The 72,089-nt window shown below is 45.6% G+C and overlaps 1 protein-coding gene across 1 annotated transcript; it reads right to left on the bottom strand.

Moving 5' to 3' along the window:
• Positions 1–28,796: 28,796 nt before the first annotated feature.
• On the bottom strand, positions 28,797–42,147 carry LOC149328375 (uncharacterized). The gene is made up of 3 exons (XM_089558977.1): positions 42,076–42,147; positions 40,304–40,646; positions 28,797–29,802 (listed from the first exon to the last, which is right to left on the bottom strand). Exons 1-3 carry the CDS (start codon positions 42,145–42,147, stop codon positions 29,123–29,125), a joined length of 1,095 nt encoding a protein of 364 aa, XP_089415103.1. The 3' UTR covers positions 28,797–29,122.
• Positions 42,148–72,089: the final 29,942 nt, after the last annotated feature.

Below are 72,089 nucleotides of genomic sequence, written 5' to 3'. Positions count from 1 at the left end.
CGCTCACCTGTATGTGCAGTGCCATCGCAGCAGTATTAGTCGAAATTGGGCGAGAGCAGATTTAATAAAGCTCCGCCCAATTATCGAAGGTATTAAAACCCGCTGCAACAAAGAGCGGAAAGAGCAGGTCGAGTCTCAGTCTCGGCCGCTTTTCTAGAGCCCTTTTTTTAGACAGCCTTTCTTTTAACCACCTTTTTCTTCTATTGCCTTTATTTTTGGTCACGTCTTGAATAAACTAGTTTTTCTTCTCAAGAAGTTTGCAGTGCTGCCCCAACCGGCAACGTGTCGCCGGACGAGTGAACGTAGGCGCGAAGTGCCCTTCGAACTGCTAACCACGTACGATCATAGACGAACCGACCATTGCGACGACGATCCGGAGGAGAAACGTAACTGGTGCCCTGACCAGGAGGACCAGTGTTCCGAGTTAACTCACTGTTTTCTTATTATTTGTAGATAGCTCATGTACATGAAACATCACGTCATTTTAATAAATACCATTCTCAAAAAAGCAGCCATAAAATAGTGCTGTTCTGCAGAGGCCAGTGAAGGTGTTCTGTTAGCGCCGCCGCGGGTTTGAATTTGCAGTCGCGGGAATAATCGTATTCTTTATTGATTTAAGGTCATTTCAAGGCGAGGCTTCATCGATGACCGGCTTTTGCAGCTTTGGTCGCAAACGAGAGCTTTCGCTTTAGATTGCTTCCCGTCCTGCCAACCACATGGCCCCACTAGGCTGAGCTTATCTTTGCGTCTCTGTTTGGTTGCACGGAACTAAAAGTAGGAAAGTGAGATGTCGCGTAACGCTGCACACACGCAAGCACACACACAAATACATATATTCTTGTACAGTCGCGAGCAAAAAAATATAAGCACAGATCACTGGCGATCAGAATTTGTATATCTCACCACGCAGCGCTGCGGTTCGCAGACCTGCCTATCGGGACGTTTCCATGTTTGCAGCCTAGGGGGGGAAGGTAGGACGTAAGCGTTATCAAGCGTGCACCGCCCGAGCGTTGAAGTGCCGACTCTACGTGACTGTGCATGCGGCATTTATTTTGTCTTTTGTCATGAATAAAGATCGCTTATTTCTATGACTGTTTTTCATATGTCCGCGATGGTTTGTCAAAAGGAACTTAGCGCTGCTTTTAGCCAGTAATTCTGCTGGTCCGCGAAAGTCCGCTGAACACCCCTAATACTGTAGAATGTGAACGGCCCGGCACTCTCGTTATCAGCTTCTTCATCAACCGCAGCGCCACGCGTTGTCATTCCGGCGCCCCGGTGTTCCGTCATGTGTGCTAATCTTTTTTACTCGCGACTGTACCTAAGCGTGCGTACGCCTTTAATAAGCAGATAGCGTCGACCTATACTTTTATTGCGTAAGCAATACCGTGCCAGGTTTCGAGCCGTCGCGTGGGCCCCGGCGGTGGCCACGGTTGACCTTGAACAGCGTTGCTTCAGCCGCGCTCCGCCAGATGGCAGCGGCAGCGGCGCCGAGCAGTTTGCTCTGTCTGCGACAAATGGCGCCACTAGAAGGTCCGCCACTTCTGGGCTTCGAAGCCGCCGTTAGCAGCATTGGCGCGCAGTGCATCGATGGCATTCGAATGATAGCGATTAGACAATTAGGCTCATTTCTAGCCAGACCTCATAAATAAAAAATAACACCGAGTATGAGGTTGGTCGAGTTCGGGAATCGAACCGGGGTCTCCGGAGTGAGAGACGAGCATGCTAACCACTCCGCCATGCTAGCTGTTTTCTTTTTTTCTTTATTGTCTGGCTTTGAAACATAACATTCAACAAACTAAACAATAAACAAAGCACTTTAAACACTATATACATACACATGGCACTGTCGTGGTCAGCCAGCATGAATCTGGCTTCGTTTGATTAAAATTCACATAAATCTCTAGTCTCGAGAACCACTCCGGAGGTTCTGCAGGGGCTCTCTGGATGGCCAGAAACCAGTCCATGCTTTCCAGGAAGTAAGTTCGGGCAGGTCTCGCGTCTTTGTTACAATGGTAGCCTACCAAACTGCAGCGCCATATAGAGTGGAGGCCTATCAGCATTAAGTGAAACGGTACCCCATCGTCGTTTTCTACAAATAAGTACCGGATGCCATACGAGTCAAGTGGTAATTGTTTCTTTAGGGTTCGCTGCAATACATCCCAAAAATAAACCCTTTCCCAACCGTGTAAAAACACGTGGTCTATTGTTTCCGGCTTTCTGCAAATTTAACAATGAGATCCCAAGGGTAACAAAGTTTCTTTCCTTCTAAAAATTTTTTAACCGGTAAGGTGCCAGTGTGCAGCTTAAAAAAGAAGGTTTTTGTTCCTGGGGGCACCTGCATTTTTTTAACCCTCTCTAAACATCTCTGCCTGGGCCTCCACTGTACAAGGCCCCGTTCAAGGGCACTGGGAAAATTTTATCGCACAAAGCACGGTACAGTTTGTTCCGTTTCACAGTCGACAGAAAATCATTTGAAAACCGGGCGGAATGGACTCTCACTCTCGCTACAATTTCTCGGTGAAAGCCGCTGATCCTAAAGTAAACCTCAGTAGTAGAGACTACATACTCCGGCAGCATGCGCCGAAGCCCAACTTGGCATATGGTGATCAAGAACGGGTCTCTTGTGTCCCGAAAACAGAAAAAAACGATTGACCAGCTGCGGCAAAAACAAATGGCCCAGTCCCATCCCTCCGTCCTGCACCCGTCTGAATAGGTTGTTCCGACTGCAGCGCTCCCATTAAGACGACCAGATGAAGACGGCGAAAATCCTGTTTAGCTTTTAAGTGTTTAACATTGAACAGTGGAGCACCTGCATCACGTACCAGAGCCAGCTGATAAAAAACAAGCTGCAAACAGTGGCTCAGGCAAAAATAGACAAGGCTGTTCCTTTACACTTATGCGCTCTCTCCCGTATCTCTTTCACTTGTCCTTTCCAAAACTGTTCACTGTCTCGGTAAGCATCGAGCGGAGCACCCAAGTACTTATCTGGTGTCGTCTTCTTAGGCACACTGGCGAACCGTTCAGGCGTAGATGGCCACCTTCCATGCCAAAGCCCGAGGCACTTCTACCAATTAACCACGCTGCCGGTTTATTGGCTGAATTCGGGTACACATTAAACAGCCTCGCTTATGCCTCCCTTGTTTACCGCAAGCACATCAATATCATCTGCGTACGCCAAGAGCTTTACTTCCGCTGCTTGTAAACTGAATCCATTGATACTCCCGTTTTTCAGTATTTTCAAACAGAGGCTCTCGACGTAAATACAAAATAAAAGGGGGCTGAGGGTACAGCCTCGGCGCACCTTACGCTGCACGCGAATGGCAGCCCCCAAATTCTTGTTAACAATCAATCTAGTCGTGCAGTTCCGGAATGCCAGGACCACACCCTCACGGATATTAGAACCCACATTAACGTGGCCTAACACAGCAAAGAAAAGTTCATTGGCGACGCAGTCAAATGCCTTTTTTGGATCAATTTGGAGAACAGCCACCCGACTATCAGTGACCTCAGAGTATTCTAGGACACTGCGCGCTACGTGACTATTAGTAAAAATGGGCCGGCCTTTAATCCCGCAGATCTGATGGGGCCCAACTAAGTAATGAATGACAGTCTGAAACCTTCGCGCCAAAACCTTCATGAGGATTTTGTACTCGACGTTAGCGAGTGCTATTGGTCGGTATGCTGTAACCTGTCGTAATCTATCAATGCCTTGCGTTTTGGGAACCAGAATAGTATGGGACGACCCATATGACGGATGCAGTGCTTTTACTTTAAATGCTTCATTAAAGACTACATTCAAGACAGGGTAAAGAACATGTTTGAATTCTTTATAGAAAGGCGCACTGAACCCGTCCGGTCCAGGCGACTTACCAGGGTTTAAACTGTCTATTGCTTGCCCCACTTTCCCTTGCGTTCTTTCTTGCTCTAATCTGTCTTCTCTTTCATCGTCAAGACGCGGTATGCGGGCTAGAAACACCTCCTAGAAACACCGCGCCTATGCGGCCGCTGGCCGGAGTATCACAACTCCCAGAGTGCATCGCGGCGGCGGTGGCGTAGCGCAAATGATGGTGAAATGGGTCCATTTCAAGCTGCAATTTACGGTCTCTGCTTTTGCAGCCCATTTGCGCCTCGCTGCAGACGACATTTGTTGGTCGTAATAATAAATGAAATAATCGTTATATTCTGCAATTTGTGGCTCAGATGTTCTTTCCTTTCGTTTATACGTTCTTTCAGAGTGTGAATATGCTGCTTAATGGTTACGGTAGTGTTTGTGCATTTGGCTTTTATCCCCTCTGCCTAACCCTATGCGAGCGTGCAGTATATGAAAACAAAAAAATAAAACTTAAAAACACATTCCAATGTTCAGCTAATTTTATGGTCATTGTTATATAATATGCGTAGCTGCTAAATGTAACCAAGCTTTTAAAAAACAGGTGTCCTAGACCTGTTAAACCAATTGAGGGTTGTTCAGAGTGGTTTGGCCATTCTGCCACATATTTTTTTTTCATTCCTTAAAGTTATTGATTAGTTGATCCTAAATATCTAACTCTTTAATTATTTTTTGTGAAGGAAGTGCCCATAGAAAAGTTGGAGACCATCTGAAGAAATCCCTGGCAGCGCTGGTTCCATCAAGGTACGATTTACGTAACTTTATTTCTTGGCCTTAAAAGAAAGCTGTCCCGTGACCAGCCGCTGGCTCACATCTCAGTCCCAATGCTCGCGGAAAGGCTCACCGGAGAGAGCACTTCAGAAAAAAACCGGAGTTTGTTATCTAAGATGCGTATTGGGAGGTTAAAGTTGCACCGGTGTGACGTAACAGCTTTTTTTATTGTGGGAGTTATGGTTTGAAGTTGATAAAAAAAACTGTGCTACGTAGATGGCACGTTGATGCAAACGCTTCAGTCAGCTGTTCTCCAAAGCAGTCAATAACTTTTCCTTTCCTTTGTTTCTCAATGCTTTAATTGAAAATTAGGCTTAACTAATTAATAACTGAAGGAAAAATACAGCATACTAGGTAATGCGACTCTAAACTCTCAGTTGGAGTCACGCGACTTGGACATGGCATGTTTTTATAAATGTTTGGTTACATTTAGCTGGGACACCTGGTCCCTAATTTTTAGCTGGAGCAGCTGCTATATACCTGATTTTATAATTGTAGACGTGCAAATCTACATATATGTTCCACCAGTGGTCGGAGTTGGAGATCAATGGAAACTCGAAGTACTCTCGAAAGCTTACTCTGCGCACTAGAGAGGAAAAAGCGTTGGAATGGCCAATGGAACTACAAGACCCAAAGCAGTGTTCGTCACCCACACTGCGGCAAATTCTAAGTGTCATGCACGCTCTAATTGGTCGATGACGTTTCGTTCAAGACCGAAGTTGGAAACACAAATATGTGCGCGTGGTCTAATTTTTGTTCGGAATTTTCGAGAGATTTCAGGATTGTTCAAAGGAGCAAGTGCATAGCCTGCGACAGTGAAGAGCTCCAAGCAAGGCACTATCATCTAGGCCATGCCGGCATTGAGTTATATTATATCCAACATTCTTGGACAAGAATTTTGAATATTGGAAAACTGTTAGCTACTGCTGCAGATATATCTAAGGTGATGCTCCACTCTTCCGAAATGTAGCAAATTATTTCTTTGTGTTTCCATTGCTCGCATCGAGAAGTTAAGACTGCCATAAAAAACTAATGGGCAACGCTTTTGACGATTGCATAAACATTAATAGCAAAAATTGCACCTACGAGCCGCCTACTTATATAGCTATGACAACTCTCCCCCTCTCCACTAACCCCCCTCTCGACACGGCACATGCGCACAGCTGTTGCAGCTTGGTTTCGCCGGCAGACCGCGCCACTGGCAGCAGCAGCTGCTCTGCACCACGTGACCAACCGGCTCAAGGCCACGGCGCCGCCACGGAGCCCAAGGGGTGCCACGCTGAAGGCTCGAAGAGCTGGCGTAGTGTAGCTCTCGCTACAAAATATTGAAACCTGCCTACGAGAGATCTGCGGGTACAGTGATTGTTTTAGGGAAATTTGAAAAGCGGCAAAAAATTGCGCTCATACACTCTTTTCCGTTCAAAAAGGATTTTGTCCAGAAATATTGGGCATGTGGCATGTCACGTAGGGTTTAATGTCCCGATGTTGCACATAAGCTACAATAGATGCCGTAGTGAATGGCTTCAAATTAAGTTCGACCGCCTAGCAATTATTTAACAGGCTCTAGAGTAGCATACCACACGGGCGTTTCGGATTTTTGATTCCACCGAAATGTAGCCGCTGGGACGGGAATTGATCCCGCCGCATGCGCTTCCCAGCCATGTTCAAAGTACCGAGCCACAGAGGCACTGATGAAGGGCATCGCAAAACGACCAGAGAAACTCTGTGAGGGGCGACTTTGCATAGGACGGTTGCGTCGTGAGAAAAATTTTCGGAGTAATAAAGTTGTCAGCTGGGTTAGGTAACTCGCAGTGTTAATTAAATGCTGATTCCATGCAGCCGAACCGCCGCTCAAGCGTTGGACCGATCATTGATTTCTCCTTTGAAATTTATCTGCCTCCTGGGCCATGCAACTGCACTCACCTTCTTTTGCTTACGTACTACACAACGTCCTCGTTCATGGCGCTCCACAACAGCAGCCGGGGCCATCGCCCTGACATTGCTCACGGGCAGATTAGCCACAGACGTGAGGGCAGTGACGCACAAACTAGTCCAAAGCGGCACTACCGCGCTCTATTCTTGAAAGGAGTTTCAGCAAAACGAGCTTTTGGGCAACTCTGTTGCTTAGCTTGGACATAACTGCAGAGCGAAAATTGAGACGATTTCTTAAATCTAGCTCAGTCTCACGTATTTCGAACTGAGGTAACTTGGCGAAGGTGGCATTGTTTTTGAGGTTGGGTTAAGAGGTTGGTAGAAAAGTTACCTCTTCATAAAGACGCTGCCAAAAGAAAACGTAGAAATGAATGAAAAGAACACGCAATTCTTGTGTGCTGAATATCACTCTATTGGGACCGAAATTTTATTCTAATTAGGTGACGTTGAAGTTGCAGGAAGCCTTTTATTAGTCTTGACATGCATATGACCAAACAATCAGTTCGACCAAGCGGTTATTCGAAATAAGCGAACTCGAGTGGGCTGTATCACGCAGTGTTACTTTAATGGCGAATCAGATGAGAACTTGAAGCTCATGCATTTCATCTCCCTGGAGAGAACGCAAAGCGGCGAAAAAATACTATTTCTTTAACAACTCTCAGAACGCGGCAAGTACGTGATAAAAGAGTGATCGTCAGCTGCTGCAACCAATTAGCTGACGCGCTTCAGCTCTGTCATTGAATATGACTTTCGAGGTAAAAATAGGGGGCAGGCCCCTTATGCGTTGGAAAACAGCTTTAATTATATATCTTGAACAAATTAAATAAAGAGCGCTCGGGCTCAACGCCAATTTAAACTTTAGTTACTGAATTCACCGCATGTTCTGTTTATTTTGAGACCGAAAATAATGACCGGAGAGTGACAACATAAAAAGTAAGAGGTCACATTTTTTTTTTACTTTCAAGGTCTGAGGTGCTGCCAATTTATGAACATCTGCAAGTTCGACACGCACATCACTACTCACCTCTCATTCTCTTTTACTCTTTGCAAAAATCCAGGCCTTTTTCTATCTCATCACCTGTAGGGAAATTTACATTATACTTGTTTGAGTAGCCGTAGCGGTTATCAGCTTCGAAAATTTTTTCTAGCTTGTCCACTTCATTCCAGAATCCGTCGTAATCCAATGGTGGACCCTGACCTCCGAACTGTTGTGTCAAATATTCCGGCGAAATTTCCTTGTGAAGGCTCTGGAAATTGTGTCCATGGAATCGAAACTTGCAGGGAAGAAACAGAGAGGTAGAACACCGGTATTAACAACCAGGTCATCATCAGGCACGGTTAACTCTGAAAGAGTGGATGAATGTTCTTAAATGGTACTGCTCGAGGAACAGCGTGCGAAGGAAACGACTCGGACGATAGCTCTGCGCAGTAAAACATTAAATATTGTGTGCTTCCTATTGCGCGTGATTCCGAATTCATTCCTCCCTAAAAAATATACAGCCTACCAACCCAATGATGCAAGCAAGTGCGAAAATAAAACAAAAAGCATTCGCGGTACCCGAACCGTTTTTTCTGGCACACAGGTCATGCCTGTTGGAGGAACTTCGCATTTTAGAATAATTATTACAGTGTGGATCTCACGTCACTCTCAAGGGAAAGCTTGGTAGCTGATTAATGTATGCTAATATCAAGGCCATCAAGCCCGTTAGTGGATACAAAATAATAGCAGTCACACTATAATGTAGGTTAAGAAATTGAGCGTGTGTGTAAGTCGCACACGCAGTGCTATTCATGGTTAATTCTATAGGTTTGATATTACCGGTGAAAAGGTGCACAAACCACAACAGTAAGCTGAAGCTTCCTCAAAGCATTTTCAGGTGCTCAAGTGTTATGATTTGAAGGCGCGTGCTGTATTCAGGGAACACGGCACAGTCACCAGGTGTAACAAAGACAGGTACAGGAACAGGCGTGCGACGCTGCCGCGCGCACAAAGTACAGCGCGTGCTTTTAAACTGCAGACGGCGAACTAACCTCCGTCTTTGCATTGCTGCCGAAAGTTGTGATATCCAATACGATCATCGGAAGAGACAGCAACGGTCAACTGCATCTTTAAACCTGATGCTGCGTGCTTAAGGTCTTGGTAAATTTCCTTTTGGTGCTGATCACTGCAACTTGGAAATTTTTTTGATGAGGAGGACGGGGAAGTAATATTGCTGCGGTAAGCACTGTTATTCACTGAGAGTAACTGTTAGCATGTATGAGTGGCCAGCTGGATTAGAGGGTCCAGTGCACTGGCCCCATTTGCTGGTGGCGGCTTTGGTGTTCGGCTAGTAATACCACTTAATGAGGAAATAATATCTGACGCGCTGGTTTTCTATTGATATCCACCCGTCCGGCCAGCTTGCTCTTCAGAAAAGGCTTCATGATGGCGTAGAGCACATCAAAGGCGTGCGCTTGTCTCCCCACATGGACAGTCTTCAACCTCGACGGCATGCAGTCTGACGAGTTCCACGGGTTGCCGGTCGGCAAAAAATAAGAAACAAAACAAGACAGCTCCTAATTCGCTTGTTTCAAGAAATTGGAATATGGTTTCCTATTTTAATACTTTGAACGCTTCCGAAACGTCCATGCTGTCGTAGGATAAGAAGAATTCCGTAGTTCTTAACGAATAGTATCGAAGTTGTTCATTCACTTAACCGTAGAAAACATGATTTGATATCAAGCAGGTAACACATTTGCAGCAGGAAATAAAAAGAGCACAGGACATTTCTGGCACGCCTTCAACCTTATTTGCTACCGAAAGAACAAGCGGGTATATGCATTGCATGCTGCTTATAGTGCTTTCGCCGGATCATTTCAAAAATGTTGCGCACAATCAGTCTCAAGTGCACGCTTGCGCGTCAAATGAGATGAAGGCGGGCCTTTACCCAACTAAAGTGGCTGTTTGGGCTTGTTGGTCAGTGATCATGGTTAAAGAATGCAGCGCGAAAAGACAAGGACAAACGAAGAAGTGTACAGTACTGGCGCTGACTACCAACACATTTCTGCAATGAAACGAGCAGCTTCTATAATGCCATCCAAGACCCACGTGACCAGATAAAGCAGCAGGCGCGGGAAATCTATCTAACACTGATACACATCATTGCACACAACATGGAAGTAACAGCACATCGAGGCACTTTATCCAACGTCATTCAGCGCGAGCAAAATGCTCTTTGCGAGGAAGTCGAGAAACGCCGCCCACGAGAGCCGAGTACATGGCCGTGCGAATGCTACTGCGTAAACATGAGACAAGGGTCTACGATGCATCATGATGTAGGCACATGCTGTTGCATCCACAGCGCATGTATGCGCAGTTCTTGCGGTATTTGCTGTAAATTGCGCACCATATGGCCTAACCCCAGCTGTCTCTTGTGCTGACTGCGGGTGTCAGTCTCTTCTGAAACATGTTCCTTTGGATTTGTCATTTTCATAGTAATTAATAATAATAATAATAATAATAATAATAATAATAATAATAATAATAATAATAATAATAATAATAATGTTTATTTCCATCATAACACAAATGATGGTGGTGGTGAGAAAAAAAGCGAGGACGCTTGACTGAGTTCTCACCACCTCTCAGGCAGTGGCATTCAGCAAGAAACATTGCGCTCTTTACATACTGCACACATGCAGCAGAAACAAAAAGGAAAGTACAAGAAAAGAGTTAACAACACGTAATACAACATTAACACACATAGTAAAGCAAAAATATCACATAATGCAAGGCTTCATTCCAAAAGTGGTGTTAGTGCTGCTCATGAATAAGAATGAGTATAATTACATACTTTCAATTATAAAATCTCGTACGGTGGAAAATGTAATATGAAGGACACCAATGTTTGAATCAATAAATATGTTTAAAAGCAGCGGGAGACGGTAATTAAGCATTTGGTGTCCTTGATTTGTTCGTGTAACAGGTATAGCCCAGTGTGGTTTGTGACACTGTGGGTATGGCGTCTGGAAATGCTGAAGTGAGGCTAAGTGGGTAACTCTGTTTAAGTAGGCTTTTTGTTCAGTTATGTAAGATTTAACTAACCTGTAATTTTATATTTTCTGGACGCTTACAATCCTGAATGTGGTAAACAAGTGCCTGGTTGTGTGTCCGTAGGGTAACCCATATATTATTCTAAGCATCTTTTTTTTTTTCCAGTACTGACAGTTTCTGTAGGTTTGTGTTTGTTGTGGTGGCCCATATTAGTGTGCAGTTATTCAAGTGAGAGCAGAAAAAGGCGCGGTACAGAATTATTTTCACTGTTTGTGGCAATAAATTCCTGTGGCGGTAAACAAGACCAATAGCTCTGGATAGTTTTAATGATATATCATGAATGTGTTCATTCCACTGCATGTGTTCAGAGAAAACTACACCTAATGACCTGAATGAGTGTACTTTTTCAATTCTATTCGACTTGTAGTAAAGGTCGTTTGATAGGTGACATATCTTGTTTTTAGGACGAAAAATGACAATTTTTGATTTCGGTACATTAACGGCTAACAGGTTCTAAGTTGACCAGGCTTCAAGCGCATTTAATACGTTTTGCACACGCGGTGTAAGATCACAATTGCTGCCAGGGATGAATATGCTCCTGTCGTCTGCGTAGATTATGAAACGCGCTGTATGGTCTAGGGCAAAAATATCATTGATGTAAATGTTAAATAGGACTGGACCTAATATACTGCCTTGCGACACTCCGGACTGAATCGGTCTTACTGCTGATTTAAAGTTATTAATCTGTTCGTACTCTGTTGGACATGACAAATAGGATTTGATTAACTGAAGCGATTTCCCTCTTATTCCATAATATTCTAGTTTGTCAAACAGTATAGTGTGATTTATGCGATCAAATGCTTTTTGAAATCAATGAAGACTGCAATTACAATCTTCTTCTGTTCGAAATTATTTAATATGAATTCTTTTTGATGAAGTAGAGCGAGTTCTGTTGATCTGTTTTTCCTAAATCCGTACTGAGAGTCTCTAATGAGGTTGTGAGCTTCTAAAAACCTCTCAAGACGCGCATGTCTCACCTTTTCAAGGCCTTTTGATAAGACTGGCAGGATACTGATTGGTCGGTAGTTTGAGAGGTCATTTTTATCTCCTTTTTTAAAAAGAACTATTACTTTTGCAGTTTGCATGTTTTGTGGAAAAGTAGTAGTTTCTAAGCACAAGTTATAAATATGTTCAAGCGGAGGGGCAATAATATCAATTACGTGCCTGACAGGAGCTATCTGGATGTCATTAACATCACAGAAGGTGTGGTATTTATCTCAGTAAATACAGAGATGATCTCATTTACAGAGACAGGCTGTAGGAAAAGGGTAGGCAGATGCCTCTCCTTGGCAAATAATCGTATATCTGTAGGAGTGCTATGCGGAGATGCAAAGCATTCATTAAAAGCATTACAAAGACTATCACCACTATAGTAAGTGCCTTTATATGTAATACTGTTTACCGGTTTATTGTAAGAAGAAAAGCCATCCAGCGAGCGAACTTTTCTCCATAGACCATCTGTACAGTTGCGTGAATCGAAGTACTTTTCATATCAAGTGTTTCTTGCGTTGCGAATGTCGGTGTTCAGTTTATTTCTAAACTTTTTGAATTCTGCCAAACAAGCAGGACTTTTTGATTTAATAAACGATTGGTACAACTTGATTTTCTCTTTTATACGGCGATATATTTCTCGTGATATCTAGGGTTTCCTTATCTTAATACAAAAAGGAATGGTTCACAAGGAAAGGTTCACAATATTGCCAGTAAGCATGAATACTAAACACCGAAGTTTCAAATGAAATTAATCGAAAATTTTTTCGGGATCGTATTCGGGGCTCAAAATGAGCAGATTACTAACTGCGTAATGATGATCCCTTCCCACAGAACTAAAAACAATGCTCAGACTGCATAAGGATGTAGTCAGCGACTTCAGGAAAAAAAAATACTAAAGCCATTCTAGGCTTAGATCACAAGAAATCTTTCGACAACGTCAGCCACGACGCCATTCTCGACGGGCTCGCTGAGCTAGGAGCAGGCGAAAGAACCTACAACTACATTGGATCATTCCTGCGAGACAGGACGGCGATCATCAGCTTTCAGGGCTTAACATCGGAGGAGTTCCCGCTGGGCAATAGAGGCACATCGCAGGGGGCTGTGCTCTCACCCGTCCTTTTCAACATCGTAATGAGGAAGCTCCCCCGTAAGCTTGGGCATCTCGATGACTTAAAACTAAGCAGCTACGCGGACGATGTGACCGCCTGGATCTGCGAAGCGAACGACTAGTACATCACATCCAGGCTCCAAGAGGCAGCAGATATAATAAGCAAACACGCAGAGGACGTACGTCTATGCTGTTCGCCAGAAAAATCGGAGCTCCTGGTAATGACCAGCAGTAGCGGGAAGTTAACTCCAGATATCAAAATTAAAGTCAGCGGGAACGAGGTCCCGAAAGTAGATGAAATTAGAATATTAGGTATGATTATCAACCTCAGGGGTAGTAACAAAAGCCTGATTAAGAAATTAAAATACCAATCGGACCTCGTAGTCAGAGTTTTTAAGAAGACATCCAACAGAAGACCTCACGGAGGATAGTAGACTCAGACTCATACAAGCTTTTGTCACGAGCAGAATCTGCTACGCGACTCTATTCCTAAATATCAACAAGAGCGAAGGACGGCAAATAAACCCCATAATTAAGAGATGCACGAAGTGCGCTCTAGGGCTCCCCATAACTACTTCTAACGACATTCTAGAGAAAATGGGGTAGCATAATGAGTGGAAAGAGCTGGCTGAGGCGGTCAGGACATCCCAGAGAGAGCGACTCGCAGGAACGACGGCAGGTAGACAAATCCTCGACTGGGTAAACCTACTAGCGCCCGGGGAAGGCGAAAGTGTCAGGGAAAGCATAGATCGAGAAATCAGAAAGCATCTATACGTCTCGCCCATACCGAAGAACGTGCACGCCGTACACGACGAGTGGAGGAGGAAAAGCAGAGCTAAGCACCTCGCTAACCAATTGGGCAAACTCCTGCCGGGATCGGTCGCCTACACCGATGCAGCGATCGGGAAAGAAGGCGACGTAACCTCAGTCGCCATATTTGACACCGGAATCGCCATAAGAATCGAAACAAACCGAGATATACCGCCGGTAGAGGCGGAGGAGATTGCAATAGCCATTGCCATTGCACGACCAGGCGTGAAACACGTCGTCAGCGATAGCAAAGCGGCGGTTATGAATTTTAGCAAGGGTACAGTCAGCAATCGTGCTGCCAAAATTCTGAACGAGTCGTCTCTCGCCGAAAGCGTGACTATAATCTGGACCCCAGCACACGCCGGCCTCGCCGGCAACGAGGATGCCCACATGCTCGCCCGCTCCTCGCTACCTCGGGGTGCTGCGGACGCCTCCACAACATCATCTAAAAGCAAAGAAAGTATTGGTACGTTTAGGGATGCAACCGAAAATCTGAAGAAAGACCGGAAGATATATCTGCCACCGGATAGATCCCTAAGTAAAAAGGAGTCGTACGACTGAAGAAGACCCCAAGCTCGAAATTTCTTCTCGCCTCTGTACAGGAGTTAGACGGATGCCTGAGGGCGAAAGACGGACGGCGCAGAAACCGAAATTTCTAAATTTCGCGGCCACGTGGCAACATTAGATCACATAATTTTGAGATGCGTTCGTGCCCCAGGGCGCAACGCGATTAAAACTAGCGATGAATGGGAGACCACGCTGAGAAGCTCCGACGTAAAAACTGAGCGCTTCGCCGTCCACCTGGCGGCCGAGGCTAAAGAGCTGTTCTCTTAGACGGGATCGGATGTCCTCCGGCCGCGGTGCGACAGACTGCCTCCCCGGACGCCTGCGTGCGGACCCGGAGGTGGCTACAGCGCCATATTCGGCAGAAATAAATGCTCTTCCTCCTCCTCCTCGTGTTCTTTCTTCATCTCTCGTCGACTGCTACCGCCATGAGCGTGCAAACTGTTGGTCCTTGTCCTTAACTCTAACGTACGTTTTTGTTGCATCTTTTTGCTGCAAGTATCTGAGTCGGTTGTGAGACAAACAGTTCAGGGTTCCCCCAAGTTTCATTCTGCGCGCTTTGTTCGTATCACACAGAGCTCAAAAGAGATGATTGAACCAATACAGTTAGCGTAATCGTTGAGAAATTGTTTTAGAATTTATCTCAGCCTTCCACCGCCTTTGTTAGGGATTCTTCACAACCGTTTCTCTGGAAAGGCAGAGCACCTGCAGTCTCAATCAGAAACGCAGAGAAATAGGTTGAAATAAGATAGGAAGAGGTACAAGGAAGCTTAACCCTGCATTTATGCTTGAAGCTGGGTTTGAAAGTTTATATCGTGTTTGATGTATTATTGCTATAGATAATACTTTTTTCGTAGGAAAGAAAAAAACACGAATATTCAAAGACAGAAAGAAGGCTTCTGCAAAGCACGCATTCATTTATACGAGCTGAACAGTTGAAAACAACTTAAGGACTTTTTCAGTGTTTCAGTGTTTTAAGTACAGAGAAGGCTTTCCGTCTCGATGATGTCTGCGAAAGCAGGCAACCCTTCGGCGTGTTCTTTTCCCCCTGCAATTAGTTTTACAATGCCCCAAAACCTTACCTCGGTAGATGTTTACGGGCAACAATGTGGTTCTTACGTCGCTGTTTGTTTCGCGCTATTTTATTGCCCATGCTCGCACGATAGACAACATATACAAGGCCTTTTTCTGATCATCGCACACGTTTTATACCCGGGGTCACCACTTGCAATTACTAGTTCACCCAGTAGACAGGACCACAAGAATTGCTGCTATATTTTTGCACAACCGTCGCGTAGGCTTAGCAGCTCCACATCCAACCACGCAGCCTAGCTCTTGTTTCGGTTTTCTGCTCCTCCAATTAAATTTTCTTCTCACTATTTAAAAATGTTTTGTTCTGGTGAAAAAAGAACACTGCGCACACGCACTTAGTCTAAGTGAACTGACTCGTGCCGACTGTTGGGCAGGTGATGGTCGCTCTTCTGAATTCTGAACAGAGGAATTGAAAAGTAAATGTTTTGGCTTTCTCCTCCCGAGAGAAGTTTCCTCCTCCTGAGAAAGTGTTAAGCATACAGCACAGCAATAAAGAGGTATCGCTCTTACAGTTCCATTTTTTTTTCTTATAAGAGAGCGTGATTCGTACATGTTCTAATCATTGCGGAATCCCGTTACCTAAAATCCCAACGTCATTGTTTACTATACACATACAATGCGTTTTCAAACTACTCTCTCTGGAGCGGCTTTCGTGGCAGATTATCGCGCTCCATTCTTTATCACTGAGCCGTTTTACTTACCTGCATGTACTCCACTCCTGTTTTAACGAGTCCGGGCTTGAAACACAGCGCGTTTTCTACTGAAAACTCGCTGCAGTCTACGAGCACGACTATGCCCACAGTCTGAGCTGAGGGGTCTGACGCCAGAAGTTCCAGGCATAAGATGCAGACCCGCTGAAATACGGCTTGCGAAATTTGCTGAGGCTTCCACGCTCCTGAAAAGAAAGAAAGCAGCAACGCCAAGGCGTTTGTCGCTGCTTCCATGAGCTATGACATCTGTTTTTACAGCCAAAGCTCTACTCTTCGTACTACAACTCCCAAGGTGAAGTTTTTATGCGTTTGAACTTGAGCAGGCGGAGCAAAGGTGTGGTAAGTGACGTCATACCGCGTGACGATGTGGAGAGCTGCTGCAGCTGCGCTCGCTCGTAGCCTCGCCGGCCGCTCGGAGCCTCGCAACTGCGGTAGATACCACCGGACTAGGGGGGTATAGACCTTATGCAAAAACTGGCGACCCCTTGCGTTGACCGCGACGCGTTTCCGCCATATTGGGGGCTTACGGATACCGCAGTGTACGGCAGTACGGGAATAGCGACGCGCACGTTGGCATTTATCGTCGTCCAAGATACCCAATTATTGCTTTCTACCTTGCTGTGCACAAAGAGGACTCAAGGATAACCAAGGAAACAAGGTAAGAGTGCCAGCTTCGTGCACTTTTTTTATTTCTCGCATGGAGCAGGATGCGAGGCAGCGGGAAGCCTCTTGCGGTTGTCGAGTGCTTTTCGAGAGGTAATAATAAGATCATAGACCTCTGCAAAGAATCTGGCGATGAAAAGACACATGTTTTCCTTTCGCGGATGGCGGCGAGGTACGCCAGCCTCTTCGCAAGTCATCACTTAATCTCCAACTACTACGGCACAACAAATCAGGACGTGATTAAATACCACCACGGACGCCTCTGCTATCAGCTCCTGTACAGGTATCTCGGTCACTATGTTTTCGCTCCATACAATGCGGAGGTCTTTAAGAGTGGCTTGCGTCAAGATGTGGAACGCGTCGTCCTCTCAGTCAGAACCGAGTTGGCCGCCCGCCTTGCCTCTAAGCCACCGTTCTCTAATGACTCCACTATGACCATTCGATGGAGCTCATCGGACACCGTCATGAGCGCACTGACCAGAACAATTCCCCAGGATGAAAACGCAAGCAGTGAGGCGAATTCGCTGCTTCCGGACATGAATGCCCCGCTTGTCAGAAACTGGGAGGCTGCATGGAAAGCGTCGCGGATAAAGACCAGAAATTCTGCGGCGCGCACTCTCGGCTGGTACACAATGTACAGGTTCTCCGCCTATTCTCACTGGGACGACGACTTCATGCTCGCTCCATATGTCCTCTCGTTTACCCTTTACCACCCGACCCTCGTGGACGCCGTGAAGTACGGGGCCCTAGGAGCACACGTGGCCAAGGCGTCCGCTGACATCGCCATTGTTCACTACAGCAACGTCAACGCAACGACCGGTGCAATTAGAGAAGCCCTGAAATGTGCCAACAAGTAGAACGCCACAGATAAGTGGGTCGCACTGTCCGACCTGGGCTCCTTGGATGTGCTGGCTGAAGCTTTTCAGCATCACGGCTCCCACAGCACTCTAGAGGGCACCAATCACATAACCGCGATGCAGCTGTTCTTCCTTTCCTGGTGCTTCATTCGGTGCCGCGGATATACCGAGAGACTTGGCGACAAATGCAACGTGGCAGTGCAGCACGTGGCTGCCTTCAGCTCGATTTTTTCATGCGCTGTGGGCAAAGCACTCAACCCGGAGAAAAAGTGCATTGTCTTCTAGAGCAGTCAACCACAGGAGGCGCCTAGTGCAGCGCAGCTTTGCCGCAGCATCGCTTAGGATTCTCGTCTTTTTTTGCGAAAGTGCTTCATATTTGCCTTCTTTTGCTGCTTTTGTTATTACTGTGTGTGCACGGCCAACAAGTGATGAGTGCAGCGCACTCTGGTGCGCCTCTCCCCGAAGCTCCTGCGGGCCTTCACAACGTAAACATGCCGGCTCTGATGTCCGCTGATCCGGTCATTGTTTGCATCGCTGCGGAAGTTGAAGTATTTAATTATTACGATGTTCTATAGAGAAACATTGAGCTCGTTCTGTTGCTACTTGACGCGTGTGCAGTCTGTTATACGCTTTCATTCGCTACACAATTCACATCCCTCTGTAAAGATCCGCATGCAGTTCGAACATATCCACTTGTAAAAAAGAATTCTGAAGCAAAGCAGGTGTAAGGAAGAAATTACATTTTATTGTTACATAACATTTTTACAATACTCTTGAAGCTACGCTTCCTGAAGAGTTCCTTACCCCCTTGCACCTGGAGACTGAAATGAACGGTACGACTATGGAGCGGTGCCTCTGTGTTTTGGCCGTACAATCACATTATCCTGTACAATATCGAGCTTGGTCGTGCTCTCCGAAATTGATTTCTGAGGAGACCAAAATACAGATGACTATTTTTGCATTTTATTTGAGCAGTTTTCATGAGACGCCTGCCGAAACTAGATTTAAGTCCCTCGAGCCTGGTTTTGGTTTGGACATTGCAGGATTATAACGTTTCTGTTATATACGACGTCCCGTACAGCGTTTATACCCGTCAAACAGCACAAACAGAAGAAAATATAAATGAGTTAAACCATAAGGAACCGATATTCTCCCCCAAGTTCTCTGTTGCTTTCAGTCGTGAACGGGCATCTGACACGTAGCAGATGAAGTTCCGTCGATACGGCAACGTTTCCCCACTATTCTTGGAGCACATTTTCTCAAGTGTGCGTCCCGTGCACCACATGGGTGTGGAACCCAAGCATGCTCCAGGCTCTGAGCTAGAGACTACTTTTGAGCATCTCTACAATATCCATAAACTTAGCACTTTTACTGGTGTCAAAATTGGACCTTGCATAGGTGAGTCATGTACTATACTGCTCTGTTGGTGAAGGCGTTCTCTGAATTGCACCGACATGTACCTTTTCACATTTGCTGCGCGCACATTCCGCTATGTGAATCGAACGTGAAGAAATAATTCAACAAAACGATAATTACCTGAACACTGTTTAGTGTGGCGACATGTAGAAGATCGCTCGTAGCTTTCTGAATGGCATTATGGGTCAAACTTGTTCAGAGTTCCCACAGAGTTAGAGTTGTGTTTGTTGAGGATTTGCGGGGTCGCAGCGGAGCAACAGAGTAAGATGACCAGCGAGGCAGGCTTCCAGTTCCGAACAGCCGGTGCCGGGCGTGCGCTCCGAGCACGCGCTGTCCATCTTTATTTTCTTCTATCGCGGGCTGGTAACACCGATCTCAGCGCCTGCGCTTTATAGCGTCGCCGGGCGCTATATGTTATTCGGAATCTACTTCTGAAAGGATCATGTCCGTTATCTGACGCTGAAGGCGGGTTCCGTGTTAAACTTAAGTAAAGTCGGTAATCAGGCGCCAGTTAATTCAAAAAGATTTCATCTGTGAAATGTGCGTAGAATCGTTGAGTGCGATTTCGCTGCCTGGAACCCTTCCAAGTCAAACGTAGGAGGACTTGCACGCAAATATGGACGTGCTGTTAAAAGCGATGTCTTCTTTTCGAGGCCAATTGCCCGAGCTCTAGTGTGCCGTCATGCACGTTGCCTGCCCCGTCTTCCTCGAGTCCGTAGCAAAGTTCTCAGTTCTAGAACAGGCCCGAAAAAGACATATTTAAGGAAAGTTCTGTCAACGCGTATTCATCACTTCTTCAACGTCTATTTTTATATGATAGAGTGGGGCAGAAAGTGACGTGATTTTTCAAATTATCGGCGGATGTTTACTATTCACAGGTACAAGCAAAGAATATCGCTGAATATATTTCTGTTGTGCGGGCGTCAGAGGCACTAAATGTGAAAAAGCCATGCTCAATTGTAACACTGCAAAATTTGATATTAAAAACACCATTTCGCGAGCATGACGGATGCTAACAGTCACCGAAACCAAGAAGCATATGGGGATGTCTTATTTTATTTTTACTTTTCATTAATGGGCAATTAATAACAACAAAAGAGAAAACAACCACCACATACCGCCGGTGTGTTCGGAAACCACGACCTCCGGATTTCACGTGCGGTGCTCTGCCAAATAAGCTATGGCACTGGCTGCCCAAACTTCTCCTTTAGGGGGTTATTTAAACGCATAAGCGCTAGGATTTTTTCTGTGCGAGGCATAAGTGCGCCCGCAATGGGATTCGAGCCATGGACTACATGAAGGTAGAGATGGATGTTCTACCTTTGTTCCAAGGCTGGGTGACGTTCATCCATCATCATATCGTTTATGCTTCACTTGTACTAGACATGCCGGCAACTTCAAAAATGCACTGTTGAAATGGTGTGAGGTGAAATAATGGACCGCTTTCATTGTGCACATAGTATTCCAACCTTGCCACAAAAATAATGCTGTTTTCTTACATGTGCACAGGGTGTTTAGTCTCTGGGCATTTATAAATACGAAAAAAACATTAAATGACTTCCAGATAAAGTCTGCAGTGTAGTTCAGCCATGCTAGTGCATTTAAATTTGTGCATGCACAAATTTTTTAAAGCCAACAAAAGGTATTATTTGTTTTATGGACGGAAGGAGATGCCTTCTATGAACTTTTAGTCGCAGCCGTCGATTGAAACGCTATTTCATATGCTTTTCAGTCTTTTCAGAGAAGCCTTCAGCATTTCGACCAGCATCGAGCTCATCAAGGCGCACCTGCCCCACTATAGTTACGTCACAGATTCACAGGAACAGTCATTGTTGGTTGTTCACAGAAAGAATCAGTGTTTTCCAGCGACGCCGACGTCATCACTGCTATGGTAGTCCCCCTATGCCTGTCGACTGTGACGTAGGTGCACTTCGGCATTGGCGGGACCAAGACCAAAGCTTCCTGTAGAAAATGGCCTTTAATTATTGGTCCTTAAATTTGGTGTTTGCAGCTTATTTTCATGATTACTAGGCATGTAGGCCTCTTTCAAGGCAATAAAACGCCCAACGAAAAATTCTGTGTAAGCACTCCTTCGAAGCACGACGTAAAACGCGTTGGTTTCTGGCGTAGAATTAACGTGTGTCGTTCTCCCTGAGCATTGTACAATACCGTTTTCATAAAATGCCCTTGCAGCGTTCGAAAGCAGTCGGTACATATGTTGTTAGGCGTCGCGGGGTGCTCTCATTCTTTTTATACGCTCAGCCATAAAACATTGATAAACCGATCTTCGAGCGTTAAAAGACTGCCACTATAAATTTCATACCGCATCGGTGGCTCAGTGGTTACAGCGTTCGGCTGGTGACCCGAAAGACGCGGGTTCGATCCCGGCCGTGGGCGCTTAATTTCGATGAAGGCGAAATTCTAGAGGCCCGTGTGCTGTGCGATGTCAGTGCACGTTAAAGAACCCCAGGTGGTCGAAATTTTCGGAGGCCTTCACTACGGCGTCTCGCATTGCCTCAGTCGCTTTGGGACGTTAAACCCAGTAAACCAAACCGAATAAACCAAACTTATCAAGACAACAGAAATTATCTGGAAGGCACGTGGGAGGACAGAAAAATTCAATTCCCTCTCGGATAATGAAATGGAAGGGTTGCTGACACACATCGTACCCTTGTGGTGAATAAAGAAAGCCTCAATTACCTCGTGTATTAGTTTGTCGCTGTGTCGGAACCGGATCTGCGTGTTCTTGTAATGAGGAACGCATTTTCACTCCTTGCATAGAAACGTAGACTGCACAAGGGGGTCACCTTATGCTCTCCTTTCTGCGTAATCTTTCTCATGCTTTTGCATTGGCAGTTCCTGTAGTTGGCGCCTGTGGGGGAAAGGGGATCATTCTTTCTTGTGTTCTCATGCTCCAATAGAGGCTTGTTGACACACCTGCCAGTTTGGCCAGTGTACATGACACCGCATGAGAACAGCACCTGATATACCACCCCCACCTCGCAGGGTACCGACGGTGACACATGACAGACCTGGCAAGCACCCCTCTTGCCTTTTTGCCTCTGACTAATCTGATTGCACATTGTGCTAAGTATTTTGGGCGCAGAAAAGACAACGTGAATGCCGTACCTACCTGCAACTTTTTTTCAGTCCATGTGGCAAGCAGTGTGTGTACTGGACCACAGCCGGCCGTTTCTTCTTGTTTCCTTCTTTCGGCTGAACGCCATTCTTTACCTTCCTGAGAAGTGTCTCGGCTTACCTGGAAATCAGTCGATCAGGATACCCATTCCCACGTAACCTGCTTGCTGGCGCCAAAATACTCTCTCCCGTCCTATCAGGGCAAGATTTCCTGAGAGCTGATTGCAAGCAAGAAACGGCAATGCCCTCCTTCATGAGCCTAGTATGGCCAGACCGGAAGTTTAGCAAGGGTTTGGCTGCCTTCTGGCGATACCCCTAGCACATGGGTTTGTCCTCACCACACAATGTCAAATCCAAAATCTGCAGTTCTCTGCTGCTAGGAACCTCAGTTGTGAATTTCAGCCTATGTCCACATTACTTAAAAATCTCCAGAAGTCGACAAGACTTCTAGGCAGGCTGCCTGCTCGGGTAAACACCAAGTAGTCGTCGACATATCGAAAAACCCGAACGACTGACTCATCCCATGCCTTCTCAATTGCCCTATCAACCCTGCCTAAAAAGATGTTGGCCAACACAGGTGCAACTCTGGAGCTTACGCAAACCCCCGACGCTTACACGAAAGCCTCCCCCTCCCAATCAACCACTGTTGCGGACAGATAAAAGGACAACATTTCTAAAAAACTCTCAACTGTCACCACATTCATGAATAAAAGCACATTCATCATTGTCTTGTGTTACGCAAATCAATACAGCTTCCATGACTTCACAATGTGGCAATGAATAATAAAGGTCCACCACGTGAATGCTGACAAACATTGTTACCGGGGGCAGTTACATTGGCCAAACTGGCAGGTGTGTCAACAAGGGTCTATTGGAGCATAAGAACAAAAAAAATTATCCCCGTTCCCACACAGGCGCCCACTGCAGGAACTGCCAACGCAAGCATGAGAAAGATTACACAGAAAGGAGAGTAAAAGGAGACCCCCTTTCCCAGCCTACGTTTCTATGCAAGGAGTGCAAATGCGTTCCTGATTACAAGAACACGCGCCTCCTGTTCCGACACAGCTATAAACTAACACGCGAGGTAATGGAGGCCTTCTATATTCACCACAAAGGTACGATGTGTGTCAGCAGCGCTTCTAATTTATTATCCGAGAAGGAATTGAGATTTGCTGTCCTCCTACGTGCCTTCCAGACAATTTCTGTTGTCATTATAAGTGTTTGATTGTTTACATATATACGCCTTTCGTTCTTCAATAAAACAAGTTGATAGCCCTTGTTTGTGTCACTCTTTAGTCTCGCGTCACGTTCTTGTTGCGCTGTGGGCAAAATCATGAATGCTTCATTGTAAGAGTGATGGAAAGGGCAACAAATTCGCTCCTCGGATATCCACGTCGGCCTACACGAGAGAACGGCACGAACGGCAATTCGCAGCAATACATGAAGAATTAAAAAAAATAAGGGGGCCAAGTACTGATCCTTGAGAAATTCCACAACCATGTGGTACAGCAAAGGAATCAGCGTCATCAATGCGGACAACTTCAACACCAGGAAGAGGAAATACGTGGATCCAGTTAAGAACCACAGGATCAGTGTTCAGCACACATAGTTTGTGTAATAGCAATGAGTTAATAACTTTATCGAATGCTTTAGCAAAGTCAAGAACTATGCAGTCAGATGAAAAAGCAAAGTCCAAACAGAAGCGCAAGTCGTAAGTTACGGAAAGTAGTTGACTGTCACAAGATAAAAACTTTCGGAAGCCATGCACCAAAATTTGCCCTTTTGTTTAGATGTTTAAACTGTACAGCGTCGTAACGCGGATTTACATCGAAAATGACTCCCGGTTTTAGGTACCCACACATGGCGTTTAACATAGTATATGACGATCTGGCATAGCTTATATTGCCTAACACATGAAAGATGGCGTTTGGTAGGTGGTTACGCTGCGGAAATAGGTAGGGTGATTTCACATAAGGTCGAAGAAAGCATGGCTGCTCGAAAACTTAAATTTATTTCAATTTTTTACATATTGTGGCCTGATGACCAGAAAGAAGAGAGCTGCATTGGTTTCACCACGATTTTTTTAAACACCCGAAATTAACAATATCGAAGTGGTGTAGTGCCGCGCTCAAGTGCTCTGCTATTCTGGCCAAATTTGGGGTTTTATTTATTTATTTATTTATTTATTTTCTATACCCCCACTCGCCGAAGCATCATAGAGGGTTGGAGAGGGGGAATAACCGCGAACTTAGACTAGGCTGAAGAACGAGAAGAGGACAGGACGAGCGGTAACTAGCAACTGAAGTTTGTTGGAAAAAAGGCATGTTGGAGCAAAGGTTGTATCTGCGCATAGCGTACGTAACACCGTTACATTACGAGAACTGAGATAGTGACACGCGGAAGACACGAGATAGTTAATGAAATAGATTGAAATGAAGAAAACATAGCAATGAGATGCCCGTGACAGGTTTAACTGAAACCGGGTCTCTTTATCTAAAGGCGCCACGGAAGGCTCACTCACACACTTATCGAGCCCAAGTTTGCGCATGTGTGCCACTTCTAAAATCTCTTTTTCAAGTCTCGACCTGCCCCTTCCGATGATAAAGGCATTGTTCAACTGTGCATAGCAGCCATCGCATTCCCTGCAGTGTCTCGGCAGATTAGCGCGATTATCGGATCTCAAGGACCGGAAGTGCTGTCACAGCCTATCGTTGAGACATTGACCGGTCTGGCCAACGGATACTCTGCCGCATCGCAACGGGAACTGGTATACCACGTCAGTTGCACAGTTGATATATCGGTGTTCATGCTGCGTCGTGCACGCGAAACTGCGCCTACCTTCCGCCACGCGCCTACAGAGCTGAGATAGCTTGCAAGGTGCTGATAAAACAATTTGAATGCCTTAATACAACATTTTGAGTGAGTTGGTTACCTACATTTATTATTACAGCCTAAAGACGGCACAGAACAAGAAGGGGACACAACAGCGCTGTTGTGTCCCCTTCTTGTTCTGTGCCGTCTTTGCGCTGTAATAATGAATTGAATGCCTTGCCTACCTGCCACCCTCTTGAGGTTATGGGCCATCTTGTGCACATAGTGCACAACTTCAAGCGGGCCTTTGTCCAGAGGGATCGCCTCCTCTTGGCCACGCACCTTGTTCCGCAGTTTCCACAACAGAGATTCCGCCACTGTTTAGAGAACAGATCGTGGAAAGCCTGACTGCAGCAACTTATCCACTTGGCCCTGAAAACTACCAGCATCATAGAGGGGATTAGGTTTACGTTTATAGGAGCAAGCAACCAACGGGAATTTCAGCGAACAAACGCAATACGCAGCAAAATGTACTAGCAGTGAACTAAAACACAATACAAACATTAACAAAGCTAATCATAACTTAATGGCAGAAGTACAGATTTTTGACCAATAAACTACGACACCATGCAAACATGAGCAAAAAGTATCAAGACAAAACATATGAATAAAACGGGCTACTTACAAAGAAAACTGAATAAAATCGCGAAACAAAAATGTAGACAGTGACTGGCGAAAAAAAAATCGCTTAGTTACACACTGTCCACGGGAAGGTGGTTCCCGTCATTTAACGTACGTGGCATCATCGAATAAAAAAAAGTTTGTGTGGCAATGGCTTACGTGACCTTTGTGTTGGTGATCAAAGAGTGACGAACCGTACGTTGGCGCTGAAAAAAAGTGGCTGACGGGACAAGTTTATTTCACTTTGCTGCGCGGTTTTTTTTTCACTCCAGTTTATTTCGTCGTTCCTGTCGTGAAGCGTGCGGCTGGAAACAGCGACATCGCCCTCGGCGACTTCCCGTCGCCCGTGTGAATGAGCCAGTCTGTAGCAGAAGATATGTTGCCCCCTGACACCATCGTTCCGTCTCTGGAGGGAAGGGGGGGGGGGGGAGCGGGGGAGCTTGAGCTCTCCCCCCACAGTCGGCGCCTATGAGCAAGCACAGGGCATTTTGGTGGCACAACAAATATGAAGTACTATGCTCGGATACGACTTTAGTCTGCAGTGAAGCTGCCTACATTGAGCCTCCGTGCACAGAATTCCTCCACGACGAAAAAGCAGTCCATGCTTAAACGTTTCTTCTGGCCTAAACAAGAGGCTTAGCACAAGATACAATTATGAGCTCTATAATTTTGATACTTAGATTGTTTGATATAGTAAGACATTAAAAAGCTGATTTCGTTTACTGTTGCGATTGGCCAGCGGGGTAATACAAGACACCGCGGGCCGCGGCCCATGTTAGCAACTGCTCGTTTTTAAAGTTTCACCTATGCGACTACGTCGCCGAAGCGGGTCTGTAGCCCTTCGTTTAACTTTCTATATCCAACATTCCACTCCCCCTTTCTGAACTTATGCCTCATGGCAGACTTCTGGAAAAAAAAAATGTCTCCTACTATAAGAGTTATTTGGAAAGGAATAATGGTGCCGGGGCTTACTTTCGGGAACGTGGTTCGGTGGTTAAGGTCAGAAGTTCTGTCGATATTAGAAGTAAATCAGATAGCTGTTGGAAGCACTAGGTTTCCACGGCAAAACCACAAAACGAGGCAGTACAGGTTGGCATGGGCTGATCATCGTTCGATGCACGAGAACCTCAGAGCAAAATATATGAAGAACGCTTGAGGAAATTCGACGATAACAGGGGGACAGCTAGGATACTTCCATATTTATACAGAAAGAGCGTTGACTCGAAATGGCGGAAGTGAACTAGGAAACTGGCCAGTAAGTATGCCGGACACGAGGACGGAGAAAGTGCGTTAAACGATAGCTTTAAAACGCGAAAGATAAAAATTGGATTAATTCAATGGGAAAGAAGCATAGTGTAGAAATGTATCTATACTACAACAGCCAGATCAGGAAGGAATCCTTCTATGATAACTCAAGAGGCTGTGCCCTACACTTTGAAGCTATGTCAGGGCGCCTTGGAAAGCGCAGCTACAAAAGAAATTTAACGAAGATGACACATGTGGTGTGTGTGGTAGATCTGTACAGTTGAACACCTCATACTCAAATGGATCCGGATCAAATGGAAACATGTCGATGCCGGCACAGTCACTCTCCTGGGGACCTAGGGTATAGAGATAACAATGGTCATTGGAATAAATCTACGGTGGAAGTTAGCAAAAACCGATTGGAAGACTGCTGGCTCAAAAGCAGAGAGGTGACATAAGGATAGATGTGTAGGAAACCGTAATGAAAGAAAATGACGAATTTTAATGACAACTTACAGCACAGCTAAACAAAAATAAAAAGGCCGAGCATGGTGGCAACTGCCACTACCTTGTTTCAAAATGGACGCTTCAATCTTCCATCCATCCAAGAACGCCCATGATAAAATAGTTACAGGCAGTGCAGCGGGAGTGCTCGCGCTAGGCCAGATTCTCCTATATACACTAGATGATTTTGCTGGGCTCTGAAACTCCGCATTAGTGCCGCAGGACGGCACGCTTGCGCTGGGACAGCTTTTCGGACTCGACGATATCGCTAGGCTCTAAATCTCTCTGGATTAGTGCCGCGTAGAAGACGCGACTTTGCATGAGCTGGCAGTGCCGCGGGACGGAGCGCTCTCGCTAGGCCAGGTTCTTGGACATACACTAAACGATTTTGCTAGGATCTGAACCTCTGGATTAGTGCTTTCGCATTAATAATTTGAAGCATCCTGTATAAAACCAGCTTATCAACATTAGTCTGCCTGTAAAAATCGGCACTGACTGCAATAACTTGTAACTTGACCACTGTAGCAGCCACATTTTTTTATATGCAGATCATGTGCTTTTGTTTCTATGCTCGCGCCACTACAAAATCTCCCTTTTGGTTCAAGTAATGGAAAGTAATTCTCCTCTTCTATTAAGCCCCTCTGCCCTACCTTCTCGCAGCACAAGACAAGCATCAAACTCTAATCGTCCTAAATGTAGCAGCAGTGTATATGGTGAACGCCTCATACGTCGTTAATTGGAGCCAAATATGGAACAAATAGTTAATATATGTAAAAGTAGCCAGAAATTGTAACTGACCAGTAAATTTCCTTAAACAACTTGAGACTGAAACTGTCGCTTTGTGAATTATGCTTTGATTTTGTTTGATTTTATGACAGTTTTATGTGCTCGTTTTTTTTGGAGTCTGCAATATTTTTTGCATTTTGTTACGTGTATCTTGTAAACGTTTAATATTACAGTAGTACTCTTGTGTGTATCATCAATCATTCTACCGCCCTCGTACCCTCGGCAGCTGAACCTGATAGTATTTTTTTAATTTAATCAGACACTAACCTATGCAGGTACTAGTTTTCATATATCATGTTTTATTACAATAAATTTTCTTCTAAAGAAACGCACTCAAGCCTGCTGTATTAGTGAATAAATTACGTGGACTGTGGGGCGCAGCCTGTATTGGTCTAGTAGCACCGTTTATAACTTCACTATTAATGCGGATGCATGTAGCAAACATACGGACAAGAGTAACGCTAATCTTACCTGAAGCTAATTGTAACAACCTCAATCTCAGCGCATAACAAGCATATCCTAGATTAAACAACCGTTAATTGCCTCAAAAATGCATAAACATGAAAAGATGCAACGTGACGCATTCTCTACAGTGAGAAAGGGAATGAGAAGTCAACTATTTTCTCACTCAAGTGACAAGTCAAACGCATGTGATATGCAACCGCCTCATAAAAATGCATACACATAAGAAGACCCAATGTGATGCGTTGCCTACACTGAGAAAGGGAGTGAGAAGTGTCAAAAAGAAAAACTTTATTTTCTCACTGAAGTAAAGTTTTTGCTTAGTCAAGCCCATTTCATATGCAGCCACCTTCTGAAGATTCACACAGAGGCCTGCAATATAAACTCGTGCGTGAGAAAAGGGGTGAGAAAACTGCCGCGACGAACTTAAGCTTCCAAGGCATTTCGTTCCAGTGCGACCAAAGTGAACTGTTCGGTAACCTGGTCTGGCGCTAGCCACATTGGACACAAGGGGCTTGGATACTCGAGCGAAATCACATCATAACTTCGAGCGATTACATACCACAACGAGCACACTGGAAGTTACTACTGTGTGCCCTAACTCTCGTGCAACGCCTTATGACGATTGAAACCGCTAGGATCAGCAAACTGCTTGTGGCAAATAGTGCACTTGTAAGGCTTCTCTCCAGTATGAGTTCTCTCATGTCGCTTCATATTCCCCGGAAAGCGGCTCTGATAAGAGCAGTAGCTGCACTGGAAGAACCGTTGGGTACTGGTAGATGTGCTGCACTGCTTTTGAACATCCCCGCCGTCCGAGTCGGCAGCATGTTGGATTCGGCGCTGAGTGATTTGATTCTGCTCGCTTCTGCATACTTCTGTTCTTGACTGAAGACTTGCACTGTTTTCCCTTCCACGCTTTAAGTAAAGGCTGTGAGCCATAACACTAAGATGCAGCCCTTCATGACGGCTGAGATTGCTACGATCAGCACAACTCCTGGGGCAGTACCTGCACTTGAAAGGCTTCTCTCCGGTATGAGTTCGCTGGTGTCTCAGCAAGTTTGAATTGGTGCTAAGCACTTTAGGACAATAGCGGCAATGGAACTCCTGCTGGAGGACTTTTGCCGCCTTGCGTCGTTTAAGAGCATCCACGCCGTCCCAGCCAGTAGCAGGACGGCTCCTCCGCTTGTTGGTTCTCTTCGTCTTTCTTACAGCACGTCTTCTTGATGTGAAATGCAAAGTTGCCAAGGAAACAGGATCACTGTAACTATCTTCTACACCTGCGGTATGTAAGAGAGAAACAGAAGTAAACATATATTATTCAGTTACTACACAGTAACAAAAAGATTGGCACACGGCAGGATAACAGTGATTTACTTTCCTTCTGATGTGCACTGAGTATTCATCACCTCAAGAGAGCTGCACACTGGTTGAAAATATCCTCACAACCCGCACCGCGGACTTCTGACTAGCACGGCACACAGCATGTGCAAGGGAGTGGCTCCTATTTCCTGGTCTTTTAGTCTCGAGCGGAATTCTTCCCGCGAAAGGTGATTAACCAATGCAGTCGCCAGACATGGGATTGCCATACAAAGCTCATCCTCTCTGGCATCGAACTGGTCAAAAAAAACCAGCAGTAGTCGAGTGCACCTCGAATTTGCTAGGAAGTATTGATTTATTTATTTAGAGATATTCGTGGCTTCAACAAGATATTTTAGACGGGTTAAGTACTATAGAAATACGCAGTCGAAAAATGTTTAGCAGAATGAGTTGAATAAGCAGACAGTACACTTCTCTAGCACACTGAAATAGATGGACCAGGCAGTATAGATCCCTACAGCAGCACAAGTTTCTGTTTTATAAACAAACCTTGAAAGATTGGTAGAAAATGTGGTGATATATATGGAGTCATGAACGTTTTTAGGCAAACGGCACTATTGACGAATTCGTGTAAAAAAAAAGGAGATACGAAAAGTGTCAGTGTGAAGCCTATATTATTTAAGGGGTTTGTCGTGCGTATGGTTTGTCGCTATGAACGAGGGTGACACTGGTGAACACTCTCAAGGTTCTATAACACTACACAGAAATACCCCAGAAAATTCAGGGGGCACTTTGGCTCTCTAAAGTGCTGCAAGGGGAAAGCCTTTCCTGGCGCACTGTTTGGCATTGACAGTGAGACTGTATGAGGTATGTAATGTGGTCACCGACGGACGCTTTACGCCCCCTGTCGGAGCGGACGACTATTTTTTATCAGCTATTTTTTATTAGTTGCCATCTGCTCCAAAAAAGGGCGTCAGGCATCCGTGGGTGACCTCATTACTTCGAATCCGCGCACTCTGACGTCATAACCATTTTGACCAACCGAAAAACGTGACACCTCTGCTGACAAACTGCTGCGAACAACGATAAGGCATTAAAGGCTTTCGCCTTAAAAGCAGCAGATTGGGCAGCCATCACAGCAGTTCAGCTGGTAGAGCGCCGGACGTGAAGTTCAGAGGTCATGGGTTCAGATCTTACCAGCGACGTGTGGTTGATTTTTCGTCTGGTTTCTAATCAATTTTCTTTAAAATAATTCCTGTATCAATCTCCGACTGATGAACACCACAGATAAAAAAAACGCCCCATAACCTCCTTGCTCTTGGTGACTGTTGGCTTCACTCGTATATTGACATGGTTAGCAATATACAAAGTGTTTCACCTAAGGCTATATACAATTTTTAAAAATTTTTTTAGTTAGAACATCGCTTTCTCATCACATAGCATTCTCAGTGGCACAGCACATCCGAATACAGCTAAAGCGTGATGACTAGAAGGCTGGTTAACCAATATTTCATAGTTAACTTTTAACGTATTACTGTTAGGCTTCTTTATTACTGAGAGACATGTAGCCAAAAGGCAAGTAATACCCAGATCAGTTTCTAGAATTTCGTAAATGCAGTTACCCTCGATGCTTTGGATGTTTTGGCTACATCGCGCCAATACACAAGTGCTTTCAAGAAGCTTGCAGATAAAGCAACCTCTTCAATGCATATTAACTCGTCGAAATATGCGAAATTTATTGGGCTGCAGCTTTGAAGATAATGCCTTTTCAAAATTCTAAAACACTCGTATGGATATTACGTACGGTGGGCTACACGCCTCTTATTTATTAAGGAGCCTAATATTAATTGTTACAAAGTTAGCTATTAATACTAATTAAACATTCGCTAGTTAGCACAACATAGCTGTATTCTGATAGACTACACCGCTGACAATGCTAGGGCGAAAAAGCGCACTTGTACCTCAAAGAGCCCTTTCTTTAAAAAGAATTGTGTAAAATCTTAGGTTAAACATCCTGGGGCGCTATGCTGGAAGGCCCGAGTTTGCTGAAACTCGGAATCTTTCCGAGCTCTGGCGACGCCCTCAGATGAGTGAACTAATGGTAGCAAGACAAAAGCCCACCCTCGTCACGCCTCAAGCTTCATTGGGTTATCTGGATATATTCCGTGCTTTATCGTCACATCGGCGCCACCTCATCGGCTTCTTGGGCGGTCTACAAAGAACGGGTCACGTGAGCCAACCGCCGGTGCACTTTTCATTTGTGTGTCGCTCCACCAAGTGCACTGCGTGTGCAATTAGACTAACGAGGTTTGTTGAATTTTATAATGCACTTAGTACACCTTTATAAGCATTTTATAGCGTGCAAGATTTGGATTTAAAGCGCTTTGGAGTGATTTATGCATTATCAAATTTTGCTTTGTACCGCGAGGGAACGCTACCAACGCCCGTCATCAGCTCACCGCCAATGGCGACGAGGTACATGTGCAACGCTGTGAAGGCTACGGAAGTAGTCCGCAAAAAAAAAATAAAGAGAGGTGTATCACTCCGCGCTGTTCTGTGACCGTGTGGTCTAACGCGTCGCTCCGGAGAGTCGGCAGGCAATCGTAGTGCGTGAGTTCAAATCCCGCATGGTGAAACTTTTTTTTCGCACATTTTTTTTTCATCGCAAGTTGAATTTCGCGTGACTTGAATGAGAAAACTCATTTTGTTCAGAATCGCTTGAATATTATGCTGTGTTCTGAAATGAACTGCATGCATCTGTTCATTTCATGCATACCGCGTTAATGTGAGCTGTCCGAAATTCGTTGTCAATGAGCTCGCACCGGCTTTTGGTCAGCAGTGGCGGTTATCTTCCCGATTCTGCAGCATTGTGACTATACTTTTTAGATGCAAGTGAGAGGTTTGTGCGAAAGATGACATTCATTCGTCGGATTTAATTAATTTGCACAGTGGTGAGTGCTCTGCAGTGGCCCGATTAACAAGTGGCTATCTGCAACTTTCGATTTCGCCGTTGCCGCGGAGCCCACTTCTTTTTTTGTGGGCCTCCCTTAAGGTACTTGGCATGTTATGAATTGTTCTGTGGAACCGGTTAGCGGCTGATCCAGTCTTCGCCAAAATAGTCTGGGACCGACTTTGGCACTGTGCTGTAGAGTAGCCCAAAGGACTTGGCGAGAACAATTATTTTTTACTGATTGCAATGTTCAATGCATAATGTGCCTTCCTCGTGAAATAGTTGCCCTTCAACATGTCAGGGCTGGACTTCGAAGGGGCCTTTACGCCAATGTAGGTCCCGTGGACGCATCCCACGACGTCTGTGATGCCGCCGCGCAGAAGGAAACGCTCCTCAACATACGCACGCTCGGCCGCAGTCGTGGGCAAAGCGAGCCACCGCTTCTGCACAGCCGCGTCGATAAGCGCGTCGGAGACGTCCCTCACACAGCCGCTCACAGTGCTTTATTGGCGTCCAATAAAGCGGTCTGCGCCGACGCTCCCCTGGAAGCTCCCGGTCGCGAAGAACCGGAGGGCGCAGAGGACTTGCTCTTCGACCGAAAGCGAATGAGGCCCGGTACGCACTCTCCGCAAGCGTGGGTCGTCGCTTAACTCTTTACGCAACCATCGTACCGATTTTTCGGAGAGGCGAAAATGTCGCTGGAATTCGTCGTCGGCCAAGGCAGTAAACGGGTCCAGCCGGCCGTACTGACATTTGCCGTCAGAGGAAGCGATGACCCAGGCTGATGCTGCTGCCGCCATGACAGTCCCGAGATGAATTCGGGGCACTTCATCGTTCACGAGTTTAGCTCCGAGTTCACCTGTCAATCAAAACCATTGGTCACGCCCCCGGCGTGCCGTACATAAATTATAGGCGTACGCGCTATGGGTGGGCCACTCCCAACATACCTGCCGGCTCCAGGTTTGCTGTGCGGCTGTGCTGATTGCTGACAGACATCGACGATGTTGGCCATCGAAATATAACAGGCAAAACGGACGTCATCGCTGATAAATCTAAGCACTTCTGCGAAGGACACGCAACGTGGCGAAAACCGCCGATTTCTTCGCTCGCATACCAAGATTGCACAACACTATAGCCTGTTGCAACCACGTAAGACACAGCGCAACGCTGAAGGCGCGTCACACCTGCAAACACGGAGCACGACGACGAACCGGTGCTTGGAGCACGTCCTACTCCAACAACATCGCATCACAGGTGTTTGGCTTGGCCGTCCTTTCATCGGTGACAAAGCTCAGCATCAATGTGTCAAACACATCTGGGATTGACAAACAATCGCTGCTCCAGACCCAATGCAATAAAGTGTTTGTAATTTCCAGCACGCAAGCACTGCGTACTTCACAACCGTAGTACCTTTCTCTGTTATAAGTCCGATTCCATTATTACAAACAGGATCCCTCACCTGCCAGAATGATATTAATGCGATGTCGCTGCGGTATACAACGGCGATCGACGTTAGTGACCAAACCAGTCCGCAAAACCTTGAAGTTCGCGACGTTAACAAATACTACGCAGATACGCGCGCCACCCCCTTCACAGCTTTTAGTCAGCGTCTGATGACATAGGATAAGTTGTGTCGCTGGGTAGCACGCTCTTCGCATCCGCAGTGCACTAAAGAGGCGTCACACACAACAGGCATACGTAATGAATCATTGAATACAGCCAAACAGCAATTTTTTTTCTCACACCGCATCACAGCCGCTCGCACGGCCAATTTCTACCGCTGAGATTCGTCAAGTGCGTACTAAAAGCAATGGTTGGCCATAGCGGGGTGCGGCAGCCATGGCGGCAGCGGCTGTAGAAGCGGAGAGCTCCACCTGAGGTCGCTGCAGAGAGCAGCAGTGACGCAGGTGTGCAGTGAAGTTCAGTTTTTGCTTTTGTTTATTATGCATGCCAGAAGATGCGTGACTGTTATATTTTGATATACGACACAATAAAACATATTATCGCAATGGCCGAAAAATAAGAGATTAAGCGTGTAGTAGTAGTTGCCCAGCCTTTCCAGTCGAAGGCAGCGCTACCGGCGGCGTGTCAGCGCAGGCGCTCTCTCGTTTTCGGCACGGTGGGCTGCCGCTCTAGTTCGTATGCAAGCCACGCTGTAAGCAATGGCCTCACTATCGCCGCTAGCGGCAGAAAGTGTCAAATCTTTGTTAATTTCCTAAAGCTATGCTTTTCAACAATGTTTCATGGGATTCAGATGTTAAAATACATCTTGAAATGAACAAAATGTTCATAATATTATCTGTTGCCTTTTAACGTATTCGAGAGAAGAGAAAGGGTTGATACAAGAGTGCACCTAGTGCGCACTGTTCGTTTTCGGAATGGAGAGACAGATAGAGCCTGAAAGAGAAGACACGCCTAATGCACGCCTTTGACGCGCCCGAAAAGTCGTGTCAAACAGCTAGCGGCGAGTGTGCAGATAGATAGCAGAGAAGTCACGATTTCGCGATTGCTGATATGGCGCTGATAACTTCTGGTAGCGCTGCGGCCTGGTATTGAGCAGTGTATTGTGTTTGATGTGTGAAACAGGCGCGCAGGGTGCGCTTGTATCGCCTTTACGTGGCTTTATCTCTGCATTTTATTGTCCGCTGCCTGCGCACGTTCCGCGCTATTCTCGTTCACTGACTGCCGTCATCGCAAACTCGGATGAAACTCGGGCGAGCGCCAAACTCGGGCCTTCCGGCATAGCGCCCCTGCATGTTTTTCAACTCGATTCTCAACAGGGTTGTCAAGCCACCATGGCAGCTCCTTCGTTATGATGCACAGCTGCTGACCCTAAAGACTCGGGTTCGATCCCCGCCATGGCGGTTGCATTTCGATAGAGACGAAATGCTAGAGGCCCGTGTGCTATGTGATGTCAGTGCGCATTAAAAAACCCCAGGTGACCGAAATTATCCGGAGCCTTCCACTGTGGGGACCCTTATGCCTGAGTCGCTTTGGGACGTTAAAACACATTAAAAAAAACCGATCAACAGCCTTCTGAGGAGCTGGCTGAGGAATTGTACCGTTAAGAACTTAGCACCCTTGTTATCTTTAGTGATACTAGCGCTAGCAAGAAGTTGTGAAGGCGAAAAATAAGCGTCTTGTCTGTTGTAATTAAATCTAAATGCATTGAGCTCTATGATTTCTAATTTTGTGATGCTTATGTCCATGCACAAAACCAAGATGCTATGCCACAGTCCACCACCGGTCAGGCTTCGCAATCTTTATGCCGGGAATGTTGTGTATGGCGCTTTATTTCCCGCTTTAAAGAATAAACAATATTAAGGGGCCCTGGCTAGTAAGATATGATACGTGTTTCTGCCTTTTTAGGTCTTCAGTGATAAATATGCCAAGACGATTTAGTGCGTTAACCTCTTAATTTTTTAGTTTCAGACGTCATAATGAAAAGTGAAAGCTTCTTTTTTATTGGTTATTGTTATGCAGACTACTTTTTCTCACAGGATGGTAAGTTTGTACCGCTTCTCGCAGCTACCGCTATGCATACAGACGGGATGACACAGACACGTGAACCAAGGGAGCTAAGCTATTACATCTGGCGGCGCACAGAAAAGTCAGGAACAAGCCTGAAACCGATATCACGGACCGTAGGCAGGAGGGAAGCAGATCTAGTCATTCATCATCATCATTTTACCCTTAAGGGCCCCAGGGGCCATTACGTAAGGGGGGGGGGGGGGGCGGGGGAACAGTAATCACAAGTCACAATAACTAAATTCTTTTTGACCTGCATGGTTGCGGTGGCGTGCCCCCAAGTGCTCAAGCGACACCGAATGGCTTGATATAAGGCTCACTGTCACAAAACTCCAACACCGCCCAAAAACTGGCGAAGTTATAAAACTCGCGATAGGTTGAAACGCTGTTACATCAAAGGTGGAAAAGTATAAAGTGCTAACCAGTAAAAGCCCGTATCTACCAGTTCACACAACCAAACCAGCTAAAATGGAAAAGAATATAGCTGGAAAAGAATTCGAATTGAACTAGAAAAGAATTGGAACAAAATTAAAAATAATAGGAACAGAATAAGAAGGAAATTGGATTAGCTTTGGAATAAGATTTTCATAGAACAGGAAAGCTTTGTCACAGGATCACTTTGCCATGTTACTCTTAACAAGTGCAAATACGCTCCCTAGTGAGATTGACCTCTTTGCTGATTGAAGTTCAGCTGATCACTTCAAAAGTATGCGGCAGACCACCCCAGAGGATGCAATGAGACCGTTGTCCAAGGAGTCAAGCATGCACTCATCAAGCCAGTAAAATCTTGATGTGGTTTGCTGGGAGAGACTGGGTGTGCCAAAAAAGGGGAATAGATGTGTGCAAATTTTGAATATCTAAAGGGAGTCACCAGGACCTCGGTATTTTTCGTGGAGTGTAGTGCCAAAATACGTGTAACCAATGCTGAGATGAAAGTGACACGAGGGAAAATTCTTTCCGAACTTTGTTTTCACTACATATTGATTCTATGGTTCTTTCGGGCAAATCAAGATTTGACCTTCAGCGAAAGATGCAGTTATCGCTAAGAAAATTGCAGTTCAAAATTTTCCCACCACTCAACTCAAACTTGTGGCGCAGTCCCTGTCATCGATGCCTAAAAGACTGCATCAGCGCATCGCAATTAACTTGTGAAATTGGCCGCCGATGGCGACAACTGTATTTCATGTTTTCGTTCTTCGTTCACTCCCTTGCATTGTCCAGCTAGTTTATTCTGGCTGGAAAACAGCAACCACAAAACCCTTTCGCTCGCAATCTTGTTCAAGTTGTGTGAGACTTTCTGCACTTACGGGATGCATGCTGTTTCCTTCTTGACTGGTTGGTCAGTAATGGTGCAGGTGCTACTTTGGATTCTGCATTCAGCATGCAGGAACTCCGCTTTGCTTGACAAGGCCGCGTCGATCGTAAGAGTTCCTGCTTGCCGAATGCGGAATCAAAAAGTGAATGCTCACCAAGCAGTCTAGACCAAAACAGCGTACATGCACAGTCTCGCAAAACCCAAAAAAACTGAGCAAAGCGGCTGGCAATTTAAGGGGGAAAACAATATTGACCAAAAATAAAAATAACACGATGTTTCAGAACCTACTTGATTCTTTCTTCAGGTGTGACAGCGGGCGTGTTGCCGTTTGGCTTTTTAAGCCTTGTATAGTCATCTGCCGGTTTATTGAACGCAATCCGTGGTTTTTAGAGGGAGAGAAGGCTTCTCGGGGAGTGGTTAACATTCCTTCATGTCTGTTATATCAGTATCGACCACAACTCAAGTAAGAGCCTCCTGCGTGGGGGCAACCGTGTCTCCAGCCCAATGGTTCTGTCGAAGTCAGTCCTGTGGCACATGCATGCCTTGCAGTGTTCAGCCACCGCACTTTGATTCCTATTTGACATCCATTTTGTGCTGCCTCATTCTTTCAAGGAAATAATTGGTTTCGCAAATGTGCGATGCGGACTACCTCATGCGAGCGACATTGTATACATCATCTTGGCTTTTTGCTTCAAGATGACGGTCTTTTGGCACCCCTTCCTTTCTGATAATACCGGCCAAGGTTTCGCTGGTGCTTTTTACATGAACGATGCATACACGTTTTTGCCAATGGCATGTGCTATGATCCAGAGCTGAAAATAATTTTCTGGTTTTCGATGATGTGCCCAATGAACACATATATCTGGTTTGGTTTGGTTTATTGGGGTTTAACGTCCCAAAGCGACTGAGGCTATGAGAGACGCCGTAGTTAAGGGCTCCGGAAATTTCGACCACCTGGGGTTCTTTAACGTGCACTGACATAGCACAGCACAATGTTGCCTTCAAGAAATTCAGCCGCCGCGGCCGGGATCGAACCCGCGTCTTTCGGGTCAGCAGCCGAGCGCCGTAACCACTGAGCCACCGCGGCGGGCCGAACACACATATCTCTCGTTGAATGTTTTCTTTTGAGTCTAAACGTGTTTAAAATTGCTATTTTCCTCCTGGAGTAAACTAGGTGGACTGTTCAAAACGAGTCAATGAAGGAGGAAGAAAAACGGCTCTCGGGAAAAAAGTATCAGAAACAGTTCGTTGACTGTAGCATTGCTGTGGCACACAAGATTCCGACCTCATACAGCCAGTTTATGTCGGTGAGACGGGACGCTGGCCTCACTGATCGACTATGTGGGCACGACCAATATACAGAGCCCAAGTAATGCATAAACCATACAGCTATGAACCGTGATGAGTGCGGAAAATGCGAACTGGATTAAAGACGAGACCTCGAGGGTCATTTCCGAGGCCTGCAATATGCACAAAAGAAACAACACGTGCATCAGCATCCCGTCATAGCTCCCTTCCACACGAATGTGCATTTTTTAATCAGTGACGCTTGATGGTTATCCTGTTGTATGATTGTCCAGTTCTTTTTATTTTTGCTCGCCATGTTTTCTTCATATGCTGCTTCACCCATTGCAATAAATTATTTGGTTTCTAGTCGGCACAAGTGCGTGTCTCATTCTGTTTGTGCTGTCTTAAGCGCTGTTACACTCTCTCCACCAAAATGTACCAACCGGCAGCGTCACCCTTCTTCTGGAATAAAACTTGATGGATCAGTAACGTTTCCTGCTCGTGGGATGTGAAGCTTTCTTTCATTTATAGCTGTTTTTTTTGCAGAAAATTTATAGCGTGTTTCACCAAATTTGGTCCTGAATTGCGTCCCAAACGAGTTTGAAGCATCCTTCCAATTCGATCCGGTTCGGTTCATGGTTTGGTTCATTGGGTTTAACGTCCCAAAGAGACTAAGGCTATGAGAGACGCCGTAGTGGAGGGCTCCGGAAATTTCGACCACCTGGGGTTCCTTAACGTGCACTGACATCGCACAGTAAACAGGCCTCTAGAATTTCTCCTCCAAAGAAATTCTAGCCGCCGCGGCGGCGATCGAACCCGCGTCTTTCGGGTCAGCAGCCGAGCACCATAACCACTGAGCCACCGCGGCGGCAATTCGATCCGGTTCGAGGTCTCTTCTAAGATGGCGAAAATACGGTTCGGTTCGGAAAATACGGTCCGGCTCGGTTCCGGTTCCATTTCGACTGTATGAGCTGGCGGGACATTCGACACCACTTTGTGAGATACTCATAAGAAGCTTATTATGAAGATTGAAAATATAGTTCTCATAATATTACCACAGCTACCATGCGTAGCCTCTCTTTGTATTGTCGCAGTCACGAGTACAAAATATCACGTGCAAAGGCTATGAGCATAATTTTGGGTTTAACTTACAAGATGTGTGCTCAGTGTTCTGCGAATGGAATAGTAGCTGAAGACATTGCCTTCAGATTTGACGATAACTCAATCTCCCCATCCACAAGCTGCACCTCCCCCACCCGACCCATCACTTTTTTCGCACCTTCAGAAAATGTTGAGCCGTTTCCAAAGCGCCGGATTTTAAATTAAAATCTGTTCTACTCAACGCTTCTGTGTTGCTTGTATATAAACACTCAGCTCTCACCTTCAAGGGGCAGATCCTTTGTTTGGTCTGTGCCCTCTTCCACACTGCTATAGAGCTCAATGCAGCACTCGCCACCTTCCTCTGCACAAAGATGAATCTTGTCACCAGGCACGCAGTCGTGGTCGCCATCCTCTTCGCTATCCGTGAGCGACGCAGCAGGAGCGCTGGTGGTAGTCGCAGTGCAGTCTGATGCAGGAGGATCGGTGGTGATCTCCGCCCATTCTGGTGTAGGAGGAGCAGTGATGGCTGTCCCGGTAGACTCCGACGTGCATACGACTGTACACGGACACAGTACGCGGCCTGCAATGGCGAGGCACGCGAAGCACTTAAAACTGAAGGGAAACTAACCGCATCCATATTAACAGCCGAAAACAATAATTTCTGAAACACTGGCACTTGCACCAGTGCATTCAGGAAAAGAATGAAAAACACTGATAATTATGATCCTTCACATAGTCTTAAAACATTGCAAGCTGAAAGCCTCTAGCTGTGTTCGGGAGACGTTGAGAGTCAACGTTACAGTAAGTTAACATAACAGCACAAGGGACTATACCAGTCAGTGCAACTTATTTCAGTATAACACTTTCAGCTAGCGGCTTGATCCATTCTGCATTCAATCATGAGATGTAACATGAAAGCGACACAAAAACGAACATCGAACAAGCGCTCTCTGTGAACAGCTAGAACCAAGTTGAGAGATTACAGTATTGGCCACATATGCTTCTCTGGTAGAAAGAACAAAGAAATATATCTCCACAGCACATAATCTCCAGAAAAATGCAAAACACTGGATGAGGTATTTCGATTGCCCAGTTGGCTTACTTTACAGGATTCTACTGTGATAATTTTGTGTGCATGTGGGCCATTATACCGGTCACTCTAATGTTAGACTCTGGGAGCATATTCTCCCTCCCAACAATTGCTGCAGTGTTCTCATTTGTCATCTAGCTACCGTGAGTGCAGGTGCGTTGTCTGATTCGACAATATGCACTCCAGTTAGATGACAGCAATTAGCTTATAACAAATTTTGCACAAACGTTTCATGTTACAAATATGGGCGAACAGCACAATAGTCCTGCTTGTAATAGTTCCCGAGACAACACTACTTTCTTTCCCCACGCGCGCAGTTTGCTTTGAACCGTCAGAGATAACAAATCTGCTAAAGCGTTGTTTTGAAGTTTTTTTAACTTTTGCTTCATTGATTTGAGTACAATTCGGACAAAAGAAAGAAACCAACTTTCCAACTAGACTAATGATACGATACCTGTATAATAAGTACACAGAACAAATATAAACAGAGTGAAAAACATTTTAAAAAGAGAAACATAACAAGCAGTTAGATGCATCAGAACGAATACTGCCGTCTGTTTACAAATAGCTCAGCAAATATTTACGACCAGAATGACAAGAACAGCAGGTGAAATCATACCTAGAAGAACACCACTGGGAACAAGACGTCAGATGAAAGGAAGGACAGACACATGCGCTAAATAACAACTGAAATTTCATTTCGGAGCATATATACAGGGTCTGGAATATTTGGGGGCTGGGTTTTAAAAACTTTCTATGCAAAATCTACTACCCCATTCGAGCTGAAATAACGTTCACAAAGTAGCAAAATGTGGTCTACATTATCTGATAAGTGATTCAGCATCGGTACTTGCCTATATTTTTCGGAATGGGCGGAAAACTGCTCTCGGCGGCGTGCAGAATTTTCGCAGAAGCGAGTCGAGAAGCTGCGTTGACATGGTGCGCCATCTGTCGATCTGCACCTTCGAAGCAAGCGCGCCAACGACCTTGCCGAAGATGGCGGTTGCCTCGCCGCTCGACAGATGGTGCCCCATGTCAACGCAGCTTCTCGACTCGCTTCTGCGAAAATTGTGCACGCCGCCGACAGCAGTTTTCCGCCCATTCCGAAAAATTTAGGCAAGTACCGATGTTGAATCACTGATCAGATAATGTAGACCACATTTTGATACTTTGTGAACGATATTTCAGCTCGAATGGGGTAGAAGATTTTGCATAGGAATTTTTTAAAACCCGGCCCCCAAATATTCAAGACCCTGTATACACCTTGCTCCGAAATAAAATTGCAGTTGTTAGCGCATATGCATGTCCTTCCTTTCGTCCGTCATTTTCTTCCTAGCGCTTTTTCTACGTGTGCAATACGACCTAGCCCGACACCTTGCTCTAGACATATAGGCGAAATCAAGAACGGTGAAAAATACCAACAGCTAATGTGGGGAATTATAATGCACCATGAGCATGATAACATATCATCCCGGTCAAAATCGATGAATGTACAGTTGCCATGTGGAACAGCAGCATGGTACTACATGTATTGGCTTGCATGTTTCGTTCCAGAATTGTGTCCCACCAAGCGCCATTTTAGCATGTGATATACAGCCTATACCAAAAGTACAGATTACAGCGTATTCATCAAGGCCATAGTGTGGAGCCTATTTTGAGTCCCCAGCATTCTAAGTACTTCGACGTTGAGAGAAAAATTTTCCTAAACGCACAAAGGACTTTTAAAGGATTCTATAGCTCCACTGCCACGCAGCTTACAATTATGCAGACGCCGTGTGCAGTATCTTTTTCAACAAATGGCGCTCTTATCAGTGTAAGAAATTTTTATGAAGCTCTGAGAAGCTATAGTTTCAGGTTCAGATGGAGGACAGAGGGAAAATAAATGGACTCTTTCTTTTTGAGGTTTGTTGTAAAAGAAGTGAGCCGATCCCTGCCATCCACTTAGAATGTTTGCAATGGCAGGAAGGGCAGATTGCTGGCCAACTCACACCTTCTGCGCTTTGTCCTTTTGTGCAGTAGGAGGCGTCAAATTTCATAGCTGACAGGTAAAAAATTGTTCATTACAATAACACGTTCTAGAGCTAGTCCGAGCAAATTTGGGTGTATATTACATGTAGAGCATGTTGTTTTCTTAAGAAGTTCTGCAACATGTTGATTCCATTTACATTTTTGTAAAAATGTTCCTCCAAGTGCCCTTTCTTCACTTCTAAAAGTAACTTTTTTGTCGCCAATACTTAAACTGGTTTCTTGTTTCCCAGGTTAGTTATACACCACGTTTATTTTCTTTGTGACCCTGGTACCCATTTTGTTCAGTTGAGAAGTTAATCAGAGGGCATTCACTAGAAAGCATTTCATGATATGTGTACACTTTAGTCCCAACAACAAAGCTACAAGTATCTGTATCGAGTCTCAATCATGTGACCATTTGCACTCTGCAACCATGTTCATGCAAAGCAAGTAACACTTCAAACAAAAGACTGAGGCTCTTCAAGATGCCAGTTGAGGCCCCATTTTCGTTTTCGCTCTCCAGCGCAGTTGAAACTCTGAAAACAGAATAAAAATAAAGGTCATGTTTCACAGGAAAATCATACACAAATAACTGAAAACAATTATGTGTGCCGGTAATGAATTAAATTTTCCCACTACCTTCTTTGCGAGCACAGAACGCTATTCAAACCGTTACACACTCCTTACAGATTTTACTTGGTCATAGTCCTGCTCGGATTTTAAGCAGCACTGCCAAAGTTCATTAAAATAGCTTATCGTAGCTTGCTACATAAGGCGGTGAAAAGTATTTTGTGCTGTCTCAACCATCACTCCAAACACGTAAACAAGAAAACAGAAGTGGTTTGGTTTGGTTTATGGGGTTTAACGTCCCAAAGCGACTAAGGCTATGAGAGACGCCGTAGTGGAGGGCTCCGGAAATTTCGACCACCTGGGGTTCTTTAACGTGCACTGACATCGCACAGTACACGGGCCTCTAGAATTTCTCCTCCAAAGAAATTCTAGCCGCCGCGGCCGGGATCGAACCCGCGTCTTTTGGGTCAGCAGCCGAGCACCATAACCGCTGAGCCACCGCGGCGGCAAAACAGAAGTGGCAGCCTTCAAATGGTCAGCAAATAATGTTATATTATATGGAGTTTATCACCAATGAACTTAAGCAGCCTATCATGGGGTGCTAACAAACAAGTGAAGAATGGCAAAAGTGAAAAGAAGTTTTCATCAATCCTAATGGTGTGATCAAATAAGCAGGGTAATAAAAAAGCAATAATGAAGCCGAGGAATATTTCACTTGCCATTAGTGTGCTTAAGTACCTGGCACTACAAGATATCAGTTGTGACTCAAACATTCCAAGCAGCACTGACATGAGCTTTCTATACAGATTCAACATATGTTTGTTAGCTTCGATCTAACGCCTACCTTGAAAAAAAAAGCTCTGTGAAAGACAACCATCATTCTCTTTAAAGAGTGAAGGAGAATGGAACCAAAAGCATATCCAAGTTATTTTTTGATCAGATAAGATAAGTTATCTCAGAAGAGTGAAGTAGCTCTAGAACGCCGTGTGCATTTTACTACCTATTGCTATGTATTGGCGTAATCTCATTTAAATTTTCTATGCCCTCGTTGGCGATTCCTTTATGTGGCATGGGAAGCGGTGAGCCTTTGCGATTTGCAAAAAAATCATTGCTTTAATCACACATACCACACAAACTCTACTAGCAAATGCGAACCAACCAGCAAGTAGCATCTAATGCCAACCCATCACGTCACACAAAACAACTTAGCAAAATTGCATACATACGCCCACGGGCAAAGCATTGTTCCAGAGTTCAGATACACTAATTACATGCACACTAAGGCGCAGGTGTGACTAGAAGAAGTTCTGAAAGGATCAAGCTCATTCGAGAAAATGCTCAATAGGTTTCTCAAATCAAGTGCTTGCTAGGTATCTGTCACGAGCGAAAAAGGACAGAAGGATGAGTAAAACACTGCACCTTAGGAAAGGCACTTTAACTGGCACGTGGCACTTGAGAGAAAGAGAAGAGGGAAGAAAAGAGAGTGCAGTGGTATTTTTGGAAGATATAGAGAAGATTGCAACGAAACCGAAAACGAGGCGGAAGAAGAAGAAAATGAAGTGGACGTATAAAAGGAGGGGTGCCGATGTGGACAGGGGGGGGGGGGAACGTTAAGTGCGAACGTTGGTGCAGGGCCGTCACCTGCTGCAAGATGTGTTCGATCGCGGGGCCTACTAACCAGGAGTGGTCCTCCGTCCCGGTCTTGTGGATCGCGACACCGACCCCGTCTCCGGAACGTAGTTAATGTTCGTGAAAACTTGCCAGTACACAAAGACATTGCATTATTTGGGCAGTACGATACTGCACTTACGCGATCACCGCCAGGAGCCCTTTTCTGTCAGTAGCATGAATAAAATGAATGAGGTAAGAGCTCAACCTTGCTCTACAGGACTTCCTGCTGACGAAGTCAGGCGACATGTAGTGTGGCATTGGTCCTGTCTAACAGAAGATGCAAATATGAAGGAAGAGATCAAGCGCGCTTCCTTCACTTTTCATTGCCTGAGGCACAATGGCGAAAACCAATGCAAGGTTGCCGCTGCGTTAGGTCTCTGGATCTACGGGCTCAAGTAACAGGATACCAACGCTTCAAAAAAGCCGATTCATGGGTGTGGTAGAAGAGCACTAGTAAAGCACAACAACAACTCCATGTTGAATCCTAGCAGCAAAGAAGCTCCAATTTAGAGTTTAAAATCGGCATCACTAGGCAATGAAGGTACGGTATTTTAAATCGGACAAGCGCATGCAGGCGAAATTTACAAACACGACAGATTGAAGATAATTTCATGATAAGCCCGACGATGGTTCGACTGCTAACTGTAATATTCCTTGCGGGCCTGCTGCCACGCAGTTTACTTTACGCATCCATCCTGGAATCGATTTCAACCGGCGGACAGTGCAATGATACTGTTTACACTTTGCTGCGTAAAGATCTTGTGAAATAAGCCGCGATGTCTGTATTTTGACGTGAGAATAGTAACGGTGTGACCACTTACGGACATCACAGTGGAAGAATCTAAGGTTACTCCAACCACCCTGGATTATTTATTGTGCACGACACAGTACAGCAAACAATTCCGTGAGCTACGCCTACTTCAAATGAGATAGCTGAGATCTAATTAACGACGTCGTGCTCAGCAGCCAAACGCCATGGCAACTAAGCCTCAGCAAATGTGGCTGCTCAAAGGACTTTATTTAACATGCGACTTTGTGCATGTGATGTCAGTAACATTAACACTGACATCATGCGCACGTCAGCCTAGCCTCAAAGCCTGCATTGTTCCAGTCCATAAGCATCATTTGGCGTGCCTAAACATTTACACCCAATAAAAACGAACTCTAAAGAATTGTAGCTCCATAATGAAGTGTAATGCTTTATCATAACTGTTTTATTCGTCATTCCGTTCTTCTTTTTTTATTCACCATGCTGAACGTGCGCAGCACCTCTATTTCTGCTCACGCATTAAAGTGATTGGTCTGGCTTTCCGTCGCTGATATTCAAACAATCACCCAACGATAGGCACCACTATGCAAGTAAGATCACTGGCAAAAGGTGGGCATACGTCAGCGATTCTGTACATTTCTTAAATATTACACATAAAATATCTGCGGAGCACCGCTTCTAGGTAACAATATTCGGTTTTCAGTACGCTCATCGTGGACGGTTTTTTGAACAGAATTTAAGATGCTCCCACTACAGACTTAGGCAACAGCTTCAGGGGTAGTATGGAAATATTGGCTTGCTTTTGAGGACTTTTAGGTGGCATGAATAGTCAATGTCTTTTATGTAATGAATGCATTGTTTAGCCACTTTCAGGAACAGTTTGTTGCTCAGGCCTTTAAAATATGCACATGGTGCTAGGGAATGGCGGCTTTTGTTTTCACTATATTGGTTCGAGCCAAGTGACTGGACATAAATTCTCTGTGTCCAGTGTCTTTCTTCATCGAGGAGTGTAAAATATTTGCTGCTGGAGCTGTGCCCACAGAGATGCTTATATTAAGGAATTTTTGGTTCTTTCTTTTTTTGCAGGGATGCAGCTTCGCTTTTGACAACATCATGAATTAGAAGAGACCATCATCAGAGGACAAGCATTTTCTAGACGTGCTAAACTGTTCCGGCAAATGTTGACAGTACTTGAAATTTGTAGTTTTCCAGCGCAACGACGCATGGCCAGAGAAGGGAAGAAGGATACTTGAAATCAGTGCAGCAACAGGGACAAGAGAGAAGACGGTACAGGTGCTGAATAGCAACTGAATGTTTATTGAGCGTAAAAGTAGCGTATAAAAAAGGAGCGTATAAAATATACTCCCTTTACAACCAAGAGCGTCCATGAGCTGCACAAAGAAAACTGATAAGCTGTCAAATTCAGTCATGGTGGACAAGTACACTAGTTCACAGTCATGAACGAGCTCATGCGCGCTCTTGGTTGTAAAAAGCGTATATTTTATGTGTGCCTTTTCAATAAGCGTTCAGCTCCTAGCCGGTGCCTATCCCGTATTCTCTCTTGTCCATGTTGCTGTGCTGTTTTCTTCAAGTATGTACCATCTCGCCATTTTACTGAAGTTGGGAACAAGGATAAAACACGGCGCTCACCGATAACTGGTTATTTTAGGGCGCAGACACTGCTTAAATGCCCTCATACCAGCGCAGGCACACACCATACAACAAATAATTAAACTTATCACATCTTTATCAGAAAAACAGTGAAAGGAAGCACCATTTCTGAGTTATATGATACAACTGAGGTATTCCTTACACATTGTGAACTAGCTTTTTTAATATGATGCACTTTGCTAAGCATCTTCACACTTGAAAATCTGTGTACAATCACTGCAGTGCTCGACAGGTTTGGTACCTGCCCTCATTCTTTAGATATCTTGCGTGCAGACTGCTCTTATGGGCCTCTAGCATTTTGCCTCCATCGAAATGCGACCGCCGCGGCCAGGATGGAACTTGCGTCTCACGGGCCAGTAGCCAAGTACCATAACCACTGAACCACTGTGGCGACTGTTGTGTTTGTCCCATAGCTTTAGAAAACTATGAACTTAAATCAGTCATGATAACTAGGCAAACAATTAACTCTGCTGTTCATAATACCTCTGTTCCATGTTTCTGAATAGCCAACTAGGTTGTACTGCTACTCTGTATATTTGTTGCAAGTTTCTGCACAAAATGAATGTCTCATATCTGTGAAATACAAAGTCAAGGTACTGCATTTTTTAATATGCGCTATTGGCGTTGTGTAAATAGTTTACTGAAGTGTTTTATGTTTATAACATGCAAGTTGAGTGGTGTGTGTGCATTTTCATGCTTTGACAATATGCCTAGTAACTGTTCAAAACTTTAGCTCTGGTTCTTGTTCCTGAGTAGCACACATGTGTGCTGTTTTTTTTAGATCTTCAGCAAGTTTCTTTTTAAAGTAATTAAATAAATCATATCTGTGAAATGTAAGCCCACGTGGTGCATTTTCAAGGTATGCCAATGTGTTTCTGAAAATGTGGAGTATATTATAAGTCTGCTCCCTTTTTCTCAATTACATTTCTGTATATATAAATAAATCATTGTAAATCTCAGAATAACCGTGTGCAGTCGCATCTTCAGGTCATGGCAGCTTGTAGCATCTAAATGGTAGGGGCACTGGCAGAGAGCTGATAAATATTACATTTAAGGATTTATTTAGAGTAAGTGTTCTGGAATGTATGGAAAAACAACGTGTTGTGCAGTGCAGTCTTGTAAGTATTTGTATTGTATAGCACAGAACCGTATTATTGTGCGAGAAGGAGTAATAATGCTCAGACGCTCATTCTCGTGACCTGAGTCTGTTGTAACCACTATGGTGTCACGATACTATTGCACACTGTTTACACTTTCAAGAGATCATTTTATTGGGCAGCAGCCATTGATAGCTGAAATACTTCAGTAATTTAGAATGCTATCTGAAAGTTTCTGAAACATCACGACAGCATTGCAGCAATATTGCAGTAACATTGTCACGGGAATGCTGCATGTGTGCAAATAAATAGTTGCATCAACATTAAGAAAATGTTGTACCAATGTTGCATTAATATTTCATCCACAAGTTGCTTTCACATTTACTGAAAGTTCATGTAACATTGGAGCAACATTCACTCGACGTTCTCTTATGTATGTTATGTTAACGTGGCAAAAAGAGGACACTAGCCTCGTTACGGCAATGGCCACGTTAAGAAAGCGAACGCTGTGGCCACACTTAGACAGCAAAGTGTGCTACTAGGGGTGCACATCCGCTGCAGTCGTAGGAACACGCTAGCTTTACGCTAATATCTTTTACATCGTTATAAGCAAGACCGCGTGCATAATACTCAACGGAATTTCCGAGGGCAGGACACGCGCCCGATTAAGACTTTTACGCGTGCTATTGTGCGATAGCAAGCCGCGAAAGCGCGACGTACAGAGGGCAAAACGCGTCTAGAACACGTTCTGGGCGTGTTTCGGGATGAACACGCGATATCTAGCGATAACATTTGGTTAAAAATGCTCTGGATGTAAGCATGTGCAGTTGAACTAATAGGATTTAATTATCGTTTTATGCCTTTCTGGTTGCAGCTGTTTTGGGATCTGCTGAACACACAGTTCGGACGTTCTAGGCATGCGTTTTGCTCTCTCTACGTGGAAGAAACACGTGGACTCGATGATAAGAAATGCGTGCTCGATCGCATACTTTGCACGACAACACGGCTATACCGTGTGCATAGCACCGCATAGGACGCGACGGAGCACGATTACTTCGTGTTTTATGCATGTAATTGCGCGACGGGCCACCAAAAGGAGAAAAGGCGGGAAACCTGCGTCACATGACCGTCCGCCGCCGCTGCGGACGCGCCGCCGAAAGGTGAGAATGGTGGGAGAACTGTCCGCCGACGCGCGGGCCGCCTGCCGAAGGAGAAAAAGGCGGGAAAACTGTCCGCCCACATGCTGGTCAACGACTCCACGCCTCGCCGCCGCAGACACACCGCCGGAGAAAAAGGCGAGAAAAGCTTGGCAACACTTAGCCATGCGTAACTTTACTAACGCGTATAGTAGTGCAGCAACTCACCCATGGGGCTTCCACCACGGTAGGCAGGCAGTGATATGCCATATGGGTGATAGCTTACCTGAAAATGTGTCTGGATGCGTGGCACCTTAAAGCTTTAAGATGTGAATCTTGATGTGGCGTTATAGAGTCCTGCCATTTAAATTACTACTCCCAAGCTGTAATTCCTGTCGTCATGGCAGCACTTCAGTGACTAAAAACGGCTAAAGATGTGAGAAGCGTCTTCTTCCTGCGCAGAATATTCAAACTATGCGCTGATATGCGAGGCAAACGATATCTTCGTGGTCGTCGATAGGAACAGAAAAGGGAACATACGCAGGCCCACAGCATGTCATGTTTTTTTCCTCCTTCTGTGCAGCACTTTATGCAACAATTCCTCCATGTCAGGTTCATTCTATTCAACAAAAATGACGACTGCGCCGAAGGAAGTACCAAACGCGTGTTCGTTAACTTTGTTTCTATGCGACATCTGGCACGGCGCGAAAATACTGCGAGGCTTAGATATCCTCAAACTCAGAGAAACAAACTGCTTTTTAGCTCGAGCCCGCTCTCGCTGCATCCAGCACATTGTAGTAGCCACTTTCTTCGCCTTGTTACAACTCCGCCGAGCAATCTCCTCCAGCGAAGGCGCGCGCCTCTACGTCGAGCTCAGGGACGGCTCACCGCAAAGCAGGCATGGCTGGTCGGCTTCAGGCGCGGCGATCACGTCGACGTCATTTGGAGCACAGATGAGCCTACAGGCCTCACTGAGCTACACAGGCCAAGAAATTACCGAACCTTTTTTTTAGATATCGCTTAAAGGATCACACGGCGACCGTAAGCACTATGAAGCACGCCCACGCAAAGTCGTTGCACTCCACCACAGCAGCTACATTCCAGACGTCACGCCAGACATCAACAAGGAACCTGTGCGGGAAGCATGCCGCAACAAGTAGGAGCCCTACAGGAGCATAAGGGAGCACATGGCGACCTCTGTCGACAAACGACATAGTCGAGGACACATAGCGCCCTCTTTCGATAAACGACACAGTGAGGCGCAACATAACACGGCCTGTCTCGAGGGGGGCGCGCGCTAGCGCGCGCTCCCCTCGAGACCGGCCGTGAACATAACAGCAGCATAGAGTAGCAAAAGAGAAAGGAAATCTGGATTTGGCCACCCTCCAGCGGCGTCGTGAGATAAGAAGCGCGGCGCTCTCTCCCTCCTCTGGTATTAGGGGGTTTGTATGCCAGTCAAAGAGAGCTGCAAACGTTGCGCAGCGTGCGTACGGAGCCGCCACGCTCGACGGGCGTTTGTCGCAATCTACAACCCCTGCGCGCCCGCTGAGTTTTGCGGCGCAGTTCCCGCTTTAAAGTGAGCCTGCTCCGTTGCGCTTCTCTTTATATTTTCTCCGACAGCATGTGGGGCGAGTTGGTGCATGCATGAATTGAACGGTGGAAGGAAAAGACAACACATGCGCACACTAACAACTAATTATATTGAACTGAAAGGAGGGAAATTTATAGTAATCAGCTCAAGCACTTGACACAGCGCAATATCGCTCCGAACCAGTTATAGGAAATCAACTTTAAACAAGACAGTATGCACGTAATCAGAGAACAATTCTTATTCCCTGCGGATAAAGCAATAGCTTCTGGTAAACCGTTTTCGAAAGCGCAGAGAGGAATAAAAAATGTTTTTATAAAAGCAGTGTCGAGCATTCCTATCAAGAGCAGTGCCATGCATTCGAAGCAAAAGCAGTCGGAAACGTAGAAAGCTAAGAGCAGAGCAATACCAAGAAACGAATAACAACAAAGCCCTTCACATCAAACAATACCCATTCTTGTGCACCATGAAAGGAAGGAATCTCGAGCGGTACATGCCTTCACAAACAACGCTGACGATAGAAAATTTCATTTCTTCGAAGGACTACAGAGGTGTCGCTAACACATGTTCTTGCTTGAGCTGAGTATTATAAATATGCCTCCTTTCAGTCTAATTAACAGTTGGTAGTCTGCACATAAGTTGCCGTTTTCTTGGCCCGTTGCCGTTGCGCCGTCGTTCATTTTACTGCGATAGATTTTAAGCTCGTTAAAAACTCCTTCTTGAAAGCGAGAACAGAGCTGAATGAATATTCTGCGCCTGGTTTTAAAACTTCTGAACGGAAAGAATACAACACTCAAAGAAGGAAGGAAGGTATCAAGGCTTTCCAGAATGATTTATGGTTACTGTAATTACGCGCAGCGCTCGCTCCGCTGGTCAGATCACACTAAAGGAACAACAGCATGTAAATAACCGAGACACGATTCATAAGGTGGCACAAGTCGGCCGTCGGTGATCAGTACCGCAACAGTTCTGTCACTCATAAACAATGCATCACTGTGAAGTGATAACCAATTGTATAGTGCATGTAACTAAAGTAAAATATTTTTCGTGTTTGGTTGTCCAAAGAACGGTTATAATTGACTGAGCAACCGCAAAGCAACCTACAAGACACTATCCGATTTTTTGTGCTCGTTTTCGTCGTTTTGTATTTAGCACACTCTCTCTTGTAATTGTTTGACGTCGAAATGCAAGCTGCTCTGATTTGATGCATTCTGAATCCCTGTTGTGAACGAGCCTCAGAAACACATGCCTTGTAAATGTTTGTATCGTAAGAAAGAACAGCGGCCTTGGGAGCAACCTGGCTACCGAGACGGATCTCAGAATAACGAGGGCGTCTGGCGAGTACAAACAAGGAGACGAAAGCTTCGGCGTTAAGACTGGAGCCTGTAAAGAAGAATTAAAAAAAAGAACACCTCAGTGGTATCACTGCCGGTATTCACGGCAGTCACCCGACTTCCTGGCCTTGAGACCGTAGCTATTCCGAAACTATAGCTTCGTAGCAGCTGGCAGGGTTCGACGACAGCTGACACTTGCTGTTTTTTTTTTCTTGATATTCGCGCTCTCTTTGCGCAATCACGACGCCGCAGACGGCAGGTTCTTTCCCATCGACGGCCATAAAACTGGTTTTCCTGGCCTCCCGCTGCAAGCTGTCCTGTTCAGTTCTCTCTTTCCGCAGCGTTCTCACACACCCAGCGCCGTCTCTTTCTGACACTTGTTACTTTAATTCCTGGTTGATTTGCCGCTTAGACAAAGCGGTTAATTGTAGGTGGTAAAAGCTTCTCTTCTGCCATTTTTCAGAAGGAGAGTTTTTCGGCATTTTTTTACAGGTAGTGGAGCTTTTAACCGAACAAGTAATACACCAAATACACTTCATGAGGTAAGCTGTGTTACTGCTGTTACTCAACTGCTACTCAACTTAGCAAGAAAATTCTGGTGTTTTCCGAGCTCGGAACCTTGCGTCAAAATGACGTGCACTTTTAGGTTAAGACAATTGACAACAGGCAACTGATATGCGTGATAGGACGTAAAAGCGCTTGGAACCCGTCGCAATGGCTCAGTGGCTATAGTGAGACCAGCTGCTTAGCCCGATGACACGTTTCCAATCCCGGCCGCTGTGACCGGGATTTGCGGATATCCCTTTCATCTCATGAATACTGTGAATATGATATGATCTCTCTGGTCGAGTACCCTTTATGAAGGCGTGTCTGATCTATTGGTTGATTGAAGTTTAAGGTTGCCCTTAATCTATTAGCGAATACTTTAGTAAATATATTATAGGAAATGGGCAGTAGGCTGATCGATCTCTAATTTTTCAGGTCCTTTACATCTTTCTTATGGATTATGCCAGCATTCTCCCGAAATTTCGCCACGCTCGAGGTCATATCGCTTGTGTGTTCTAGTTCTTCGTCGTGTGTCTTGCTGGTGTGCGCTGGTATTTATTTTTATTTGCGAGGTCATAAGGCATTGAGTATACAGGGTGGCTAGTTTTTCTAGCACAATTTCCTCGCCGTCGTTAAGCAGATCTGCTGTTGCCACATCCTTACAGGCTGTTTTACCCCTTTGCATTGCTCCTAAGGCTTTGTTTAATTCCTCTTTCGTTTCTGGCGGATGTCCCGCTGTTGTGTGATAATGTTTCATTTACGTCCCGAGAACACTGGCTACTGCGCAGGTCTGTGTAGAACTATTCAGTTACTTTAACTGTCTCATGCACGCTGCTATTTACATTGTCCTCTTTGTCTCTTAACGCCTACATTGCTTTTCTCCCATGCCTAGTTTGCTCTTCACTGTTTCAGGCTATTGGGCTATTTATTATGTCAATCACAACCTATAGCGCCCGGGGGGGGGGGGGGGGGGGGGGAGGAATGCTTACATCACAGGCATAAAACGGGCGGTGAACTCTCGCCACACTGCAATGGAATACACGTTATGCGCAGAGCAGTAATCAGAACAATGACGCCACTAGAAAAAAACGACAGCAAAAAAAACTTTGCCAGTGACGGCGATGGCGTGCGGACGTTGAATACTCAAGCGCATTTAAGCCTGACTTCCTCTTTCTGGAGTGCTGGAAGAGGCCTTCTTTCTCGCCAGCGGCGCATCCTCGATTTCCTGGCCGGTGGGGTGACACTGCATTCGTACAGCTTCCAGCATCGTCAGTGACGTCATCTGATACAAGGGTCAAGAAACTCGGAATTATGGACTCGCAAAAACTCGGAAACTCGGAGCTATGCGCGGCCCGAAAAGGTGTAAAAATTCCAAACAAAGCCCGTTCGTTGTTTCCTTCGAGAAGCAAAGGTCCTCAGCCTAGCAAGAGAACAGGAGTTCGCAATTGATAGCGTGGTGCTGGAAGTATTTAGATTATGTGTCTATTTAGGCCATGTAGTGACAGTGACAGTCTGTTGACTGCAGGGAAAGAGGAAGTACTGATGATACATCAAGCAGGGAAAATGGTGCGACAATGCAGTGTAGTAGGCCCACGGCTGCCTAGACAACCGCTATGAACACTCTGATTGAAGGCATCAGCCAGAAGCTTCAAAAAATTTGAGCCGTCTGGAAACAATTGAAAACACGGTTGGCAAAAAGAAGCGCTACCACACAGGCAGTAGAAAAAGAAATGGAAATGCTTGCTTTTAAATACGACGAACTCTTTTCAAAGATTACCAGTCATGAAAACGAGATAGCTAAACTAAAAAAAAAAGAGCTGAAGAACTGAATGAAAAATTGGCTGAAAACGGCACAGCTTGTCAGGTTGAATGGTTGGGTGGAAAGCGCGGAGCAATACACAATGCGCAGAAATGTAGAAATAAGCGGGATAGCTGAAGCCCCTAATCAGGACCTTTACCTAGTTCTGACTCACCTCAGCAAAATTTTGAACATACAGACACTGGAGCGACAGAGGATAGAAGGGCTGCATCGACTCAAGGCGCTATAGTCTGTCTGGTTTGAGCTCCGTACAGGACTGGTCTGTCCGGTTTGACCTTCGAACCGGGAATGGACTGTCCGGTATGAGCTCCGTACCGGAGCGGTCTGTCCGGTTTGGGATCGATACCGGACCGGTATGAACCGGTATAGCCATCAAACCGGACGGGTCTCGCCGGTATGAGAGTGATACCGGACCGGTATGAAACCGATATGTTCCGGTAAAGTCCGGTTTGCCGCGATACCGTATTTTTCAATAGGGGGGTGAAAAAAGAAGCGGTGTCGTACAACTTGGGTTTTCATTGCAGCGAGTGCAACCATTGCTCGCCCCAGTAGATAAGACAAGTGTTTTGTTTAATAACCCTGTTTTCATTTGTAGGGAGTTGGTCGAGGCCTATGCGATCAGGAAGGAAGCAGATGACTGTGTTGCTTCACCATCTATTAATTTGGTAGATAAGGACTCAGGCTTTCTTGGAAATTTTGTGAGGTCCAGGAGATAGGGAAGTGCCGTCTACTATGGATGATACTCTTAGAATTTCGTTGAAAAAGCCGTCATGACTCGATTGTGATGTGCATGCAGAGTATGGTTTTTAAGTCTTAACCTTTGTTCTTCTGTTTTTTTGGGCTTGTTTCCTGTGCTCTGCGCCTTTATATACTTTTCCCAGAATAAAATAACCAGTTGTTAGTCAGCGCTCGTGTCGTATCCCGTGTTCCTTTTGTCGTGTTTGCTGCGTTACTTAAGCATGAAAAAATTGTTTAATGCGAGATGTTCTCGCTTTACCAATTTCATTTACTCTCCGCAGCAAAAAGACGAATTTACAGCAAGAGCCGCAAAATGAAATGAACTCGTAATTAATGAAAATCAGCTATGTATACGCTATAATCCACCTTATGAGGTGTAAGGCGAAAAGCCAGTGGATTTTGAATCTACAAGACCCTCCTGCTTAAGCAGTTTGGGAGACCCCGTCGCGCGAGTAATAGGTCTCCCTTGAAGCTTGCGTCAGTTGGGACTTTCTCGTACGCAGTGTACTTAAGGGGCCCCATAATTGCCGCCGCACGCGCACTCTACGTCCCCGCGCGCTACTGAGAAACGAAACTGTCATGTATCGGCACCAACATACAAACGGACACCTTTCCGTCACCCCGAAACCGACTTGCCAGTCCCCCCCTCCTTTACTACATGGTAATTCCTCCACCGCCCATCCGCCGTCCAACGAGAGCCTCGTGGAAGCGCTGGCTCTCCCTAACATCCGGAACTTACTAAACATATTTTATATAAATCACCTATCCGTCATCGCCTTTGCGACTCGCGTTATATATCCCGAGTCCCTATAGCTCAGTTACTTCAAAAACACAGCTAATCGTGGCTTCTCACTATAGTACAGTAGTAAATTACGACATTGGCTTATTATGATGACGTAAACGTGTTTTCTTCTGATATAAAGAGTATGATAAAAAAACACACGCCTGGATCGGTTGAAAACACTTTGTCTTGGCACGGACACAAATTGGCAACATCTTCATTGCGACGTTGAGCTGCAGCATTCTAGCAAGTGCAGCATTGTGCAAGGAAGATGTACTTGCACTACATAGAATGTTTTTGACTTCTCCTGGGGCGCTATCAAAGGCAGCCTTTGCGTGAACAGAATTTTTTCCGCCCTTTATAGAGTGATAGAGAGTGGTTAATCTGGCGCGTACCATTCGTCCACCAACTTATTTAAGGCATTTATTTTCAAAACTACAAACAACCCCTTTCTGGCAGCTGTGCAGGCGACTAAGTGCTCGCCTGTCTTTTCTGGGCATTCCCGCGAGAAAACTTTGTGCTGATTCATTCGGTTTTCTCACTATTGACTTTTACTTACCTGTACGCCCTCTCCACAAGGCAGATGACAAATGTTGCGATCGGTCATTACTTCCTCTACTCATACATCTACAGTCTTACCTAGACCTTCTTGATACTAGTGCATTAAAGCGAAGTCAGCGGGTGTACACTGGAGCCCACTTTAATGGCCTCAGATATAACGAACGCTCTCTTATTACGAGCGGGTGTGGTGCTACCGTGAAAATATGCATAAGGGCAACGGAAATTCATCGCAGATACAGCGAACAACTCTGGCCATACCACTCGGTTATAGCGAACGAGGTGGCGCGGTGAACCACCCCGAGGTTGTAGAGGTCATCCTTCCGCTGAGCACGCAGATGAAATAGCGCCTCTCAACCTTCATTACACTGCCCCGGAAAGAGCATGTCAACCCAGAAATTGAATTAAAAGGCGGTACTGTTTGCGCAGCGGTAACCGGGAAGTCCGGCGTCCGGTAACGCTGTAAACGGTAAAGTAAACACGGTAACGATATGCTATAACTCTCTATTCAAATAGTAAGTAACCGCCAGCCAAACTCGCTTCGATGGCCTACGAGGGCAATTATTGCCTACGCGTTCGCCGGCTCGGCAAAGCATCCCGAATGGAAGAAGCGCGGTGTGCGTGAGAAACGGGCTTCGTCGAAAGCGAAGCTACTGGCCATGGTCGCGGATCCTCTAACAGCAGTGATTTGATACTTCTGAAATCCTTGCTGGCCATGTCGGTCACGTGATATGCATAGCCTGCCCAGTCGTCTCCATCTTTTGCGCCGCTACCATGTGCAGGCATTGTCATACAGCGGACAGTGCAACGGATTCTGCGCCACAAGCGCTGCAATACTTCGTCGCTGCATCAGCCCAGGAACGAAAGAAGAAGCTCGAAAGCATGCGTGTCCAGACGCATGCAGATTTCGGGCAACGCTTAGATGACCCATAGCCGACCGGATGTTTCCTCGGATAACTACGTTCCTGCGGACCACAACAACGCAGAAGCGCGTGCTCTGACGAATACGTTGAACACCAAATGCGAGCCCTTCTTACTGCCAGGAATTTCATTTATGTGGCCGACCTGCCACCAGTTGCCAGGCACACTTCATCCATGATTAGTTATACCCCGTCCCTAAATTTGATAGTTGGCAGCAAGGTCCTTGACGAGGATTAAATGACTGCCATAGATATCCTGGAAAGAGCCGCGACAGGCTCTGCTTTGCACAAGTAGGCAAGCATAACGCAGTTTTATAAGAAATAAACGCCACTTTTAGCGGCCTTAGTATTTTTGGCTGTTGCACGAAGAATCCACTTGCTACGAACATCACATATAACGAACGGAACCCGCGTGACCGTCAGGTTCGTTATAAGTGGGCTCGACTGTAGTTTCAATCGGCCACAAAAACCTTTTTCACCTTCAGACATGGCCTTACATATTAGGACGCACCTTCGCGCTAAAGGGACGTTTGTACCGTGGTCAGTGCATTTATACCTGTGCGAGCAACGAGAAACATATTGAGCAATAAAATGATATTTTAGTCGTGATGCTGTGTGCTTTTGGGACATACTTAAGCAGTCTTTTAAAAAAATCTATTGACAGCATACATTTCATTATAACATTTATGACTGCGATGAAAAACTCCGGAATTCCGTGCGAACTCTTCATAGGACCGGTTAGCGCGTGGAAAAACCGCATGATGGATGAACACGCAGAACCGCCGCGTTCAAGGAGGTCACTCTTCAGACAACAGTGCACTTTAACGCAGGAGGAATATGCTGCGCAAGTTCAACCTCCTGACTCGTTTCCCCTTCTTTACGTGGGCACCGTCTGAAATTTTCATGTGCGGGCGGAGAAAGAGAGTTATGGAGTTATGGTGGCATGAGGCCTTATGCCGAGACCGCTAAATTCGACGAGGTCAATCAAGGCATGAGGAGGGTCAGAGTGGTTCCAAATTTTCCATGCAACAACCATAAAAAGAAGCCTAGAAGACAGCCGAGTAGCCTAAAGCATCTTATTTTGCATTAAATTTTGCACTTCTCCTCAATGCAACGGAGGAGCGCGGGGAAGTTCAGTGTGACGTCACGGAAGGTATTATTTCAAATTACCGCTGCTGTCAGCCACGCCGTGCCGTGCCTCGTTGGACGCTGCCAAACATCGTTCGGCGGGCTTTGCCTTCGGTGGCGTTGATTTTTTTTTCCTTCCAAGCAGGCGTTCATGCGTTGGAAATGTACCCATACTTTCGATGACGTCATCATGCGTCCCCCACTTAGCGTCGCTGCGGAGAAGCTTGAAGGCCGTAGCGATTTTAATTGATGATTACGTCATCATTTGAAATGCTAGGCCAAAATGACGCGTATTTTACCTGGAAGTTTCACACATTCGATCCTTTTAAGCCCATCGATTTCTAAAACCTATGCAGTTACCCTTTAAGGATCCCCAGCTGGTAGAAATTATTCCGGAGCCCTCCCGTACTGCGCCTGTTACTCTTTTTTCTTTCACTCCCATCTTCCTCCTTCGCATACGGTGCGGTTCAGGTGTCCATCAAGAAGTGAGACAGTTACGGCGCCATTTCCTTTCCTCAAAAACCACCATCACAACGTTGTTGGGTCCTCGCGCTAATATTTCATCTATTTGTAGGAAATGACGCAAATAAAAAGAAGGCATTCTCAATCGGTTCTAAAATGACTATAGGCACCCAATTTTATCGCGTGTTTTCTCCTTTCAATTGACGCCATAGATATTAGAATACATGGATCACCATGTGGTATTCGCCTACTGCCACTAAATAATTTAGAAAATAATTTTTTCTCCCATGCTGTTTCGGTTTCATCAACCGAATGATGGCTGTGACGTGAGTTCAACATTAGGTCACGTGAGGCACGGGAAAACTCATACAAACGCTGATACGTTGTTTTGACTCACTATAGCACTTAAATCAGCCTGCTTGAAGACCTATAATTACAACGAACGACGTATCAGCAGTTATATTGCCGTTATATTACCCCTGACGCGACCTAATTTCCACTACACGTCAGAGCCATCGTTATGTTGATGAAACCGAAACAGGGTCAAGAAGAAATTCAAATATAAATTATTTATTATGTGTTGGTGAATGCCACGTGGTGCTCCATTTACACCAATGTCTAACGCATCGTTTGATAGAAAAAAGCACGCAAGCAAAAATTTGGTGTCTATAGTACTTTATTGAGTTAGAGCAGTCCTAACAATTTCATTAAGGATTTACGCAAATATCTAAAAGGGGAGGAGTAATAACTGAACACTTCACATAAACCTGACGTACAAGTCTTTAGAATTGCCGGTAGTACATTACAAAAGCGTCTATCAGGCTTCTTCCCAGGCACCAGACTTCCTGTAAGTTTGCTGTCGCATATACTGGGCACCATTTTCGCACTTCCCAGCGCAGACAGCTACGGGTGGTTAAATCTATGCGCTAGATCATCTCATTTTGTTCGAAAACAAGAAGTATGCCGGGATGCAAAAAAAAGTGGGGCTGAACCGGGTCCCGAACCGGTTCGGAAGGGTTCCTTTGAATCGTTCCGGTTCGGGTTCAGTTCCAAGATGGCAAAAAAAAAATATGAGTTCGGTTCGGTTCCGGTTCCGGGCGAAAATACGGGTTCGGTTCCGGTTTCGGGTTCGGTTCCGGTTCGACACCCTGCGATATAGTGACAATTGATCCTATTAGCAGTAGTTGTAGGTATGGGACGCCCTTTCACCAAATTACTTCCACGCATTGCAGTGAAGCCAATTTATCAAGAGTAGGTATGGGGCGCCCTTTCACCAAATTACTTCCACGCATTGCAGTGAAGCCAATTTATCAAGAGTCACTGAATTTCTGTGGCGAAGTCTGTATTGCCGTCATGTCAATCTTCTGACTCGGAATAAGCGCCCGAAGTGACACTACATGAGGTCTCAGGCTTCGTTGACATCTTCGCGACGGCTGACGTCCTGTTCGCCAACTTTAAGCTAAATACATTCTCTTAGCTGCGTTCTGCGGCGCGAAACCAACGAGGCCTTCTTTCAGTGATTGCTGTTAATCCTACTTCGACCTCCATTTTTGCACTTATTTACAGAACTCTCATATTTCGCACTGTGCGGAACAGCTGGAGCAGTGCGTTTGTAAAACTGCTTAATATGTGTGCTGCTCATGATGTAAAAAATAGCGCACAGGGAACACGAGGGACGGAAAGTAAACGACGCAGACAAGCGCTAACTCGCAACTGAGGTTTATTGCTGACGCGCGCAATATAAGGTAGTCACTTTAAAAACATAAAACAAAAACAACCACGAACAGTCCCTCCTCGAAAGACCAAGTCAGAGGAAAAAAATGAAATTGAAGCATCAGGCGCCACTTATCGCTGTGGAAGATCAGTTAAAAAACCTTTATCAAAAAAGGAATTCAATGCAACGCTGAGGCTAAAAAATCGATTTCACGGTCTGCCAAGTTAACAGAGGGCTCACTGCTACACGGATTCCGACATTTCCTAATATGGTATGCTTCCATTATCTCGCGTACACGCTGATCTCGATGTCTGAAAAGTATGACGGTACTAGAAAAAATCGGTTTGAAAATTTTAAGGTGGAAGCCTTTAATGTCTCATCGTTGTAAGCAGCAGTTGTCGACAGAAATGTCACGCTTTTCAATTGGTCGAAACGGTCCTAACGTCACAGTGCGCGAATTTAAAACGGGGCCAATTGTACTTTGGCTAGTAACCATGCAACCAATTGAAGGGATCGTATAGTGATGCTCCAAGTAAGTGGGATTGAGCTTAGTTAATTTCTTAATTACCCAATTAGCCTAATTAACTTCTCTAGTCAGGCCATATGAATAAATAAAAACGAGTAGGAAATTGGTCGAGCTCGGGAATCGAACCCCCGTCTTCGGCGTGCGAAACGAGCATGCTATCCACTCCGCCATGCTAGCTCGACGGTTTGGAATGAACAAAGGCGCGTCTAGTGAATACGGTGTCTTCGCTCACTCCCATCCTCCTCCCTTCCCTTCTGGCGAGGTTTAGGTGTCCACCGAGGTATGAGAGACAGATACATTTCCTTTCCTCAAAAACCAATTTACCGACGAGCGAGGCGTAGAACCGAATGGGCGATGGCGTTCTATGGACTCCCTAGCAGCGTTGCAGGACGATGTCGCGTTCCACTCTTAGAGGCGAAGCTTACCATCTTAACCACACATCAGTGACCACACTATAGGTCAAAAAAGTGCCCCCCTGAATTTGACGGCTGTCCACCGAGATATGTGAGGCAGTTACTGCGTAATTTCCTTTCCTCAAATAGAATTTTCATTTTCTTCATTACGGGCCCTCTTTGTCTTCTTTCACTCCCACTTCCTCCCTTCCTCTACGGTGCGGTTCAGGTGTCCACCGAGATGACAGAGAATTACTGCGCCATTTCCTTTCCTCAAAAAGCGTTGCGTTCAAAGGGCAAGGCATCGCGCCGAACGGGTGGTGGTGTTCCCTGGACTCCCAGGCAGCGCTACAACACGCTGTCACGTTCCACTCCTAAAGGCTAAGCTTAAGCGTCATTAATTAGCAGTTAATTAGTATTCAGGTATTAATAAGTAATTAACCATTGATTAGTGATTTGTCATCACATAGTAATTAGTACTCAATTATATGTGACACCACCGGTGCCAATGAAGCAGCGAAAGTGGTGCGGAAAGCGCTTTCGCCTCTACGCACTTTAGACAGTCAAAGTGCCCCCTGAATTTTTTCCCTTCTGCTCTTCTTTTTTGCTACATCCCCGGCAATGCTCAGGAAGATTGCCATAATGATCTTTTAGGGAGTTACGGTGCTCACCAAGCCTAACGTTGAGGCATCGCTCCGTTTGTCCTACATAGACAGCTCCGCGGGACAACGGTAGTTTGTACACTACACCCAAACTGCAGGGAACAAACGGGGCGCGGTGCCTAACGGCGCATCCGCGCTTTTTTCGCTTATCTCCAACACCTTCTTGCCTGTTCCGTATCTGAGAGCATAAGCTGCTCAGCTTGCTTGGCCCGGAAAAAACCACCTGGACGCAGGTGGTTTAAGCGTGTCGTCGCTATTGTCGTCGTTCTTGTGCTCCTCAAAAATCCACACGGTGGTTTTCCGCCTCGCAATCATTACGCGTGTTTGCTCGGTGAAAGGTTGACCAACAAGTTCGGGTATGTGCTGTGACGCATCTGGCACGACCAGCACGGTAATGTCGGCTGTAGCCTGGCCGACCGTGAGAGTGATGCTCGTATCTCCACACGGTGTCACATGTCCGGACCCGTAGCCCGCGATGGTGAACGGCTTCCTCAAATTCGAGTAAGCGATTCCGATTCGGTTGGCATCCTCCTTCCGTAGAGTTACGCATTGGCTACCGAGATCGATGTATGCTCGTATATCGCAACCGTTCGTTTTCCCCCTCAAAAAGAACTTTTCGTTCGCCGCTTTAGCGGCTCGGAGTTCAAAGGCCATCACGTTTTGTGGGACGCGCAGCTCCACGCACCGTTTTTAACCTTGAGTATTTTTCTACGTGGCCCACTCGCCCGCAAGCATTCCATCTCGCCTTTCGCGGCGGTTCCGGACAGTTGACGAACACGTGACCGTACTAGCTGTAGTTGAAACAGTTGGGTTCTTCTCAGGGTGTAGAACCGGAACTGAACCCGAACCCGAAACCGAACCCGAATTTTCGCCCGGAAGCGGAACCGAACCGAACCCATATTTTTTTCGCCACCTTGGAACTGAACCCGAACCGGAACGATTCAAAGGAACCGTTCCGAACCGGTTCGGGACCCGGTTCAGCCCCACTTTTTTGCATCCCGGCATACGTCTTGTTTTCCGACAAAATGAGATGATCTATCGCAGAGATTTACCCACCCGTAGCTGTCTGCGCTGGGAAGTGCGAAAATGATACCCAGTATATGCGACAGCAAACTCGCAGGAGGTCTCGTGCCTGGGAAGAAGCCTAATTGACGCTTCTGTAATGTACTGCCGCCAATTGTAAACACTTGTACGTCAGGTTTATTGGGAAATATTGAGTTATTACTCCTCCCTTTTACATATTTGCGTAAATCATTAATCAAAATGTTAGGACTGCTCTGACTCAGTAAATTACTATAGACACCAAACTTTTGCTTGCATGCTTTCTTCTTTTAAACGATGCGTTAGACGTTGGTGTGCATGGAGCACCGCGTGATATTTACTAACACATAATAAATAATTTATGTCTGAATTTCTTCTTGACCCTGTTTCGGTTTCACCAACATAACGATGGCTGTGACGTGTAGTGGAAATTAGGTCGCGTGAAGTGCTATAAACGGCAATATAACTGCTGATACGTCGTTCGTTGTAATTATAGGTCTTCAAGTCGGCTGATTTAAGTGCTACAGTGAGTCAAAACAACGTATCTGCGTTTGTATTAGTTTTCCCGTGCCTCACGTGACCTAATGTTAAACTCCCGTCAAAGCCATCATTCGGTTGATGAAACCGAAACAGCGTGGGAGAAAAATTATTTTCTAAATTATTTAGTGGCAGTAGGCGAATACCACACGATGATCCATGTATTCTAATATCTATGGCGTCATTTGAACGGAGAAAACACGGAACAAAACTGGGTGTCTATAGTCATTTTAGTACCGATTGAGAATTCCTTCCTTTTCTTTGCGTCATTTCCCACCAATAGACGAAATGTTAGCCCGAGGAGCCAACACTGTTGTGATGGTGGTTTTTTAAGAAATGAAATGGCGCAGTCTGTCTCACTTCTTCATGGACACCTGAACTGCGCCTTAAGAGAGGGAGGAAGGTGGGAGGGAAAGAAAGAAGAGAAACAGGCGCAGTAGGGGTGGGCTCCGGAATAATTTCTACCAGCTGGGGATCCTAAGAGCTTGAAAGTGTCGAATGTGTGAAACTTCCAGGTAAAGTATGCGAAGTCCTTTTGGCCTAGCATTTGAAACGGTGACGTAATCACCAATTAAATCTGCGACGGCCTTCAAGCTTCTCCGCAGCGCACAACGCTAAGTGGGGGACGCATGATGACGTCATCGAAAGTATCCGTACATTTCAAACGACAAAAGATCTACTGCTGGGGTTAGTTGGAAATACATACTTGAAGGAATTGGTGAGCGCTATAAAAAAACGGAAAAGGGACGAATACACAGGACGAAGCGCTTTCTAACAACTGTTTAATCTCAATAGAAACATGACTATATACACACATTTGACGTCATATCAAAAACAGAAGAGGGAGGAACGCACGCGCTGACAAGAATGAAGGAAAAACAGGTAAAAACTACGCGCGCTTAAAACAGCCGAAGATTACTGTTCTTGAGGTAGGTTAACTCAGTTCCCAATAACATCACCGAAAGGGAGCTGACGCATTTCTTATCTGGAGCAACGTGCATTGCGAAAGCTTCGATAATTTCTCGTTCCCGTCTATTTCGAGCCCGTCTATTCCCGTCTATTCCCGTTCCCGTCTATTTGTATATAGTCATGTTTCTATTGCGATTAAACAGTTGTTAGAAAGCGTTTCGTCCTGTGTATTCGTCCCTTTTCCGTGTTTTTATAGCGCTCACCAATTCCTTCAAGTATTTCAAACGAATAAACGCCTGCTTTGAAGGAAAAAAACCAACGCCACCAAAGTCAAAGCCCGCCAAACGTTGTTTGGAAGCGTCCAACAAGGCACGGCAGGGCGTGGCTGACGGCAGCAGTAATTTTAAATCATACCTTCCATGACATCACACTGAACTTCCCCGCACTCCTTTGTTGCTTTGAGGAGAAGTGCAAAATTTAATCGTCGATTACGTCATTATTTTAAATGGTGGTGCAAAAAACTTAGCATGCTTTACCTACAGCCTATATAGATTTGAATCCTTGAGTATCGCGAAATTCTCAAAAAGTGGTGGAGTTTCCCTTTAACGTGCACTGACATCGCGCAGCACACGGTGCCTTTTGCGTTTCGCCTGCATCGAAACGTGGCCGACGGAGCCAAGTTCGAACCCGGGTTCACCTAATAAGTAACCGAGCGCCCTAACCACTGAGCAACCGCAATGAGTAGTGCAAGATTTAATTTTGTAGGCGCTCATTGTGTAAGGCAGCAAGTTCTAAGTAAAACCCCTCGCGATGGGCCTGTAGGGCAATAAAGAAAAAAAATGGCTCAATGGCTGTGGAGCTCGGCTGCTGATTGCAAAAATACAAAAACCAGCGTGCTCTGTCGCACGTCCCAAATCCCCAGCTGGTCTCCGTTAATCTGGAGCCCTCCACTACACCGTCTGTGATATAGCCCCAATGTCTACTCGACACGTTAAACCTGAGGTATTGCTACTAGCATTACCAAAAGAAGGATGTATAAATTGGTGCAGCTTCTATTTTTTAGAATCCGCATATTCTTGTTTGCGCGCGACGGAAATAAGCAGCGAAAGGCGGGTTCTTGGCAACGGTGGAGATGTACTAATAAGGAAAATATTAAATACTGATTACACAAAAGGGCAATGCGGAAATAAATGTGCTCGCTGGCATGCGATAGTGATTACGCCCAAAAAGATGCTACTGCGATGCAATGTAACTACGATCGAGTTCTGCTTCTAAGAAAATATTGCTACCAGTCGCCAGCGCGCGGCTCCATCCGCTGTTCTCGCACTGCTCGATCTTGAATTCTCTGTCTGGCGACTTATATCTACTTTTCGTAGTCATATTTCCCGTTCTTAGTGTCTGACGCGACAGGCTTATGATTGTTAGTGTTTTTTTTCTTAGAACGCTTGGGCCGTTCAACACGTTGAGCCTTCACAACAATCTTCCTCGGCTATATCGGTTACAAGTGGGTGATGAGGGGGTTGTGCGATGGGTGAAAGTTTCTGAAGGTGCATTTTTACCATTGAATGCTCTGATGTGCTTCCACCGGAGTGTGCATCAAGGATGGAGGCTGCTGGCACGCAGCGCGGTTATTTTTGGGAAAGCAGGCTATACTGCTAACGCAGTAAAAAGAACAACTAAAAGAGTATGCATAGTCTAATCTCTGACTCCCAGCGGGATTCGTACTAATGGCGGCGCAACAGAAAACTCTGTTTACAGATTCTTTAGGCTATTCGGCTATCTTGTAGGCTTCTTTTTATGGTTGTTGCATGGAATATTTGGAACCTATCTGACCCTCCTCATGCCTTACTTGACCGCGTCGAAATCAGCGATCTCGGCATAAGGCCTCATGCCACCGTAACTCCCTGCCTCCGCCCGCACATGAAAATCACAGACGGTGCACACGCCATGAAAGGGGAACCAGTCAGGAGGTTGAACTTGCGCAGCATATTCCTCCTGCGTTAAAGTGCACTGTTGTCTGAACAGTGACCTCGTGGAACGCGGCGGTTCTGCGTCCTATGAACACGAAGAGTTCGCACGGAATTCCAGAGTTCTTCATTGCAGACATAAATGTTATAACGAAATGTATGATGTCAACGGGTTTTTAAGAGACTAAGTATGTCCCAAAATAATACAGCATCATGACAAAAATATCATTTTATCGCTGAAATTGTTTCTCGTTGCTCTGCCAGGTAGAAATGCGCTGACCACGGCAAAAACGCCCCTTTGGCGCGAAGGTATGTCTCAACATGTAAGGTCCATGTCTAAAGGGTGAAAAAGGTTTTTGTAGCCGATTAAAACTAAGTCGAACCCACTTATAGCGAACCTGACGATCACGCAGGTTCCATTCGTTATATCTGATGTTGGTAGCAAGTGGATTCTTCTTACAACAGCCAAAAATACTAAGGCCGCTAAAAGGGACAATTATTTCTTACAAAGCTGCGTTATGCGTGCCTACTTGTGCAAAGCAGAGACTGCCGCGGCTCTTTCCAGGTTATCTAGGGCGATCATTTAATCTTTGTCGAGACCTTGCTGCCAAACATCAAGTTTACGGACGGCGTATAACTAATCATTAATGAAGTGTGCATGGCAACTGGTGGCAGGTCGGCCACGTAAATGAGACTCCTGGCAGTAGGAAGAGCTCGCACTTGGTGTTCCACGTCTCCGTCGGAGCACGCGCTTCTGCGATTTTGTGGTCCGCAGGAACGTAGTTATCCGAGGAAACATCCGGTCGGCTATGGATCAACGAAGCGTTGCCAGAAATCTGCAATCATCTGGTCACGCGTGTTTTCGAGCTTCTTCTGTCGTTACTGGGCTGATGCAGGGACGAAGTAGCGTAGCGCTTGTGGCGCAGAATGCATCCGTTGCACTGTCCGCTATATGACAATGCCTGCAAGTGGTAGCGGCGCCAAAGATTGAGACGACTGGGTAGGCTATGATTTGGCCGGCTAGGATTTCAAAATTATCTAATCGATGTTTTTAGTTGATCCGCGAGATTGGTCAGTAGCTTCGCTTTTGACGATGCTTCCGTGTCACGCGCACCGCGCTTCTTCTACTCGGGATGCTTTTCCCAGCCGGCGAACGCGTAGGCAATGATAGCCCTTGTTGGCCATCGACGCGGGTTTGGCCGGCGGTTACTTACTATTTAAATAGAGAATTGTAGCATATCGTTGCCGTGTTTACTTTAGCGTTTACAGTGTTACCGGACGCCGGACTTTCCGGTTAGCGCTGCGCGCAACGTGCCGCCTTTTAATTCCATTTCTGGGTTGACATGTTCTTTCCGGGGCGGTGTCGTGAAGGTTGAGAGGCGCTATTTCCTCTGAGTGCTTAGCGGAAAGACGACCTCTACAACTTCGGGGTAGTTCACCGCGCTACCTCGTTCGCTGTAACCGAGTGGTGTGGCCAGAGTTGTTCGCTGTATCTGCGGCGAATTTCCGTTGCCCTTATGCATATATTTTCATGGTAGCACCACACCCGCTCGTAATAAGCGACCCTTCGTTATATATGTGGCCATTAAAGTGGGCTCCACTTTACATCCGCTGACTTCGCTTTAATAGACTAGTATCAAGAAAGTATAGGTAAGGCTGTAGATGTATTGGTAGAGGAAGTAATGACCGATCGCAACATTTGTCATCTGCCTTCTGGAGAGGCCGTACAGGTAAATAAAAGCGAAGAGTGAGAAAACCGAATGAATCAGCGCTCGCGAGCATGTCCAGAAAAGACAGGCGAGCACTTAACAGCTGCCAGAAAGGGGTTGTTTATTGTTGTGAAAATAAATGCCTGAAACAAGTAGGTGGACAAATGGTGCACGCCAGATTAACCACTCTTCATCACTCTATCAAGGGCGCAAAAAATTCTGTTGACGCGAAGGTTGGCTTTGATAGCGTCCCGGGAAAAGTCCAAAACATTCTATCACAAACAAACTTCTTACTTTACTATAGTGAGAAGCCAAGATTAGCTCTGTGTTTGATAATATTGAGCTATAGGGGCTCGAGATATACTATAACACGAGTCACAAAGGCGATATCGAAGAGGTGATTTAAATAAAATGTTTGGTAAGCTCCGGATTTTAGGGAGAGCCAGTGCTTCCACGAGGCTCTCGTTGGGTAAGGGACGGATGGTGGAGGGATTGTCGAACATTTTCTTACCATGTAGTAAAGGAGGGGGGGACTGGCAAGTCGGTTTCAGGGTGACGGAAAGGTATCTGTCTCTACGTATACGTGCCGATACATGATAGTTTCGTTTCTCAGTAGTGCGCGGGAACGTAGAGGGCGCGTGCGGCGGCAATTTTGGGGCCCCGTAAGTACACTGCGTACGAGAGAGTCCCAACTAACGAAAGCTTCAAGGAAGACCTATTACTCGCGCTACGGGGTATCCCAAACTGCAGGGCGGTCTTGTAGATGCAAAATCCATCGGCTTTTCGTCCTACACCTCATAAGGTGGATTATAGCGTATATACATAGCCGATTTTCAATAATTTCGAGTTCATTTCATTTTGCGGCTCTTGCCGTAAATTGGTCTTTTTGCTGCGGACAATAAATAAAATGGGTAAAACATCTCGCATTAAAAAAATTTTCATGCTCAAGTAACGCAGTAAACACGACAAAAGGAAGACAGGAGACGACACGAACGCTGACTGACAACTGGTTAATTTATTCTGGGAAAAGTATATAAAGGCGCAGGACACAGGAAACAACCCCCCAAAAAAAACAGAACAAAGGTTAAAACTGAAAACCCGTACTGCGCATGCACATCACAGTCGAGTTGTGGCGTCTTTTTCAACGAAATTCGAAGAGTAACTTCGATAGTAGACGGCACTCTCCTATCTCCTGGACCTCACACAATGCCAAGAAAGCCTGACTCCTTATCTACCAAAGTAATAGATGGTGAAGCAACACGCTCATCTGCTTCCCCACTTAGAAAGACAAGTCTCCTGCTTAATCAACTGTAGTAAAATGGCAGTTTGGGCGAGTTGGTTAAGCATCTTGTAATAAAAACAGCACAAGGACACAGGACGAGAACGGAGAGTAGACACACACGACGCTAAATAGAAAGACACACACGGCGCTCAGCGCCGTGTGTGTCTACTCTCCGTTCTCGTCCTGTGTCCTTGCGCTGTTTTTATTACAAGCTGCTTAATCACCCTGATAGAATTTTTAGGGAGATGGTGGATGCCTTTATGATCAGGAAGGATGCAGATGAGCGTGTTGCTTCACCATACATCAATTTCGTAGAAAAGGAGCCAGGCTTTCTTGGCAACTGTGTAAGGTCAAGGAGATAGGGGAGTGCCGTCTACTATGGAATATAGTCTTCGAATTTCATTGAAAAAGATGTCATGACTCGACTGCGATGTGCATGCGCAGTATGTTTTTTTTTAGTTTTAATCTGTGCTCTTATGTTTTTTTTTATTGTTCACTGTGTCCTGCGCCTTCATATACTTTTCCGAGAATGTAATAACCAGTTGTTAGTCAGCGTCTGTGTCGTCTCCAGACTTCCGTTTTTCCTGTTTACTGCGCTGCTTGAGCAACCGCTACCAACTAGCACAGTTTTATGTTCTCGTAAACAAATCTGCGTTTTTTATTTTGTATAGCGATGTGCAACAAAAAAGAAAACGCATAGCAAGGTTGACTGAAACCCATCTGCATTCTAATTTTTTTTTGTCCCGAACCCGTTTGAACCGGTTCGAGACGGTCCGAACCGCTTCGAACCGGAACGGAATGGCCCTCTGGAGCCGAACCCGGAACTGAACCCGAACCCGAACCGAACCCGAAAAAATACCGGTTCGACACCCTGGTTCTTCTCTTTCATTGCATGGCGGCTTCCTCCTCGCCTTTGAAGAAATGTTCTTGGGTAGTAGTGTTCAAGGTCGACGCCATTGCTGCGTTTTTGTTGCCGTGGGCGTTGGCATATGCGGGAATACGAGAATACCTCGGGGGACCACTTGATTATCAGCTTTGGAGTGAAGAAGGTCTTCCAGTGACTCGTACTGCCTGCGCTAACTGCGCTAATTATTTCGTCGCTGTAAAGCCCCGTGATGACGTATTTAATACAGGCTTCATCTTTCAGGTGTCAACGGCGAGCTTTCGAGAGCTTGTCGTAGTAATGACACTCGATGGCTCACCGTGCTTCTGTCGATGCTCCTCCATTTCTCGATGGAGTCGTAATCCCGCTGTCGTGGTCAAGGCGCGCATAATTTCTTCTCAACATTAAGAGGATGTTTGGTTGATGGACGAGAGGCAGTCATACCTTGTCTTCGCAGGCCCTTCCGAATTCGAGAGTCCGTCGGCAGATCTCAGCCGGTCGGACCAATGATAGTCTTGTCCCAAGTCGTCCATGCGTCGTATAAACGCGTCTAAAGTTG

The sequence above is a fragment of the Amblyomma mixtum genome, chromosome 9 (genome assembly GCF_055824585.1).
Source record: "Amblyomma mixtum isolate Tamu chromosome 9, ASM5582458v1, whole genome shotgun sequence".
In the NCBI taxonomy this organism is placed as follows: domain Eukaryota; kingdom Metazoa; phylum Arthropoda; class Arachnida; order Ixodida; family Ixodidae; genus Amblyomma; species Amblyomma mixtum.
This window is presented reverse-complemented; position numbering and strand designations above follow the sequence as displayed.

Bases quoted from the DNA above. Each gene is read 5' to 3' on its own strand.
- LOC149328375 (XM_089558977.1), bottom strand. From the start codon at position 42,147: ATGGGGCACCATCTGTCGAGCGGCGAGGCAACCGCCATCTTCGGCAAG. The intron at 40,647-42,075 runs GTGCAGATCGAC...GGATGCGGTTAG, and splicing joins TTGGCGCGCTTGCTTCGAAG to TTTCCCTTCAGTTTTAAGTG. The intron at 29,803-40,303 runs GTGAGAGCTGAG...TACATACCGCAG, and splicing joins AAAGGATCTGCCCCTTGAAG to GTGTAGAAGATAGTTACAGT.